The sequence below is a fragment of the Lipophrys pholis genome, assembly GCF_963383615.2.
Source record: "Lipophrys pholis genome assembly, chromosome: 12".
In the NCBI taxonomy this organism is placed as follows: domain Eukaryota; kingdom Metazoa; phylum Chordata; class Actinopteri; order Blenniiformes; family Blenniidae; genus Lipophrys; species Lipophrys pholis.
In genome coordinates this window covers 16,502,337-16,563,284 of record NC_137641.1, presented here as the reverse complement: position 1 = coordinate 16,563,284, position 60,948 = coordinate 16,502,337, and the positions used below count along the sequence as shown (strand labels likewise).

The following is a 60,948-nucleotide window of genomic DNA, read 5'->3' as shown; positions in this document are numbered from 1 at the left end:
GGTTTTTTTCTTCCCCATTTTTAGGGGGTTTCGGCTATTTCCCCCCCATTTTTTTCCCCATTATAGTACCTTTTTTTAAAGCCATTTTTTACCCAACAGTTAAAAGTCCCTGAAAAATGGACTGTGTGCATAAATCAAATGAAAACAAGACGAAAACTTTACTTATAGGTATAATTTCCTGAAAAAGATTGAGGGATCCTCTGCAGGAGGGCCAAAGAGACACGTGTGTTTCCGGGGCAGCAGGTTGAATATGAATATGAAAGTTGAAAGTTTATTTGCAGGTTGCCAGGTGAAGCCTTGACTCATCTGTGGCGGGATGAGCGAGGAGGAGCTCTGGGTGTGGTGCTGAAGGGACAGCGCCCCTCATTGTTGCACTGGGTGTGACTTTATTGGGAACTGTCCGCGGTGCTGATCTCCAGCCCCCCCATGAGCTCAAGCACAGCTCCGTCATTTCCCACAGGTAGTCCCCCCCCCCCAAAAAAACCTAAAACATCCCCCTCCTCCCCCTCCACCGACACCTTATTGGATCTTTATTTCCCACCACATGCTGACTAATAACGACCAGCTAATTTGAGTCATGAGTAAGCAGTTTGAAGTAGCTGATGTGTAACCTGGGGGGTGGAGGGGTCCTCTTTTCTTTTCTTCATATCAGCGGCTGGAGGTGCGCTCCTCTCTCCACAGTGGGAGTGTTTTCATGCAGCATTAAGCCTCACACACATTTTTTTTTTGTCACAGTGCGACCACCTGCGCGTGGAAACTGGCAAAAAGGCGGCGGCTTGTCCAGAGAGGAAAAAAAACCCCCACAAAAAACAGAAGGGATCAACGCAAGAAGCTGAGGAGCGCGTGCAGACAGCCACTCCGCTCGGTGGAAACATAAAGAGGAATTATAATAATTAGAAGAAAAGAAAAAGAAAAGAGAAAAGGCATGTCGACCGCCGGGGATATACCAGGCTTTTTCAACAGTATGGGCTCCGACAGCCCCGCCAGGCCCAGGCAGAAATTCTGTGGCATGTTCTGCCCGGTGGAAGGATCCTTCGACAGCAAGACGCTGGACTTTGACGCGCTGTCCGCGTGCAGAGGAAGGAGCGACAGCCGAGTCATTGACCGGCAGACGGACATCACCCAGCCCAGGAAGGTGGAGATCACTGTCAGCACCGGCAAAGAGGCGCTTCAGAATCTGGATGACAAACGGGTACATTTTTGTTGTTGTTGCACATTTGTCTTTGTTTTTTGCGCCTTTCCCTCTTTCAGTGTTTTCTTGCTGTCATTTCTAACCTCGGTGCACACTCTGCACTAAAGCTTCGCCCAGGTGCGCACGAATGTGTCCGTCTGCTCCCACGATCAGTTAATTTAAGCTCATACAGTCAGTGTATTACCTTTTAGACAACTTGGCCTGACTACATTTCCCATAAAGCATTGTGATGCAACAGAGGGTCCACCACCGCGCAGAGCTGCCAGAGGGAGTGGCTCTGCCCTGCTGCTCAGAGCTGTTTGATTTCGCCTTATTCTGCTGCACTGTGCAGCTCACTGGTGACTAAACACACGCCAACTCAGTGTTTCCCCTTCTCTGAGTGAGGAAACACACGCACGTTCTCGATAAGCATCAAATAAACACGTTTCTCTCATGATCTTGCACCAATGCAGCACCGCTGCCCTTCAGTTTCTTCAAACCAATGCAGAAAGTGAGGGCGTGGAGGTGATGGAGAAGTAAGATCCAAGTGGTCAAACAGTTTTTTGGAACTAACCATATCAGTGTTTCCTTCACTTAATATCTAAGCACTCGGGAGGCTGTTAAAAGCTTTGGGTGGTGGTGTTCAGCTCGGCATCATGTTACATATTGATTTCCAAGCGTTAGTCACTCAACCCACCCTTTACTCAAATTCGTATAGTCTGTATGTTTAAGTCAAGTATTGTGGTACAAGACATCACTCTGAATACCAGTCAAAAGCACTGGAGTGCAGGTCTGCTCATGCAACAGCACTTCAGGTACTTCAACCCCACTCCTCTGGTTTCCAAGCTTAGTGGGTGAAAGTTCACTTATCTTTATGAAAGTAAGGCTAGTCTCAATTTTAAGGGAATAAACAACAGATTTCAAACCGTGTTGTGCTGCGACTGGGGCTGCACATTAGTGTAGTGGTCAGGTCTTTATTTCAGGTCTTCCGATTTTCTCTCGCTGCCTGAAAACGTGTTTTATTTGAATTATTGACTCTAAATTGGGAGTCTGTGTTTGTCAGCAGTGATTGCAATCAGCTCCTTATGCAAGTTGGATGAAGCTGTATCGAAGATGTTGCTGCGACTGCAAACTACAATTTGTCCCTTCCAGTTTTGGAATACAGCTTTAGGCCACATGATACTGGAGCGAGTTAACCTCTGCCTTTGGCCCAACAAGAGAATGAGAAACAACAGGACGCGTTAACAGACCAACATCCAATCCAACTTATAAAGCACATTTAAAAACAACACAGTGGACCAAATCTAAGATATAATATATAATCATAAAATGTTGTAACAACCAACAATGTGATAAAGGCCAATACTGTAATAAGATTTTTGATCCAATAACGTAATAACATTTAGCCAATAATGTGTTATGTTAATATAATAATTTCCAAATATTATAACTTCAGTCAATATTGTTAAAACAAAAAAAAAATGCATGACTTGAAAATAATAAATTTGCAGGTTTTTGTGCAGTTTGTTAATCAATATTGTTGACGGGAAAGTCGTCATATTCATTCACCGAGGAAATATTCTGCAACACACTCAGTCACAGTTGTAAAACATATTCCACTATTCTCTTAATTTATTGGCTTTATTTGCATTCAGAATGGGCAAAATCGTGATGTAACTGCTGCTACAAGTGCAGCACACTTGTCTCACTTGGAGAATGTTATGTCCAGGTTCTCTTCTTGCAGAGTCTGCACTTTCTCCCTGTAATCTGGTTTCTTCTCACAATCCAGAAAAAATTCATTCATACGATGCGATTTGGTACAGACTGCAAATGTGGTCTTCACTCTTCAGCACCATGTGACTCTGAACTGGATAAAGCAGTAATCACATGTAGATTATTTCTTCTCCAGGAATGCGAAATGAGGGGCCACATAGTGGTTAGTACTCTCGCCTCACAGTGAGAACTTCCAATTTCTCAGCCAGGTCCCTTGAGCGTGGGTTTCCTCCGGGTACTCTGGTTTCCTCCCACAGTCCAAAAACTTGCATGTGAGGTTATTTTGACGTGAATGTGAGTGTGTGTGGTTGTTAGTCGCTCTACGTTTGTCCTGTGATGGACCGGTGACCTGCCCAGGGTTTAACCTGCCGTACTGTGCTGCACTTTGCTGCTGTATTTTACTTTAAACTGTCTTGATGCTGCTGACTAAGGGAGTGTTTGCACTCATTACCGCTAATGCCCCTGCCTATCTTATATTTTGTGTGGTATACAATGTTTTACTATGTTTATAAGTGTGTTTTTACTGAGTTTACTGAATTTTTTTTACTATTTTTAAATTGCCCTTCAAGGGACAGATACTACTAAAGTGGAAGGTTCCCTCGCTGTAATAAACTGTTTTCAGCGCCCTTTGACCCGGCACAGAAGATGGAAGGATGGATGAATGTGAAATACACATTATGTGTGTTTCCTCGTCCCAGCAACTTTCTCACAGTGTTTCTAGAGAAACTACCACAAAGGAAGAGCTATATGTGTGTGAGCAGGGGAATAATGTCCCTGTGAGCTTGTGCTGCTCAGATTAAAAACTCTTCTTTGAGTGGAGTTGTGAGGTTAAGATGGCGCTGCTGGCTCTTCCTCCTGTCTGTCGAGCGGCTGGATGGTTGCAGGGCTGCGCTCCTCTAATCCAGGGAGAGCGATTGATGGCATTAGTGGCTCTCTCCTGTCAATGGGAGCAGGGCGAGGCTCTGCGCATGCTCCGTGCAGTTCTTTCTTTTTTTTTTTTTTTTCTTTTTTTTTTTTTTTTTTATGGGAACGCGCCTCCTGAAGCGGACCCTCCTCTTCCTCCTCCTCGTCTGACTCCGTCTGGGAAAGGAAGGGAAGGTTTGGCGCATCGGCGGAGACCGGGAGGTTGCCACAACAGGACGCGATCCGGAGTTGAGAAGCAAGTTTTTGTTTGCAGTTTCGCGGCCTCCCGAGAGGATCAGCTGTGCTCATCATCATCATCGTCATCTTCCTCACTGCCAGCGCTCACGTCCCCCCCCCCCCTCCCCCCCCCTCCCTCCCTCTCCAAGTCAGTGGCGTTATTTCATTAAGAGCGGACCGGTGAAGATGTCTGGCTACCAGGGAAAGAAGAACATCCCCCGCATCACAGTGAGTGAGCAGTGTGTGTTCTGTCTGAGTGTGTTGGGAGTGTTGGGAGTGGATCCCGGGCCGGGGTCCGGTGTCTGGATCCCTGGATCCCCGGGGCCTGGTGCTACCGGTGCGGGTGTGGGCTGCAGGATGTCACCGGGGCGGCATGGCTCACTGCGCCTCCACCAAACCTCTCAAATCCAGCTCATTTCTTCATGCAAACTCCTACTACTGAGAAAATCACACCCGCTTGGGAGTAAAGGTAAAAGGCATATCGACAAAAAAAAAAAACAGTTAGTGAGGCGAGGCGAGGCTCATAATTTATTATTACCATTAGATTTTGCAGCATCTTTGCGGCAAGTGCTCCATGCAGTCCGGATCAGTTCGGGCATGTGTGTCTGGGTCGTTTGCATGTTGTGCACCCTGTGTGCGCCCCTCTTTGTCTCTGCAGGCGAGACACTGGAGCTTTTCTCTCCGGTGGTCTTTTGTTTGGAGCGGTGCGTCTGGTGCATGGCCGCCCGGGTGGCAGCGCACAACAACTGCTGGAGCAAATGCCGCTCTGCATCCGCTGGAAACGCACCGCAAGAAAAAAAAAAAAAAGAAAAAAAAAAAAGGAACCCGGCATGCATTCACTCCCCCCCCTCCGCTCCCAGAGGCTCCCCCACTCCCCAACTTTACAAAACGAGCTTTTCATCGGCTCTGTTTGTGCACCGAGGAGTTGGAGACTGTGCCATTGTAGGCCGGAGTGTGTGTGTGTGTGTGTGTTTTCTCCTCCTGGATCGGTGGCGGAGCTGCAGGGAGGATGGTGCTGCTGCCTCAATGGAAAGTAGAGAGAAAGCAGGGTGGGGTGGCTGGGAGGGAGGAGGGAGGAGGGGAGGGATGGAAGGAGGGAGGGAGGGTTCAGTGGCTCCTATTTCCTCCCATGTTTCTCCCTCAGCTGTGTAAGGAGGGGGAGATGCAGGAAGGAGGGCGAGGAGTCTTCATCCAGAAGTCCAGTAATTGGGTTAAAAAGACAAGGAAAAGCTTGCATGAGATGCTCATTATGTGCCAAACAGATGGAGTCACCCCATCTCAATAAACAAATCATCCAATAAGCCTCATATGAGCCATAGTGATCCATGAGGCCTCCTGGGAGGAGGCCCGAGGGGTCAGGTGGTGGCTCAGGAGTCAACACAGTGGGAGGTTCTTCCTGCACGTCCATCCATCCATCCATCCTGCACATGTTTTATTTTCAATATTTTTAATAATATGCATGAAAAGAATCTGATCAAGTTTGATTAACTCTTAATATGATAACTCTACCAGATGAGAAATTCCCATTTCCAAGATGAGAACATTTGCGTGACCCGTCCAGTACACTCAGTACATTTAGAAATAATGATATCAGCCAGTTTAAAGACTTCCACGCAAATAGGTGTCGGCTGTTCCCTTTTACAAGAGGCAATGCAGCAAGTCATTGCAAATCCTTAGTAATAATCGTCTATTTTTTAAGCTGGATCCCCTTCCTGTGGCAAACAGGACTGAAATACTACCATAGTGCACCACCAGGGGGACTGTCTTCTACACTAAGGAAATGACTGCTTTTTTGTTGCTAATAAGCTACATATGCTAATAAAGAAATACCATTCCTCATTTAGATCCAAAAATGCTTGAATGACGATACAGTTTAAGTCTTGAGGGTAAATTTCCCACTTTCCCAGTGAGAACTTTCCAGCTTAACAGCGATCAGGTGTATTCTTTCCACATTTTCCACATTCTAATGAAGGCACCATTTCAAGATCACGAGCTCATATTCTAGTATCAAAGCTCAGCAGAGAATAATCTCTCAAAAACTATGACGGTTTGTGTTTCTGCCTCCTTGGATGTGACACTGGTATCCTCACTAGCGTGTGTGACCTGCCAGCAATGAGAAACACATCAAATATCCAGGACGGATCCGTCAGCATGACCTCCGTCTTTCAAATTTGTACAAGAAATTATATACGAAACCAATTTTTTTAATCCAGCCGGGAGAAACACTTCTCATTATAAGACAAGGCTTTCTCATAGAGAAAGTGCCACCTCAATGCAAAAGTCACATCTCTTCAACAAGTTTGCAAGATCATTCAAAAAGTTGTTTATTAGATTTCTCATTCAAGGTCCGATCAATCATCTCGCCGGGCTGCAGTCTCTTACTCAAGATGAAGCGCCATGTTCATTTTTACAGCACGCTGTAAAATAGCTGGTAAGGAGTCGCCTTTAGAAGAAATCACCTTTGCCGCTGACCTGCTTCTTTTTCTTTGATGCAACGTTCAAGAATAGGCAGTCTATCCATTTAAGGCCTGACTTAATCACTGCAGGGACTACAACGCCCACTAATCCTCTGATCTCTCCACCAACCGGCTGCTGCGTCTCCAGCCAACGACAGAGCATAAACTCATGCTGCCTTTTTTTCTTTTCCCCACCGTGATACCAGGAAATATTTCCTTTCATTGTCAGAAACTCCATCTGATCGCTAATAACAGCACAAAGTAGTGGAATGCGTCTTCGTTTCTTGGTTGGATTTCAGTATGTTGACCACATGGGAAAGCAGATGCACAAACACATATTTTGTATTTTTGTTGGCAGGTTGTGTTTGTTTTAAGAGCTTTTTTGCTTTTATGTACTTGAAGAAATGCAGTCTGCACCAGTTATTCATTCTTTACAATCTCAGGTAACCTATGAAAAAAGGAGAAATCCCTGGATGCTGTACCTGCACATTCAGTGGAACTTGGTGAGATTTGATTCCCATTTTAATGTGGAACTCACAAGGATCTGCAAGAAAGGCTGCAGAACATCTCTGATCTGCCAAAACTCTACAGTGAAGCCAAATGCTAAATGCTAGTGGACACGCCCACTCTCACCAACATACAAAAGCAACGGGAGGGTTCTAGGTGAGATGCCCATCGTAGAAAGTGTTTGACTAACAAGCCTGGAGCCTGTGTGTAATACCAGCTGCCCCACAAAACAGGTCCAGGTCCTCAGGTTGAGAACCGCTGGGTTCGTCAGTTGGTGTATCAATGTAAAGTGTTTGGAGCAGTGATGCGCACGAGTCAAATAAAACCATCATAACAGACTTTGAAGAACATAAGAGGAACATGGGGATGCTCCTGCATTTGACTTCCTTGAAATTGTTTGGCTGACCAGAGACCAGACGCAGGGGGATTGGGAAACACTGGTTTTGAGCAGCAATTTGTGAGCTGCTTGTTTTCACAAGAGGAAGCTGAGTTCAGTCTTGTTTACTCGTTGTGGCTGCAAGGAATTACTAACGATAGTTTAAGTTGTACACATATTAGGTCTTGTATGCACTGTGGAGTGTGTGTGTGTGTGTGTGTGTGTGTGTGTGTGTGTGTGTGTGTGTGTGTGTGTGTGTGTGTGTGTGTGTGTGTGTGTGTGTGTGTGTGTGTGTGTGTGTGTGTGTGTCGGGAGGCCAGATGGACTCAGATCAGCTGCACAGACTTCAGGGACGTACTTATTGCACCTCTCATCAAAAATGAATGAACCTCCTGGAAATGCAGCTTCCCTGCGACACAAGAGAGATTTCTTCAATCAATCTGCCAGAAAAATAATCAACACAATTTAAAACAAGCATTAATACAGTCACATATTATATCTTTGCTTTTTTTAAAGCATTTACAGTGAACCTGAAACACACACTCAAAGACATTATAGTGAAGACATGCACTGACTAGCGAATGCCGGCCTGTCCAGCACTGTAATACCACTTTGGACCACAAGAGGGTGCCGTAGGTGACGCGTGTCTTTATGGCGCAACATCACCACCTGGTGGACAACAGTAAGCAAATGTTCAAACTAAATGTTCGTTCTTGATTAATCAAAAATATTATTACACGTATTTGGTATTTGTGATCTGACGATTCCTATGACTACTACTACTACTACTATATCTTTATGTGCTTCTACTTTAACTACTAGTACTGCCCCTATTATTTCTTCATTAAACGTAGAAAGAATCAGAGGGATGATTTAGTTCATTAAGACCATTTTGACATGACAGTATCAAGTATACCCTCTTTCTGTAATCAGTTATTTGATAAGTTAAGTTCTCGCTCCTGCAGAAGAATCAGGCGGAGTTATTAATACACCCACCAGGAGCAGTTTAGCCTGATGTGCTTTGCAAGGATAGAAAAGCTGATAAAAGAACAGTGAAAATAGGAGCGAGGAGGTTGTTTTAGGAAAGTTAGGAATCCTTTCAAGAACCAGTTTGAGGAGGGTAAAAATGGAGCGGAGCTATTTCCAGGCTGTCCTGGATTAAAGTCTCTGTGACAGCAATCCTCGGAGGATGAGCCATCATCGGCTAGTTTACACACAGTGCTGTAGTCATCCCCGGCGATCGCTCCGTGTGTGTGTGTGAGTGTGTGTGACTGTGTGTATATGTAGACAGTATTAAGGCAGTATTCATGCTGTTATGACCAAGTAGCTCGCAGCGCTGTCTCCACAAACATCAAACACACACACACACACACACACACACACACACACACACACACACACACACACACACACACACACACACACACACACACACACACACACACACACACACACACACACACACACACACACACACACACACACACACACACACACACACACACACACACCCACACAGCATGCTGAGAGTCCAAGTCAGCCGCCTCCAGGCACATAGTGCACAACGTCATCCCGAATTCCCCCATTCATAAAGCCAAAGTGTGTGTGTGCGTGTGTGTTATATATCAGTGGAACACAGAACAGAGGACCATGTCATTGAGTAACAATATCACAGTTCCTCTAGCTGCTCTGTGCCCTCAGCAGACTGAGGGAACGGGTTGACTCATGTTTGCTGATTGTAGAATACATTTTTCTTCTGTCTCATGAAGTAATGATTTGTGAGTGAGATACTGAGATTACCTGCTTGGTGAATTAGCTGCTTTATGGAGACATGATGTTCCGTTTAATAATAATAATTAAAGGTGCTGAACTGAAATAAGAATGGCATAAACTGTATGTTTGTGAAGATTCTCATCCAGCTCACGTTACATTTAACTTGTTTAAAAGGCATTCAAGTCGTAATGTTTGATATTCTTATTAAGAAAATTGGACAAACTTAAGATAGTCATCAAAATGTAAAGAAATGTCATAATGTAAGACGTGTTGTGTGTCACATGGACGATCATTGACGTTAACAGGATGATCAAACAGTGCCAGCCTTGTAATATCATTTTCTACCACAAGATGGTGCAGTGAGTCCCTCACATATCAGTGCAATTGCTTAAATCAGATAATACCAATTAAGTATCAGAAAGATTACGTGGTAGTTTCGCTGACTTGTTTCAGAAAACGTAATAACGTAAACAATAATAATAAAATAGATATGAGAATTCAAGCATTTATTTTTTTTTTGCTTTACTTTGCCATTGTCAACACAAATGAGGTCAAAGATTTTGCCGCATTGAACTTTGTCCTAAGTTCTCCATCAGTTTAAATCAATCTTTAATTTCTAATGGAGAAGGACGGCTTTTTTTTCTCCAGTCGTTGAATTTTTCATAGAAAACGTGTTACAGTAATTCACAGCTGCTCTCAACATCATGACATTTGGGATATTTTGGTTTTTATAAACGTATTATATATTTCCTGGAAATGCACGTTGTTTGTCGATGTAATTGTGTAAATGTATGCGTAAATGAGACAAATTGACACTGTAGAATAGGATAGACTTTACTGTAAATCCACAGTTGTGACGTTCATAACAGGAGAATTGTGCTTTGGATCAACACGAACTATGTTCCAGTACCTGTTTTAACAAATAAAGCCTCTAATTTATTTTTATACTCTGTACATAGTGTATTTTTGCAGACAGGGTGTGACATTATTTCCTGTTTTTCTTCTTATTTCCAAGTAGCAGCTGCTGTGTAGCTGCTGTGTTTTGGTGTGTTTACACTGCAGTTGTCAGGAACATGTATGGCGATTCATTTGGTAGTCAGGTTTTGTGTGTGTGTGTGTGTGTGTGTGTTTTTAGACTAATCCAGGACACACATAAATCATCGAGTCTGAATCTCTGACCTGGCAACATTTCTCCACCTGACTTCACAAATGTTTCCAGGATATTTTCCATTTGGACAACACACACACAACGTTGCCGGGTTACGTTTGTAACACTGGCAGACGTTTTCACTGGTTGGATTTATGAAAGTCGGCCTCTGCAGGCTGACTTCACTGTTCACTGGGTGGCGCTTTCTTCTATACCTGATATGATACGATTTTGATTATCTCCACACTCCTACAATCCATCATGATCTGGCTTCTTTCACACTGCTTCAGCCGTCACGTCATTCCTATTCCAGCTGAACGCACACTTTTTGATATTCCAGTAGGTCACATGGTGCGTAGACGATCACTTGTGTGCATCAATCAGCAGAGAACCCGAGTCTGACTCTGCATTGCTTCTCAGCTCAGTGGGTCTCTTTAGCATCCTTTAACCGTTTGCTTTGGTTTTACGACTTCCAGCTGCTTCACGCTCCCTGTCACTAATATCAGTAACGTTGTTGTTGGCTGCGTCACACTGCAGCAGATAGAAGGAGACCAAACAACCCACTGAACAGTGGCCACCCAGCATCAAGTGCACACAGGCATTAAGTGCTTGTAATTTGACACCAGCTTCAGCAGTTTGCAGACTCTGCACAGATATGTGGGGAAATACTTAAGTGTTCTTTACAATTGAACAGCGAGGATCCTTTTCCCCAATTTCCACATAAATGCAGTTTGAATAAAAAAAAGAAATATGAAACTTTGAAGAGAAAAGTAGATCAAGGTGGAAAATCTAAAATGACAGAGTGAGACTTCATGCCAGTAGGATACAATGTGTGATGGTGCAGATTCACTGTTTTCCACTGCACGTCGTAGCACCTTTCCTTTTTCTCAGCTACTCGTGTTTACACCTCCAACTTCTTCCTCTGTTCTTGAGTTGATTCTCTCTTGAGTTCGATGTGAGGCCTTCGTTATTATTATTTACTACACTATTAAATAAATGTAAACTTTTTTTTCAATTCAATTGTTTTGTTTAATTGTTTTTTGTTGTTGTTTTTTTTTCCTGGTCTTGTACTTGTGTTCATATCTTGTTAGTTTGAATTTGCAGAGCATGAATGCACAGTGAATGGAAACAGAATTAATTGGACTCACTACAGATTTAGCATTATGTTGTGTGGCCGTTAAAAACAAGTAAACCTTCCGTGAATATCTGCTTTTATTGCTGATACATATTTCTATTTTTGCAGATGAAATATTGATCTTAATAGAATAACCAAACACAGATAGGTCAGTGCCCCAGAGGCTTTGTTACAGAGGTTGAACTGTGTTTGCCATCCGCCTGTGTGACATATCAGAGAAGTTACTCATTGTTGCCTGGAATGAAAACACAGCGCTTTGAAAACAGTGAACCCATTGAGCTCCGTTCCACATCCTGTTTGTGGGCTCTGCGAAGAGGTTCCCATGAAGGAAAGGTCACTGTCCCGTTTGGCCTGGATCCAGAACAATCACACACTCTCTCTAATCCCCGCCAGCTCTAAAACAATTACATGGTGTTGCAGTCCGGGTTCCTGGATTCACGGCACCAAGAATCATGTTACCGTGCAACAGAAACCAGCAGACTGGAAAGACATGGGCAGGAGCGTTTTTTTGGCAGACTGCAGCGAGTAAATGTAATAATGACAGTCATGATGAGGCCCATGATGGGACGGCATATTTCAGAGCAGTTGTCGGGATGAGAAGAGGTCGGCAGCGGGCTGGAGCCGGGCCAGGCTCTCCACCAGAGCCGCACACACACACACACACACACACACACACACACACACACACACACACACACACACACACACACACACACACACACACACACACACACACACACACACACACACACACACACACACACACACACACACACACACCTTTCAGACGACGGCTGGGAAGCATCTTCTTCTTGTCAGATTACAGCAAAGAAACTCTGGGAGCGGACACCAGGAACAGTTTGATTTCACTCGCTTCTGACAAAACATGCAGCACATAGGCACCTGTGGTACTGTACACCTAAAATAAAATGTAATGTGGTTTTAGGGCCTCTGTGGCTTCAGATGGAGCCCTGAACCTGCTCAACATCCTCGAGTTTTCTCGTTTCATTCAGGCATGACCAAGTTTACAAATCAAAAAGATGCTTCATTTAATGGACGCTAAATAGATGATTTGTTTAAAGTAAAAAGCATAATACTTTTAGCTGAAAATGTTCCAACAATTAGATAAAATAACACAATTAGTGGGAAAAACAACATTGATATCATCTGGATTATAGATGCTCTTGAGTTCACAAAGCTGATTAATTAACAACTAACACAGTCCTGTATTATAATGCATATGAATCATTTTGCTTTGATTGAGCTTTACATTATGTAATTAATACTCTAGATTTTTCATACTTGTTTGCAAAATCCACAGTCTCATCTGAAATTAATTTTAAAAAGTAAAAATTTCTTCCTGAGACATGTCTAAATAAAAATCCACCTGTCTTGTTTTGATCTCCACAGTGGACAGAGTGCCTGATTGGTCTAAATAATACCTTAAAAATGACAGAACGTGAAAGGTAGTATTTGAAAGTCCTGCAGGGTGTGGCCTGCAGTGGCACTCGGGGCTCAAACAGAGCCGCCTTTGTTAGCCGGGGACGCCGGAGTCCGTGTGACCAGGGCTGCCACTCCCTCTTAGAGGGGTGAGTGAGAGAGAGAGAGAGGGAGGGAGAGAGAGCCCCTGGGGTGACCGGAGAGAGAGCCAAAGAGATGGGTGGGGTTCAGGAAGGCTGTGGAGGTGGAGGTGGAGCCTCCTCCTCCTCCTCCTCCTCCTCCTCCTCTGAAGTGGCACTTCAGCAGGCGAGGATGATTGATTACACGCGCCGCTCTCTGATTGGAGTTTCCTCATGTCTGTTAACTGCAACAACACAACCACATGGGGAGGATAGGTGGGCGTGTATTGGGGGCGGGGCTTCTGCCTTCATTGTCCCCACTGTGATTTAGTTGTTGGCGCACAGCAGCGATGACACTGTGCAGTTTGTGTGTCTGTGGTTGGGCCTGACAGATCCTGCTATCTCTAAATAACAGCCCCTGGGAATCAATTATTCCTGGTTTGTTTTGCCTCTTGATTTTTTAAAAACTCCCGTCTGTTCAGAAATGTGATGATAACTGCAGCTGAAAGACATTACAAAGCTATGGGTTTCCTGTGTGTGCCTCGTTAAAAAGGCTGAACAGAGTCTGCACTGTGATTCTGGCGTGTTTGGAGTATTTATGTTTATCATCGAGTGCCAGTCCGCGTATTTATGTGACATTTCCCAAAAGCATCTTTCATCCAAAGCCTTTAATCGTGAATCTCGTCCAGCCAAATCGGATACTCTCCCCCCCCTTGAGCGCTACTTTAACAGGCCTCTATAAAAACCCCCCCAAACTAGACCAGAATAGATTCCCACAGATTTACTCAAGCCTTTCTCATTCCAAGTAATTCCGGTTTTTAAAAAGTGTGTTTTTACTGTTTTACAGAGTGACCGTCTCCTCATCAAAGGAGCCAAGATAGTGAACGATGATCAATCCTTCTGCGCTGACATCTACATGGAGGATGGAGTCATCAAGTGAGTTGGTTTTTCTTTTTCTTTAATTCACAATCCATATCAGGTTTTGGTCAAGTTCATACTCCCTGTGTCTGTAATATGACGAAATCATGGTCGGCTTTAACCTTTAGTCCCAGATTATCACTCGTACAACATATTACACATTGCAATCTTCTACAAACACTCCTGTTGCCTTCTCCAGATACACACATGAATCAGCCTGGATACGATTATATCTGCAGTGGTGGTATAGATGATGACAGTGGGAGGTGGAGCAAGTCGCCGTTACGATTTCTTTTTCTGCGCAGGCAAATTGGGGAGAACCTCATCGTGCCCGGTGGGGTGAAAACCATCGACGCCCACGGCCGCATGCTGATGCCGGGCGGCATCGACGTGCACACGCGTTTCCAGATGCCCGACCGAGGCATGATGTCCGCCGACGACTTCTACCAGGGCACCAAGGCGGCGCTGGCCGGAGGCACCACCATGATCAGTAAGTCCCGCAGGCTGGGTTGGGTGCTCCTGGATGTCTGTCTGCAGCTCGCCGTCCGCCCCCCTGCGGCGACTCCTCATTCACTGATTTGCTCTCATTGAAACAATCTTAATGAGAGCAGGACGGCTGCCAGACCTGCTGGTGACCGAGCCAGACATGTGAAACGCTCCATCTGCTTTGAGGACTCGCAGCCACAAGCCGCCAACTGCTGGACATAATGAGACGAGGAGGGAATTCGCGCTTCCCCTTTCGATACTTGGACTTGATTTATCGCTGCTGCTTCACACAGCTTGTTGATGAATTTGAGGCTTTTCGTTCTAATCAGACATCAAAGTTACAATTTAGATCCGCTTCCTCTGCCAGTAGATTAAATGCATTAGACAGGAGGTCACTGGGTCGCACCATCTACTTTGTAGAACAGCACAGTGGTGTAGTGGTTAGCACTGTCGCCTCAAAGTGGGAACATCATAGGTTTGATTCCAGATTAAGTTGGCTAACTTCTTTCAGGATGACTAAACAACTTATTTTAAAATGGATTTAATTGTCAAAAGACATTTTAATGATTTTGTGAGCATGGAGTTCTTTCTAACATAACTGATTCAGCACACCGTTCAACATGCACAAATGTCACAGAAGTGTTACCAATGGCATATTTGTTTTTAAGTCGCCATGGTAACCATTGATAAAAAAGTGTCGTAGAGCATAAAGGAAATCAAAGCAGAGTGAAAAGCTTCATGTGACTGTGGCGCTGACCCTCCCTGTGATGACTCAGCAGTTTCTCCCTGGTAGCAAAGCAAAGTGTGCGCGCGTGCCGGTGTCATCTTGGACTGTAAAAGCTGACCGCTGCAGACACACCCGGGGTCAGAGGACAGGCTGGAAGAAGGACGCTCCATTTCTGCTGCTGCAGGCCTTTAATAATGTGATTCCACTGCAGAGACACATAAACTGTTACATATGAGTAAAAATCATTACGCCAGAAATATACAAAATGAAAAAAAAAGCTGAATCAGTTGTCTGACTTGAGTTGATAAAATGTTTTTTTTTTTCACATTTTTTAAATAAGCTCTTTTTGGTAATTTATATAGATTTACGTATTTTTGTAGCCATTTCAGGTCAACTTGTGGTCATTATTTGTGTCTTTTCTCATTGAAAGAACTTTGTGGTCATTCTATGTCTTGTTGTGACGAGTCATGTCTCTCAGCAGTCACTTTATGTCTCTGTGATTATTCTGTGTCTCTGTGGAGTCATTTATATCTCTTTTGGGCCATACATTCTCTTAGTTGTCATTTCATGTATCTTTGTGGTCAATTTATGACTCATTGCTATAATAACTTACTTGTGTTTATTTTGTTGTTTATGTGGTCATTATGTGTGTTTTTATGTTAATTATGTGTCATTTTCTTGTTTTGAGTCCTTTATAGTCATTTTACTTCTAATTTACGTCAATAGTATATCTTTACGCTTATTTAGTTTGCGTTTGTTAACATTTTGTGTCTCATTATGTTAATTATTTGTCTTCTAGAGCAAATGCATGTCTCTGTTGCTATTTTGTCTTTAATTCTGATTGTTCTGTGTCTATTTGCGGTAATTGATAGACTTTTGTTTCGGGGTTATTTTATGTCTCTGTGAAAATTTTATGGATCTCTGGTAATTTTTGGGGGATCTTTTTGGTATTTTTGTGTCTCCGTGTGTGTGTTTTGACTTTTTATAGTGACTTCATGTTTTTTCATGGTGTTTGTGTGTCCCGTTTTGTGTTTCTATGCATTTTATTGACATTGCTCATACTTTATACCCATTATGAACCACTTTTCATGTTTTTTCAGTCAAACTGTGTGGTCTTTTGTGGCTGTTTTGAGTCTATTTGAGCCCACGGATTGAAACTTTGTGTGGTGGAAACTGTTGCTTTGTATTTTGAGCCTTCGGACATGTGGACACACAGCAGTAGTGTGTCTGGTACTCGTCACAGATCAAATTGCTGCCGAGGTGGGCACTTGAGACGCATTTTTGGTCACATTTGGCAGCCAGGTGTGAATCAACCTTGTCTCAGTTAGATCCAGACACAACATCAGCGGATCTGGCTTACACATAATGTCAGATATTGGAACATTCTAACCGTGTGCGTGTGTCTGTGTGTGTGCTTGCAGTCGACCACGTGGTGGCTGAGCCGGGCGTCAGTCTGCTCTCGGCCTTCGAGCAGTGGCGCGAGTGGGCCGACAGCAAGTCGTGCTGCGACTACTCGCTGCACGTGGACATCACGGAGTGGCACAAGGGGATCCAGGAGGAGATGGAGACGCTCGTCAAGGATCACGGTACGACCGAGAGATCCAAAATCCAACACATGTGAAAAATGAAGAAGAAAAAAAAAAAACATACTTTAATCAGGCATCAAACATTAAATCACAAGTGAAGCACTTAGAATAGCATACTTTTGATATAAAAAGATAGCACCAAAAAATATCGATGTAGAAGTTATAAAGACTCCTCAAGAAAATTTAATATTAATTTTATTAATATTATGAGGAAATTGAGAAAAACATATATACTGGCCACATTTCTAAACACAGTGGGATTTTCTAATTCTCAAATCTTGGCCAGTTTAGTGTTGAAATCATAGTGTCCATCAGACAAGTTGAAACCAGACTAACTCGTTCAGTTTCAGTCTTTTTTTCCCGCTTTTTCAAGTTTTTCTCTCCTGTTCCTCAGGTGTCAACTCTTTCCTGGTCTACCTGGCCTATAAGGATCTTTTCCAGCTTACTGACGCTCAGGTGGGACTTCTTCCGGTTCTACTTCTTCCTCCTTTCCTCTTGTGGTTTGTCTTGTTTTTCCTTCCTTTTCTACGTGTCCTCTTTTGAGTCTTCTTGCTCTACTCTTTTGAGCTTCTGGCTTCGCTTCTTCCCTGTTCCCTTCTTCTTCTGCTCCTCTTTGGTTCTTTTGTTCTGTCTTAATGTCTGTTTTTTCAGCGTCCTGTTTGCTCTTCTTCCACTGTGTCTTGTTTTTTGTTCTTGTTCCATATTGTTCTTCTCTTTGCTCTTTTTTCCTCCTTTTCTGCCTTCTTCTTCTTCTTCTTCTTCTTCTTCTTCTTCTTCTTCTTCTTCTTCTCTAAGAGGTAGTTTCCAAAATGTAATGAAATGTCTTAAAAAATAAAATGGTCCATTAATCAAATGTAGCCATTTAAAAAACACACCAAAAACAGATTCTAACACCAAGAAGCACGTTAGTCTTTGTTTTAATATTATAAAACTCATGTCTTAGTTTACCTTCTCTGGTGTGAGTATCAGCACGGGTCGGTTTTTCCTGGCGAGGCAACGTCTCACAATGATTGTCTGAATGTTTCTGGAAAGCCACAGCTCTCTCTCTCTCTCTCTCTCTCTCTCTCTCTCTCTCTCTCTCTCTCTCTCTCTCTCACTCTCGCACTCTCGCTCTCTCTCACTCATGGTCAAAATGAATGAATCACAGATATTAAAACACATCTGTGATGTTCTTTGCACCTGCGTGAGGACTCCAGCCAGAGTTTATGTCTCCGTCTCTGGGTTCAAACTCCGGCTGCTCTCTGGCTTCGCATGTTTGGCAGTATTGAGTGGACGAGTCGTCCAACACGTCAGCTTTCCTTCGGTCAGCGAACTCATCACCAAGCCTAAACAGTCCGACCGTGGGAGACTCATACTGTGTGAAAACCAGCGTCCATGTTTCTTTTCACCGCTCAGATACTGACAGAATGAAGGTGATGGTCAGTGTCAAAGAGGACAGGAAGGGATTTTCTGGTTGTCAACATCTCAGCGTGCTCTGAGGATATTTGATAATCTATTTTTTAGTACTCATGATGGGAAAAAAAAAAAAGTATAAGTTTGCTCCAGCAGTTTTTGATCGAACAAATGAAATCATGCTTCTTGAGAAGTTTAATAGAACTTTTGGACTTTCCTGCAAAACAAAATCAACTTTGAACATCACTTTGGAGACAGATATGAAATAGATAAATAGACGAAAATAAGTAAGACGTAAATAAAGTAATGTCGGTTGCATCGTTTGAGAAAGTTGCATGAAACCTTTCTAAAATACTGGATTTGAATGCATTTCTGACATAACGCATGACTTGAAGTTTGAAAACACCAGTACTAGGTTTGTCTTTTTCTCTTTAGCCTTGCACAAGACATGAAGAGGACAAGTCTTACCTGTGTCCTCCTCTCTGCTGCAGGTGTACGAAGTGTTCAGCGTGATCCGCGATCTCGGAGCCATCGCCCAGGTCCACGCCGAGAACGGGGACATCGTAGCCGAGGTATGACACCACATCCCGTACTGAGATTCCACTTGCAAGTAGATTTGAACCCGAATCTACTGGATCGGATTGATTATAAGCTTAACGTCGACGCTCATGACTAATAGGTTGAGGAAAAAGACTTATTTTTTTTCCACGGTTGTAATGACATTTTCAGTGCTTGTAAGAGCAGGGTCACGACCCTTTTGCGGCTAACATGCACGCATCGGCACATGACTCAACAAATTTCCATTTTCCACGCTCAGGAGCAGCGTCGGATCCTGGAGCAGGGCATCACCGGGCCTGAGGGACACGTGCTGAGTCGCCCTGAGGAGGTGAGTCAGTCAATTCCACTTCAGGGAGTTTGAGGAAACAGCATTCATGTTGTGCGTTTCTACTCTAGAACCGTCACAGATTAGAGCGTGCTCATGAAACATTGTTCCATATGGTCACGAGATCGAAAGAACCCACCAGAGAAAGACATTTTACATTAAGGCAGCCGATATGAGAAGTACTTCATAATCACTATTTCACCATCCTGAGGCAAAGTTAAACCAGTGATTTCAAACCGCCGAACCACAATCAGGAGTGCTGCCATGGTGAAGCTCATACTGCTCACATGAGTCAGATCTTGATTGCAATCCACGGGCCCATCTTTGGTGATTTCATCGGAAGGTTATGAAGACCCTCTGGTAAAAGCAACAGAAAGATTACGGACCTAAAATATGATTCACTCTTGTTTGGAACATTTTCTCCGTCATTTATCAATAAGAATCTGTTTTAAGTGTTTTACCCTACTTTTCATTGGACGGGGATCAAATTTCAAGGCAATACACTTCCTGCCAGGAGTTACTTGAAGACCTTTATTGTCTACTTGTGTACAGTGTTTAGGAGTAGGTAGTACAAAGTGTATATACAGTCAAACGTAAGAATTTCTGGCAAAACAACAGGGTATCATAAAACATTTTTAAATAAAACAAGCCAATGTAATCAGACAATTACAACAACTGACTCGTCACTGTAAGCTAATTAACGGAGATTCAATAGAAAGCTTTTTTGAAAAAATAAGGAAAAATATAGGATTTTGAGATTCCAATATCATCATTTATATGATTCATTTGGTAATAAACCTGAGACAGACACTGAAGAGGGTCTGATAAATGAGTCAGGGCAGATACAGTATATACAAGTAAAACTCTCTAATCTCTGGATTATACGAGTTTATTTGACGGTTTTCTCAGAAGAGGTGGCTCTTTAAATCTATCTGCTGGATCAGTGTAAGAATTTGGAGCAGCATTCGCGTTGGCATGAATCCTAAGAGCACAGCAGGGAAACTGGCTCGCTCTCATTTCAAAGCTTCTCCGAATGAATCTGTGGTGATTATGAGAACCTGAAGGTCACATGGAAATATTGGATTTGAGGAAACCGTGGGAACTGATAATAAACACAGTTTAGACTCGAATCAGATTCATGAGCTGATCAGGTTTTCTTTTAGCCTTTCGATGTTGATTATTCCAGACAAGTCAAGCTCTGTTTTTTATCTTCCACAAGTTACTATTTCAGTTTCAATTCCTGCTCATTCATTGAGGCTCCGACGTGTTAAATATTTAGCTCATTGTTAGGATGCACATATGACTTATTGTATTGGAGGCGTACTTGAAAGTAGTCATAAGAAATTAGATGGTGTAGTGGTTGGCACAATAATCTCACGGTGAGATAGCTTTGGTACGATCTTTTCTTTTCTTTTTTTTTAATAATGTCTTTTTATTTTAAAATGTAACAAAAAAATTCAAACACACAACCTTTTCACTAATTTCTTAATAACGGCCCCACACCCCTACAGTTGTTGGACCATCTGTAAGCTTATTAAGCACAATTTTTTGCATGTTTTACTTATTTCTGGATAGTCTCATTTCCTCCAATGGTCCTCCAAGACAGAGTGCAAACATTTTAGTTTACTTTTATAGAGACCAGGTCAAAAGAATTCACCTCTATTTCTATTTTCTCTAAGGCCATTGACTCTGTTCTGTAGCGGTCAGCAGTTACCAAGGACACCAGTATATCTGAAACACCCACACATCCCTGTCATGCACACGTCAAGGAGACTGACTGCACTGTAGATTAAACATGACAGACACATCTTCTGATTGACACACGATATGTTTGCAGTCATAACATAGAATAGAGCCGAATGAATCTTTATTCTTCACAGATCAGCAAACAAAACGTACACAGAGATATTTAGATTCATGAGAACCATTAAATACTAAGAACAGTTTATGTCTTGGTTGTCACTGTGCAGAATTAAGAATATTTCTTATGTCTTAAATATGTTTTCAGTTGTCAGAGGGACTCTGTAGCGCCTCCTAGAGTTCAAAGGCTCAAACAGGAGGAGATCTGATATTAGCTCCTCCTGTTTTTTTCTCATAAATAGTTAAATGAAAGTCTTCTGTGATTTGCAAGATATTGTATTTGTAATTGACACAGAGCGTTTAGAAGCAGGATGATACAGTGAAAACATTTTCCACCAAAGCTTTATTGACAATCTAGATAATCTGCTGAAAACCATCAAGTTTCCTGAGATACATGAAGTCTCTGTGAGCATCTCTGAGCTGGGAGTCCAGAAATGAGTCAGAATAAAGTTATCCAGTTTCAACAGGTTGGACATCAAGCGACTTTATGTCCTGTCCAATATATAAGGTCAAGGTTAAGTTGGATGAAGCGGGTAAAGAAGTTGGATCATCGGTAATCTGAAAAGAACAGATGAAGACGACAGAAAGAGGAAAGAGAAAGAGGAAACTCACTGTAGTTTCTACGCCACGTGGATCTCACCCTCCTCTCTGCCCTCCAGGTAGAGGCCGAGGCTGTTAACCGCTCCGTGACTGTGGCCAATCAGACCAACTGCCCCCTCTACATCACCAAGGTGATGAGCAAGAGCGCCGCGGACGTCATCGCTCAGGCCCGGAAGAAAGGTAAGACACAATACAATGGCCCTCTGTTCTCAAACTGATGGAAGCGTCCAGCTGAAAGACAGCAGACGTCGTCTCTGATGTCATGACTGGACTCCTCCTTCAGGCACGGTGGTGTACGGAGAACCCATCACGGCCAGCCTGGGAACGGACGGTTCACACTACTGGAGCAAGAACTGGGCCAAAGCAGCGGCCTACGTCACCTCCCCTCCGCTAAGCCCGGACCCCACCACGCCCGACTATCTCAACTCCCTGCTCTCCTGGTACGAACATCACCTCCATCACTCTTCGTCCGTCGGAGGATTAGAAATGACCCGGTCCTGATTTGGTACCTCTGTGTGTATGTGTGTGTGTGTGTGTGTGTGTGTGTGTGTGTGTGTGTGTGTGTGTGTGTGTGTGTGTGTGTGTGTGTGTGTGTGTGTAGCGGTGACCTGCAGGTGACAGGAAGTGCACACTGTCCCTTTAACACCGCCCAGCGCGCCGTGGGCAAAGATGATTTCACCTTGATCCCCGAAGGCGTCAATGGCACCGAGGAGAGGATGTCCATCATCTGGGACAAATGCGTGGTACGTGTAATTCTGCTTTTCAATATTGCGCTTGTCTTCTACATTTTGTCCCACGGACCACATGTTTGACCCCCCTGCTCTAGAGCATTTGTCAACTATGAACTGAAGCAGCTGAAGCAGATCTCAAGTCACTAGGAAGACTTTACTAAGTGCTTGTACTTTAAAACCCTGGCTGCTGATTTGAAAAAGATATCGTATGACACTGTAATAGTTTCCACATTGTGAAAAATCCCAAAGGTCAGAGGGAAAACAAAGGCTTTGCTGGAAGAAAGAATGTAAAAATGCAAGAGGACTCCGTGGATCATCACCAATGCCATTCTCATGAGTCTGAGCATTTCTGGTGTCAAAACGAGGCAAAAGCTTTTGTATAAACCGAGGCTGGATTCTAGAAACCATCCAAGACAGGTTTAATCTCTTCAAAACGGACACCTAAAGGCTCATCAATCCTTTGGAAAAAACTGAATGAGATAAAATTATGGTGTTTGTTCTTTCAATATGTGATTGGAGTAGACTTCTCACTGATTTACTTAAGATATTTTAATATATTTGCAACCTATTGACGTTAACATTGAAATTTTTGGGCCTCGGAAATTTCTTAAACTGCTTTACTCTTGCATAAAAACTACCAAACATTTGGTTATTTTTTTTATGAATTTAACCCTTTAAACATTAGTTTGATCAGTTAATGTCACTGTTGTTACTTGAATTACTTCCCATAAAAGAAATATTGGGTGGCTTTTTAAAATTGTTAGTTTTTGTGTTGCATCAGATCACAAAAATGTCGATAATGATGCTGGAGGTTTGTGCCAATACACAACCAACAAATACGAGAAAGAAGTTGGGTCAAGTAGTATGGAATGAAAAAAATGGAAACAGGAAAACTCAATCTGACATTCTCACTCTGTGTCTGATTCATTTCAGGTAACAGGAAAAATGGATGAAAACCAGTTTGTCGCTGTGACCAGCACCAACGCTGCCAAGATCTTCAACCTGTACCCCCGCAAGGGTCGCATCGCAGTGGGCTCCGACGCCGACCTGGTCCTGTGGGATCCAGACGTCACCAGCATCATCTCCGCCAAGAGCCACAACTCGGTACTTCACTTACAGAGAATTAACAATACTGACACCTGCCAGGAGGATTCTTTAACCTTTCTGCTCAGAGGAATAGTAGATGAGGAAGCTCATGTCAAATTACAAGGACAAATGCAGGGAAGGTAATCCTCTTGAATGGCGACCAAACAGTGAAAATTCTGCTTGAAATAGGAAAGGAAACCGGGAGAAAAGTGCACAATAGTCCTTTCAAGTCTGTGATGTGATGATTCTAATATTATGTTAAAAACCTGTTTTTACCACCAAAACACTTTATAACAGCATGACTCCGACAGTGTTTCAAGTGAAAAGACATTTTTTGGGGTTTTTTTGTTTCAGTTTTCATGTTTCCACACAAAGTTAAGTTTTCAGTGGTTTCAAACACTGTTGTCATGTGAATGGACACCCAAAAGGCAACTAAAAGTTTATGTTTTCACTTGAGAACATTATGCAATAGGGCCTATGTCCCTCCAAAAAAAGAGGAAAAAAATCCCATATACAGTCTGTCCATCAACGCCGTCCTCCTCCAAATATTCAGTTCCTTATTTTCCCATACGAGTGTATGAGGACACGGGTACTATTAATAAAACAGAGAATATTATGCTATACAGCAGGCCCGATTAACAGACCTTTAGATCTTGTGTTGGATGACGGAGCTAAAGTTTCGTCGGTCCTTTCTTGTGTAATGTTGAACAGGGTGTGGGCCTCACACAGCGTCCAGCGAGTGATGTCACCCCCAAAATCTGCCAAAGAGCTGGAACACATCGGTTCTGATTGTTAGCAGGCCGACACAGTGTGTGTGTGTGTGTGTGTGTGTGTGTGTGTGTGTGTGTGTGTGTGTGTGTGTGTGTGTGTGTGTGTGTGTGTGTGTGTGTGTGTTTGTGTGTGTGTGTGTGTGTGTGTGTGTGTGTGTGTGTGTGTGTGTGTGTGTGTGTGTGTGAAGGACATAGAGACTATTGCTGCTCCGGTTCTTGGAATCAATTTAACTAATCCCATCATGTTCTTTGGTTTCCTTCTTATTCCGCTCGGTCAGAAAATGATTGACCGACGTTCATGGGAGGAATTGCTCATTTGTGTGTGCGTGTGTGTGTGTGTATGTGTGTCATAGGATAGCCCCAGCCTACTGGTGATCTCATTTCAGGGTCTCAGAGTCTGCCAGACCGCCATGAGCTCAGCCTCAGTCTGAACATTTCCAAGCTGGTCACACAGCAACCTCCGTCCACACCCTCGCTGTCCACACACAAACACCACCGCCACCCAAACTACCCCCAAATCCCCGTGCCCGTCCCCCGTTTGAGCTTCTCTCACGTTTTGGCAGATTTCACATGATGGCACCATGTGCGAGTCCATCATCTTCACTCTGGCAGTTTTTCCATAAAAAGGCTCAGTGAGATTGTCGTAAATCTGTGAAACCAAAAGGGCGTTTGCGGCACAGAGCAGGAGGCTACATCACTGAGATAACTGGGGGAATACAGCTGGGGAGCATGAATCACTGTATCTCCGACTTGAAGGTGCTTCTGTTGTGATCTGATGTATGGGCGCTGGTGTCGGGAGGTATGAGTCGCCCTGATAAAGCATCACAGGACCACCGCTGTCAGATGAAAACCGTTTTTTATAAACTAAAAGTACCAACTAAATCTCATCAGACCAACGGATCTTTTATAATATCCTACCGACACCTAATTATGCCCACGTCATGCCATTCATACCTTCAGACTCCACTGTGGACAAAACAAGTCCCACACTTTAAAACACTGAATCATTAGAGATCAATCACAAATAAAAAACAAGCAAATATTTTTTATAACATTCTTGGGTTCAAGGGTGAAACCTTGAATTATTGTATTTTTTTTTGAAAACACATCTCATAATTCTAAACAAACAGAAATAGTTAGACTTTGGATGCACCAAAAACCAACCCTCTTTCCTTCTATGAACATCTTAGCAAGGAAACGACCAGAAAAATCAAAGAGGACATGGGAGGACAAAAAAGGATAAATGACCAAAACCAAGTAAATTAGATGGACAGTTTTATTGCAGCAATGTTGTTCTTATTTGTCTTGTGTAGAGTGTATTGAAATCTCCTGTGCATTACTTCCATCTTCCTTCTAAACCGCTTTAGGTTAAAAGTCCACACACTCACACGCAACTACAGTCAATTCATAGCCGCCAGTTTACCCCAACACATGTTTTCAGACCGTGAGAGGAAACACCCGAAGAAAACGGACACAGGGAGAACATGTCAACTCCTCATAGGATCAACCTCAGGCTCAAAGTGTCATTGATAGGACTTTTTCGATGAATGTGCCTTTGACATCAGTGTTGCTCTGCTCCCCTCAGGCTGTGGAGTACAACATCTTCGAGGGCACGGAGGTTCGCGGGGGGCCTCTGGTGGTCATCAGCCAGGGGAAGATCGTCTTAGAGGAGGGGAACCTCCACGCCACAGAGGGCTCGGGACGCTTCGTGGCCCGCAAACCTTTTTCTGACTACGTCTACAAGAGGATAAAGGCTCGCAGCAGGGTACAGGCTTACCTCTTTTACCTTTTGAAGCTCAGAAGTTAAATGTTTATCAGGCAGAACAGGTCCTTTTTCAAGAATCCATGGTTTCTTCGACTAACTGCTGTGTCTTGCCTTCCCCTTCAACACACACACACACACACACACACACACACACACACACACACACACCCTGCAGCTGGCTGAGCTGAGGGGCGTTCCCAGGGGACTGTACGACGGGCCAGTGTGCGAGGTGTCCGTCACTCCCAAAACCATGACCCCCGCCTCCTCGGCGAAGACCTCACCCGCCAAGCAGCCCAACCAACCCGTCCGCAACCTGCACCAGTCCGGCTTCAGCCTATCCGGTAAGTCGGGTGACCACCAGTCCCACGACCTTAAAGGCGGGAGGAGTGTTTAATGCCGGAATCGTACTAAGTTCTCGTGAACAAAGGTTGACTTTCAGCCGGGTCTGAAGCACCGAAGCCAATCCATCTGAACACGGTCTACACAAAACTAATTCTTTCATGACATGTGAGATCTGTGTCCAGGATACCAAACCAGCTCCCAGGAGCATTCACACCTCTTTCCTTAAACTTGTGATTTGAAGATGGAAAAACCTGCCCGAGGTTCATCAACCCAGAGTTGTTGCTTATCAGAAGCTTTTAGAGTTGAATTAATGCAGAAAGAGACTTGACACATGGAAGTTTCCTGAGTGGGAGGCTGGTTTCCCAGGAGGGCGTCACACACTTCTAAAGCAGGTTTCTGTGAAAGGAGGGGACATAGCATTGGCTTTCAAAGGGCCGTTATTTAAAAGAATGTAAATGTGGAGTTGGGTTAAGAAGATTATTGTGAGACTCAGGACTTTTGGGGATAATTTTACACATTCAGAAACTAATAAAAGACTCGGGAGGAACGTGTTTCATGCCTCCATGCTGTCAGCAACCAGCAACTGAAGGCATTGTCTTTGCATTTTCCCTTTTTTTGCTTCACAGAATATCTGAGGAACACTTTGAATATGTGACATAATCAGTTTCTTGTGACAACAAGCTGGTGCAAACGTCTTGCGGACACCATAAATCAGTCACGTCACGGTCATGTTCAGAGGACACATACAGCACCATATGATCTGGTGTGAGCTAAACCGGTACAGTCGTCGTGTTATAACCTTGAAATACAGATTTTTCTTTGTTTCATGAGATCTGAAGAAGTCTACAATTTTAAAAAAAACAAAAAAAAAACTTGAACAAGCCCAACATTTTTTAAGAAGAATAAGTGCAATCTCAACAGAAATCCATTTTTAATTATGCTACCTGTTGTGAAATACTTGAAATTGGTCTTTTTCAAAGGACATTATTTTTTTCCACGTCATCATTGTAAAAAAAGTATCATTATTAATTTTTGCCAGTCAATGCTTGGAATTTATCAATATAAATGCACCTGCATACAGACATACATACACATGCACTTGCCCACACGAATCCATTTCTACATATATACATACACATAGAACACACATATCTAGTGCAACATGACTGAAGAGGTGTAGGAAGAAGTTTAACTGATTTCCTATCCCAATATTCTCCAATTTTCAGTAATCCCATTATATAATTATCACTAATTATTGAATTACCTGGTTAAATAATGGCTAAAGACATTATGTTTGCAATAAAACAAGTGTAACTTATGTGAGTCTGGTAGATGGAGGGTTGTAACCACGGGGTATTAATGTCGGGGTAGTTGTTATCGTCCTATAATCTCAGTGATCTGTTAACCACCAATGACATGCAGACCCTCACCCGCCTAGTATTTGTTCCCACAGGTGCTCAGGTCGACGACAATATTCCTCGCAGGAACACCCAGCGTATAGTGGCGCCTCCCGGTGGGCGGGCCAACATCACCAGCCTGGGTTAGATTTTCTATCTGCGGCTGCTGAGGAGGAAATGATGAAGATTTGGTCGATGGATGGCCCACAAGGAGCTGAGGAAGTGGGCGAAGACGCCTGGAATTTATATACCGAAAACACCCGACGGAGAGGGGCCATCCGTCAACCTCGGTCTTTCACGTCCTCCTCTGCTGCTTTTTTCACATCCCCACTCCCACACCGTCCTGTCAACTGATCCTAGGGGACACAGTTAGAAACAACAACAAAAAAGAATCCTGCCTCATATGATGAAAAAAAAGAAAAAAAAAGATAACACTTCTTATTTGAGCACTTTTGACGGCATTATTTAGAGTTTTTTTTTTGGGGGGGGGGGATATATATATTCTGTACTTTTCTCCCTGCCATGTGTCTTTCTGATGTTTTGCTTTGCTGTTGTTTTCACTGAGGGCTCAAGAGAGACCAAACTGAAGAATCAAGGTAATGCACAGCCTCCATCGCGTTTCCATTTATTTCGCGGACCAGTTCAAAGTGGTGCATGGGTACAATACCAGTGTTGTTCGATTGATGTATTTCTGATGTCGACTAAGACAGAGTTGACAAGAATCTTATCATTTGCTCATTTTAGTAACTGGTTGATCTGTTCCATTCCAGTGCATTGCCACCCGGTGCACTCCGCTCCAATCACTACGAATCACCATCAGACGGACTTAGTGATCTTTTGGGTCCTCTCACGAGCTGACTCGCTAAGGTACGCACACTGTCAGTCTGCTGCAGAGTCCTGTGGGGCACGAGGAAGCACTGGCAGGTAGTAAACGCAGCCTTTCACGTCGTCTGTAAGTCTTTAGTTGGTGGTGACAGAGGAAAGAGAACGTGTTACTCAGCCTTTCCTTGCCTTACCGTCTCTCGGGGCCGCCCTCCTACAGAAAGGTTGGAAATGTCGGGAAGGTGCCATTCGCTACGCAGCTACACGTCCGGTTTTAGTTGCATTCGGGTAAATCACAAAGCTCCTTTTGTCTTTTCTGTAGAAGCGTCAGATATCCGTCCATCACCGCCCAGTGCATTTACATCCAGAATGTGTCTCCTTCTCCTGATGTGACCGTTTTTTTACTCATCGGAAATCCCCCTTTCCTTTCCACTCTTTATGTGCCTGAACAGACAGAAGTTGTACTGATAGTTTATTTTCTTGCTTTGGGATTCTTTTGTTATTATTGTGTTGTTGTTTTTTTAGGTAAAGTGAAGGATGTATGATAAAAGAAAAAAAAGAAGGAGATGTAAAATAGCCAGGATTAACCGATTCAAAGGTGCCAGATTTTTGCGCTTTCATAGGGTCTTCTCTGCCGACAGAGCCCCCCTTGTAAAGACGAAAAACGCTTGATATCTTGAAATGTTCTAATGTTTTAGGGTTTTAACTTGTTGTCAAACTGCTTTTTAGTGTCATTCTGTAACTAGGTGCCTAAGGGCTGAGCGCTATTGATTTACGCTTGAAAGTAGACATGAGCTAATGTTACTTCTGACTAGTGTGAAGTGTTGATGTGTGAGGGATGGGACACGCACAGCAGGCTCCCCCTGCGGTCGCGGAGCTTTACCGTGGCTCCCGTGCTGTACTGAGCTTTCAAATCTTCTATTTTAGACTTTTCTTTCCCTCACATGATCTGGTGTTTGTTGAGCGAAGCAAATGTTTCCTTGAGTTTCCTCTAGTTGTAAAACGAGGCATTCGTCACCAGTCACCACGTCTTTGCAGCCTTTTTTCTTCCCGATTTATGAAACGCAGCTCACAACATGCTCACCCCGACACTGCGTCGCGTTGCGACTTGGGACCGAGTCCCTGTGATGTCCAGTCTGTCTTCTCACACCAGGAAGCTGATAAAAACTGAAAGAGCCAGACTGGATGCTACAGTGACGTTTATCTCAATTTCATAAAGTGGCATCACTTAATTGTCACATTTTCGACTTTTGAAGTTCATTTTAAGAAGATTTTAAAGAAAATCTTCTGAATTTAGCAAGCAAACTCGCTCTCCCTTTGTTTGCCTATTGTAGTTATACCACACCGTCTACTTTCAGTCCAACGCATGTAGATGTAAGAAGAAACTAAACCAGTCTGCCTCAGTCCAGATGCATTTATCACTCAGTATAATCACCTAAAATTGGAAAATGAATGAATAAAAACAAAACTTAAACTGAGTAAACAACAAGCATGAGTTGAATATTTGCTGGCAGATTGTTAAAGAACTCTACCATGTAATGCCACTTTCCACCACAAGATGGTGTGGTGAGTCACTCTAGTTTGTCCTACCAGAGGAGGGAAAGCTTGTGTTAATATTAAAGGACAGGGTGGTAAACATGATCATTTGAAGCCTTTGCAGCTGACGTAACCCGACAGACTGGACGCTACAGGGGCTCACCGCCACCAGCCGACAAAATTATCGTTATTTCAGTTTTCTTTCGAACTCTAATCTGACTTGTCTTTTGAATAAATGAACACCACCTAAGTGTAGAAAACCGAAGTTTGCACTTGGCTTTATAGTGAGTCCTTTTGCAGCTGGCCCCTTCAAACACTTGTGCGCACGCACACAGACACACAGACAGACAGACACACACACACACAGACAGACAGACACACACACACACACACACACACACACACACACACACACACACACACACACACACACACACACACACACACACACCTCTTTTCTTTTAGTTTGCAGCCTCGGTGTTCCAGGGGCTCGCTCCCCTCTGATATAACTGTAAGCTGCTAACAAAGCTCGTCAGCGTTACAAATGCTTTATGTATCTAAGGAATCCGAGGCTGGGGGTGGAGTGGGGTGGGGTGGGATGTGTGTGTGTGTGTGTGTGTGTGTGTGTGGGGGGGGGGGGGGGGGGGGGGGGGGGGGGGGGTAACAAATGCTGTTCTGACAAGTAAGGAATGGGAAATGGAAACTCGACCCTCACGGCACCGTGCTGCAAGGTGTTATTCGCCTGGAGAGGGATTTTCATTGTTTTACTTTTAGTTTTTTTTCTTGTTATCATCCTGTAGCTTCTCTTACAGACACAACATTGTTTCTGCACTAATGCCCCCGGTGGGAGGGCGGGTGAAGGTGAAATCCACCCACACTGACACAGTTTGGCAGCGAGCCTTCCTTTCACTCCCTTCTCTCCATTCTTTTTCACACATTTTTGAAATTATTCAACATTTTCAGTTGAAGCACCTTGAAGGGAATCAAAAAAAACAAAAAACCTTACACACTCACACACACACACACACACACACACACACACACACACACACACACACACACACACACACACACACACACACACACACACACACACACACACACACACACACACACACAAATTTAACAGCAAACAGCTGTTGCCGGGATGACCGAGCCCCCGGGCCTCCAGATCTGAGGTGGATATTTAGGAAGCAGATGTCCCGGCCGGCACCCTCGCCGTGTCCCATGCCTCCTCAGCTGAGACACAGACACACTGAAACTCTCACGTATACTCCTTTAACGCTCTGTCAGCTTGGATGCTATCGCTATGCCATGTTATGCTAATGATATATGAGTGATATGTATGTACGCAACGTGCTGCGGACTGGGAGGAGCTTTCCCTCCACTCGGAGGTTGCTAATGCTGTTGAATCACCAACCCCCCACCCCCGAGCCCCTCTCTCACCCCCTCTTCTCTCCCCTTCCTTTCCTCTAAGCTCCCCCCTCCTCTCTGAGCCTCACTTCCTCCTCCCTCGTGAAAGTGAAACTGTGTGATGGTATTTCGTCTTGGTGGCTGTGGGGTTTCTGGGATGCTTGCTTACGATGGAAAAAAAAGTGTCAAATCCCACGGATGACGATGTAAAGAAACATAAAAAGGAAAGACACAAAAAGGACTTCAAAGAATTAAAAAAAAAAAGTGGAAAAACTGTTGCGTTTCTTCTTTTGTTTTAAACAACGGAAGCATCAGGTTCATGACCTCCCATATGTGAACCTCTTCAAGGCCAAAGGGCTCATTTTTAGACACAACTATTTGTGAACGGACCTATTCATGTGTTGTTGTTTTTCATCCATTCATACATCTTCTGTAGCAGCGATTTTCCAACCAGGGGCCCCTCACCCCCACAGGGTGGGCGGCAAAGATTCACTGGGGTTCGCAAAGCCCTCCTGAGTTGAAGGACTATAAAATAAGTGGGACATTTAATTCATTTATCTTGTGAATTCAGTCAGTTTAAGCATTTACAATAACGCTTGATTGTGGTGAAAAACTGGTAAAACAAAATTCTGAAGCCTTGTTTACACACTATTTTCAAGTTTTCGTCAGGGAATTGCTGCTGTAGAACATGTGTTTCCAGTGCTATAGAGCTCCGTCCTGCATGGTTTCAGTCTCTCCCTGCAGAAACATGGGCTCCATATTGAACTTTCTCTTGATAAACTAATTAGTGTCTGGATATCTATAACATGCGGGAACAGGGTTAGGACACCACTTCTCGAGACCTTTAAGTCATTGCCCTTATTTTGTTAAAACTACATTTGTAAACCACAAAGCCAACTCCCTGGAGAAACCAAGAGAAGAGGAGCAAGAGCAGCCCAGGGTAATTTCATGAGCCATGGATGGCCAGGGGACAAGAGGACAAGTGTCCAGGCATGAAGACAAAGACCCACACCTGCCAGAGGCCTGCTTGGACCCCCACCCGCACCAGCGAGCCACCTGGAAGCTACGTCCTCCTGAAGGGAAAGTCAAAGTCTTCATTATGACCAAGCCCCCCGCACCCCAGCATGAGGAAAAAAAACACTATGCCCTGGACAATATGTCAAAAAAATGAAATATATTAACACAATCGAGTATCTTAAAATGGCATTTTAATTGAAATGAAACAGTTTGCATATACTTGGATAGAAAAGGCTCATTAGATTGGCTCAGAATCAAGTTCTTGCTATTTTACTTTTAAAAACTCTCAATCAGACACAATAAGGTTGAAGGTCATTTAACAGCATTTAAACAGAAAATCAGCTTATATTTCCCTTTATATATAGTTCAATGTATTTCAAAATGGAAATACATCCGAGTTAGCTTTTCACATTAAATTAGTCGATCCAAATCTCCTCCCTTGTTATATAATCCATTATAAAGGATTCCTCTGGTGGAGAAGATGGAGGTTTTTAATCAAAGTTGCTCATCTCTTCTCTAGATGGATGAGTCATGTACCAGAGGCAAGTTGTCTTATGCATTTTGTACAGTAGGTGGCAGTATGCACCTGAATGTATCAGCAAACAACGAACCTGCAGACCAGTTAACATTATCTACATTGAACCTCTGAGAAATAGAGAATACAGAGAACAGATAGAGGGTAGAGAGGACAGACAGAGGGTACAGAGGACAGATAGAGAATACAGAGGACAGATAGAGGGTAGAAAGGACAGACAGAGGGTACGGAGGACAGATCGAGGGTAAAGAGGACCTAGAAGGTGACATACAGTCTGGAGATGTTCATACACACTCACAGACACATATTTAATCCCAGTAAACAAACCTGCCAATAAGATAACTATATTTCATAATAATCAACCCTTTTACTGGTATTTTCAAGCTTGTTCTGCTTTTTTAATGCCCAAAGTCTGTTGTAATCCTAATCAGTTTCACTAATTTAAGAAGAAGTAACATCATCAAAAATAGAGGGACTAAAATGTCTTTAGTGTGTTCTAATGAACTTTTGTCTGCAGATTGACATTTTGATGTGATCAACTGGTTGCATGCTCAACATCATACGGTTCTTTTTGCTGTGATGCTTTTAGAAAGACAGTATTTTAAGGTGCACTTTATGTAAAGGCTGCATGTTCATTTTCTTTGAATGTTTGTATCCCGCCAGTCAATTTCCACGTCTGAATGTAAAACTCATATTGCTTCATGCACACTGAAGACAAACAGCACGCGTAACCCAGCAGGGAAATGTGATATTAAATCATCGAGTAACGTATTGAGTCCTCAGGCTGCATTATCATTATAACAACGCTGAAGGATAAGGAGACGTGTGCTCACATTTCGATCAATGAAATGTAATTGTCAGCTTAGCAAGCGGCTGAAACGCTGCCTTTTTTTTCTCCGCCAAGCGTTAGCTCAAGGCCGAGGCAGACACGCTTCTTTCTTGTAGACCGTTTCAATTTGAAAGTATGAGCACCTGTTCTTGAAAAGGCACGTTTAAAATGCTGAGCAGAGAGTCAGCCCGGGGCAGTTGGTGGTTGTCCCCTTTTGTTGTACACACTGGAGGTCATATCTGGCCTCGGTGGGAAAGAGAGAGAGCCTGCTGCCGTCACCAGACGGTTACTGTGCAACGTCTCTTTAAAAAGCTTGATGCGCGTGAACCGAACATGAGCTGATTTCACTGTGTCAGTGGCTCCTGTCAGCGTTGCCAGATCTGCTAAGAAAAACAAGCATTCGGGTAATCAAGCCACAACAAACTACTTTGTCTTCAAAGGGAATAATGAATAGAAAATAAATGATCAGCAGGAGACAGTATGTTGGGGCAGGGGGAGGATTTTCCCTAATATGAAGAAATAGAATAAGCGGAGGGTTTGACTAAGTGTTAAAACAACTTTTTACCTTTGAATTTGTTAATCGTGTAGTGGAGACAGAATAAAATTATAAAATAAGCTTTAGTGCAGCCACAAAAGTTTTACAGTTATATAACAATTTCCACATGATTTTACTTTATTAGTCTCAGAGGGGAAATCTTAAAAGTTGCTGCTACACACAAGGTAGTACTTTGCAAAGAATAAAATGTCAAATACGTAAATGTTTGTTTCGTAATATTTACAAAATGAATACAGCATATGCACAGGAAATGCCGAGAACTCTCTGGTGGCCCCGGGAGGAGCAACCCCCCCCACACACACACACTTCATTAAATTTAAATCTGTTTCACAACAACTGCAGGAGCCATTTATATGAATTCTTGGTCATTTGTTTAGTTTATTTACATATTTTTGTCACTGTTGGACACTTGTTGGCAGTGATCAGACACAGGCCGTGTATGTTAGAGGACATAGGTCACAGGAAGAGGAGGGCACAGGCAGGGGGAGAGCAAACGGTTCTCACAAGAACAAGAACAAACTGGAACAAATTTGCAACTCTCTGTAGAAAACCCCCAAATTGTCATGATTTGCAGCAACAAATATATACAAATACAAATATACAGCAACTATAAGAAGACTAGAAAGTCATTTTTGGGGGGTCTGTGTTGCATCACTCCATACTCCACCTGTGCAGTCATAACAATAACTGGACACTGGATAGTTGTCATCACAATAACAGTGGGACAAAGGTCTTACACATTTGAATACGGTCCATGAAAAATGGACAATTATACTTTTATTTGAAAATTAAACAAATGCTTATAATAAATTACAACCTCAGTTGGCATCGTGTTGCAGGAGTTAGTTGCATGTTACCTAATTTTATGCAACAGAAATGAGGCCATTAAAAACTCCAGTCAAAGCTCATCATACTGACGTCCAGCAACTTTAATCATTGTGACGGCCACAAACAGTTCATCCTCACTAAAAGACTATCAAATTAAGATCGATCACATCTTTTACAAGGATTCATGAGAATCATGGAAGGCAATTTAATGAAAAAAATTGCTTCAGTTTTAATTTGACTCTTTTACATTGAAATGAATGTCGTAATACAGACATTATGAGCAATTTCAGTTCACATCTGGTGAAAAAGTGTTTAAAATGACCACCATCCTACCTGTGAAACCAATGAGTTATTAAATTGCTTGACGGCATAGACTGCGGGATATGGAGACAGGGGTTGCATGTAAAGTGCAGACCTCCAGTTGCACTTGTCAGAAAATACAAACACCTCCAGGGTGCAAGGGTAAATCTCAGAGTATGCAACCCCAGATGGAATAAAGCACCTATAGAAAACTGATGCATACTACTCGGTTTATCCCCAAAGCGAATGCACATTTAATCCACATCTCCGTGCCTGTGAGGCTGCGTCAGCAGGGCTGTAACATTGCATGAATTCCTTTATCACCACACGGTGGACGCAGTAAATCACCAGCGGACAGATATTGTTTCTGTCCACGAGGTGGCAGTGCTGTCATCTGCGTCACCCACCTCGCCTTCCTCTCAATCATCCAGCACTGAAGAGTTTCCCTTTTGTTTTTTTGTTTTTTAATCCCAATAGGTGAATGGAAAACATCCTTCTGCTGTTCTCACTGTAAATCATCCGTTTTGGTCCATCGGCCGCTTTGATAATGAAAAGCAATCAAAATATGACGGTAATCAAGTATCAACCTGGAGAGCATAAAAGTACAAATCCATCACATCCTGCAGCATTAAAGCCTTCAGTGACTTCAGAGGCACTTTTCATGTGCCCTCCTGAGAGGCGCATTAGAAATGTGATGCCAGAGAGACACAGTGAATGAAACTGTTGGAGGTTTTAGAGTTTTATTACCGTGGCATGATGGAGGAGATCAGCCGGGCTCTGTTCTGGAAGCTTCTGCTGTGTCTCAGGTGTGTCACATACTGGAGTTTATATGGATAAATGACTGGATATTACCATGATGATGATGATGATGATGCGGTGGAGCCGCACAGTGCTCTCTAGTGGCCGCTCAGTGTGACTGCAGTCTGACTCCCCAGTCATTTCAAATCAGCCACAATGTGGGAACAGTCTGAAACTGTCACGAACTTACACCTTTTATATTATTTTACATGCATTTCTAGAGTTGGAGCATCTTAGATGTTCTTTTATTTGGTCATTTTATGCCACTTTGGGACGATTGTGTGTGTGTGTGTGTGTGTGTGTATGTGTGTGTATTTTGTAGTTGTTTTGTTGTCTATTTTATGTGCTTTTCATTCATCAGACAATACTTTATGGTCCCATGGTCTTTTGTGTTAAATACGTTTTGTTATGAAAATTAGAATTGTTCTGAACCCTTTTAGTGATAAAGCAATTTCTGTTGATAGTTTTGTGCATGTGTGTCTCGCTTTTTGGGTCTTTTTTTGCATAATTTTGTCTTAAATTGACCACTTTTGCATCTCTCTGGGGCTGTTTGTTTGTTTGTTTTGTGTTACGTATCAGTTTGGCATGTAGTTTTAATTTTTACATTTTTAATTGTGTTTTCTCTCATTTAATTGAAGTTTTAATTTATTTTGACCTTGTTCATTCTGACCCTGTTTTAGGTAATCTTGTGTCACATTTGAACCGTTTTGTTTGTCATTTCCTTTTTGTTCCTGTCTTTCTTTCATTAGTTCTCACCATTGTTTGCAGTCATTCTAATAATGACCTCATGCTTGCTTTTCATTTAAGTTTTTTTTTTCTTTCTGTCTTTGCCGTCAATAAATATCATCTATCTGTGAGTGACATCAGAGTCTTCCTGATTTTGAGTCTCTGGCTACTGTGGCCATTGTAATCTGTAATCTGTGATCTGCCTATCATCTGAATGGCTTCCGTCCATTCAGCTGCGCAGCACACTGGCAGATAAGTGAGCCCACAAAGGTCCATCACAGCTCTGATACGTATAGACAGGCGACCATTCAACCACTGCTGCAGGCAATGCAGAGTCTCCATTTCCTCTGCGCCGTGCACACCGAGGGAGCAAGCCGGAACAAAGGTAGGAAAACTGCAGAGATCTGGGGGAGTAATAACCTGTACGGTCCAGGTAAGAACTCCTCGTGGTCTCCTTTAATTCACTGAAACAACCATGTGGGTGTGGAACACCTCACACAATGCTGATCACAGTCACAAAGTTATGGTTCAATTTCTCTGTGGTTTATTCTTGTAAAAGTAAACAGAAGTGTCTGAAATATATTGACTGTTTTTGAAAATACTACATAAAAAGCTTCTGCCACATTTACTCTCTGTCACTCCCCAGTTTGGTACTTTTTAAACTTTTTTTTTTGTCTCTTTTACTGTTAACTACTAGAAACTTGTGTTTGTTTTACACATCGTTACCCGGAATGTAATTCTCTTTATTGTTTCACTGTTAATAGTTTTTAAATGTTAGTCGCATAATCTCCATCTGACTTCCCTCCATCTCTCTCACATTGATTTGATTCATCCTTCACAAAAGTTTATTTAAAACAAGAAGAATGTCAGACGCCTTTGTTTAATTCTACTTTTCAACAGGAAAATACACATTATCTATTGAAACCTTTTAATCCCTTCATCACCTCACAGCTGAATCTCCTGTTTGAAGACGGCAAAATCCATGCTGTTTGGATTACTGCAGTTTACATTACATTATGAGACATGATAGTCCCTTTTCATGTGACTTAGTTCAAAGGTTTAGTTATTGGTAAAAGCAATATTTGGACCTTCAGAATAACGTATCTTTAAAAAAGCAAAATTGTTTCCCTGCATATTTTCCCATTTATAGTCAAAGCCGTGATATAATTTGTCTTCATAATTATGTAATTAATGTTTAAAGCACAGTTCAATTTTAAATTGTTCTACATTTAGAAGCATAATTGTTTTAACAGAAGATGCAATAAACTGTGTGTAATATTTTTAATTTAGCGGGTTTGTTCATCGAAAGAATTATTCTACCTGGAAACGAGAGGGTTAAATGATCATGAATCGCTCTGGCAGATAAAAACAAAGGTGAGATTGAATGAACACAGAGTTATGCTGAAAAGACACATTTTCGGTCATTGTAAGAAGAAATAAACAATATTCAACACACACTGCCGCTTACTGGACATTCTTGGTAATGCAGGTTGAACACATTAAAAATAAAGGGAATGTTGCTCTATTATTAGTTAAATCTAATCATTGAATTATGAGATCCATTTCTCTCTGCTGGTTCTAATTAAATATGTTGTTGCAATAACTTCTTTCCAGGTGGGTATAGGAGGGATGTAAGGAGACTGTCAATATATTCAGACACATGGAAGGGCAACGGCTCAGCTGCTTTTTCTCATTTAAAAAAAAGAAAAAGTGTCATTCTGTTCAACACAAAGGGTTTTCAGGTCATTCAGTCAGTTTGCAGACATTTTTCCTGAAACTCTGTCCTGAGATAGCATCACCGCCCGGACAGGCGCTCTGACCTTTGGACGAGTGATTCAACCTTTTCCTGCTCACTCTGGCTTTCAGAAATGAGTCCTAATGTTTGTCAGCATCTGTTTGCTTGCCTGAAGCCGAACGGCGGCGCTGGAGCAGGTCGCAGCTACATTTTCTTCCCGCGGTAATCCTTTGCGATGGGGGGGGGGGGGGGGGGGGGGGGGGGGGGGCATCGCTGGAAATCACCAGAGATTTTCCCTTCATGACATCAACTGGGGAAACAACCTCTCCATCTGGAAGTGGATACGTCCTTTGACCCTCCCACAGGTAGATGAGATTTTATAAAATTTTGTGGGGCACCATTTTCTTCTCAAACGCCACCAGAAAGCAGACATGGAGTTGGCGTGGACAGACAGCTCAGTAGCATTTAAAGGTACAGGCACAAAGACAGCCTGTTCTCAGTGGAGCTTACCAGAGGGACATTTATACTGGCTATAATTCAGGACCAAGGCTTGATTTGGTGAAATAAATTTTGAATACACTGTTGTTGGACCTCTGACATCAATGGGAAATTGTTGAAAAACAGTTTAATATGGGACCTTTAATGTACGGCCACAATGCAATTGGATGAAAACAACTTGGAAATGGAAAAGACCTGAATGTTAAATGCATCTCTGCATCTTTATAGGCTAGAAGACTTATGTAATTAACAAGTCCACACGGTTCCAAATGTCAGGGCTGAGATGGTAAATCATCTGAAAGGTCCCCATTCAACTCCGTTGTGTTTTTCTTTATTGAGCTCTCCTCTTGATGTGTGCATTATTTTGCACCAGGAGAGAGGGGAAAGCAACAGCTTATTATTGTTGATCCTCCGCAATGAAAGTGGCTTTATTTTCTTTTCCCCAAAGCTGAGAAATATTGATCAGAAAACTTGTTTGTATTCTGTGAGAGTCACTGTTTGCCTCTGGCAACGTGCCTGTGGATGCAATGCATGCTTCACTATCAGTAGAAACAGCTGCAGGATTTTCTTGTTCCTGATAGATTTTTCAAGGACCTGCTGCACTAGCACAGGTGTTTCCGTTGTTCTGGTCCGCTTAGACCTCTTGCAGCGCGGCTTTGAACAGCGTGAGGCCACAAAACTCACAACCAAGACAAATACTAAAGGCGCATTTAAAGATGCCGGTCAGGCCGAACACACAGTCGTACAAACAAAGGTCAGATCAGGGTGAAGAGCGTTTGTCTGTGCAGTGTGAGGGTGAGGCAGCTTCTTTCTGGATTCTTTTTTTGTTTTTATGTTTTGTTTTTCAAGCTCGCGATCAACATTGTGCAGACCCCTGAAACTTTGTACGTGATGACAGTAAAAGTACACAAGGTAAAATATTAGACTCAGTGCTTGTACTGAATCATAGTCTCCTGTGAAAGAGTGATTAAATCTCAGTGTCATCGGCATAGTTACAAAAGCACATTTAGACAAAATTTTCAAGTGAAAAAAAAAAAAAAACTTTTGCTGTGTTTTGGGAAATGCAACCTCATGAATACGGCTCCTAATGTGCTCCGTTCCATTCCTGCACTTTTTTGTGCGGTGGAAATGTGGCTTCAGATAAATAAAGCTCTGCTCATTTAGAGCAGTGGTTTCTAACTTCATTACAACCCTGAATCCTCCACAGATTGATCTGCCGTTCGACAAGACATTATAGTGAAGCCAAACCCCAGTGGTGTGCTGGGGGCCGAGTCTGAACCAGACCACAACCAATAATGTGATCTCAAACTAGAATAACTTAAATCACTGCCCGGGGCAATACCTGTAGATATTATGAAGTTTAGCAACCATTTCTATCCTATTTTGAGACCCTCTCTTTATATTTTATATATCACTCTGTATATGCAGTTTTGAGAGTGTTAGAGAGAATTCAGGCGTTTTATGTAACGTGGTGAATTTTCAAATCACCCTTAAGGCATCAAAATCCACATTACTGAGTGGATTAAATTCCTGTGGCGTCATGCGAATCAATCACTGACAGATTGACAGACTTGACAGACTGCTACATGGACTGGGGCGAAGATTGTCTCACCCCAGCCGGGGGTTGTTGCTTTTTCTCAGATAAATTAGTGTATGTTGTTGCAAATTTAGACACAAAAATTACTTAAAATAAGTGTTTTATTGTTTGTTTGTTTTTTTAAGAAAAAGTCTTGGGGTGGGGATGGAGGAGGGTAAGGAGGTGAAGGTGGTGGGGGGGCCCTATTGCCCTCTATGGGTCAACCGCCGCTAGAGCTGGTCCATGTGGTCCAGAGTGGTTTCATTGTTCTCCAGGGTCGACTCAACTTCCTGCAGGGGAACAAAAAGCGAGAGATTCACTAACCTGAACCATGACGAGACCAGCTTTTAGTAATGAATGTGTCTGAATTCATTCAGCAACCACTCTCAGGGGGGTCTATTGTCCTAAATATTCTGCTAGATATGGCAACGGATTGTTACCTCCTTGTCTTTTTGAGCTGTTCAACTTTTTGGGCTGCTCTTGCTTCTTGGCCAGCTGACGCTTCTTGGCCAGCTGACTCTTCTCGGGCAGCTGCTAGGCCAGCTGACTCTCCTCGGGCAGCTGCTTGGCCAGCTGACTCTTCTCGGCCAGCAGCTCGGCCAGCTGACTCTTCTCGACCAGCAGCTCGGTCAGCTGATGCTGCTCGGCCAACTGCTCGATGAGCTGCTCAAATAGCTGGAGCTCCTCGGCCAGGTGAGGCCTCTCGGCCAGCAGATGCTGCTGCTCGGCCAGCTGACGCTGCAGCTCGGCCAGCTGACGCTGCTGCTCGGCCAGCTGACACTGCTTCTCAGACAGCTGACGCTGCTGCTCGGCCAGCTGACTCTTCACGGCCAGCAGCTCGGTCAGCTGACGCTGCTGCTCGGCCAGCTGACACTGCTTCTCAGACAGCTGACGCGGCTGCTTGGCCTGCTGACTCTTCATGGCCAACCGCTCGGCCAGCTGACGCTGCTTGGCCAGCTGCTCGGCTGCTCGGCCAGCTGCTCGGCCTGCTGACGCTACCCGGCCACCTGCTCGGCCAGCAGCTCGCCCAGCTGCTCAGCCCACTGACGCTCCTCGGCCACCTGCTCGCCCAGCTGCTCGCCCAGCTGACGCTGCTTGGCCAACAGAGGCTGCTCGGCCAGCTACTCGACTAGCTGCTCGGTAAGCTGACACTCCTCGGCTAGCTAACGCTGCTCGGACAGCTTCTCGACCAGCTTCTCGACCAGCTGGAAGTCCTCGGCCAGGTGACGCTCCTCAGCCAGGTGACGCTTCTTTATCAGCTTGATAAAGAATTATCAGTTGAGTACACAACTCACAACTGACTTCCGGTTTGTATTATGCGCAGTAACAAGCAATGCGATTGGCCAATTAATACCATGTGGTATAAACTTTTTGAAAGGCGGCCACTGATTGGTCCATAATTCTCTAATGCTGAGGATTCATATCTGTAGAATCCACACATGTGGGACTAGATCTTTGGACCTATGATCGATCTAATTTTTCATTTCCAAAATGATGACACATTGGATAACTGCACATCATTTATGCTTTCATGTTTTTCCATCAAAGAATAAAATATTCTTTGCTTAATATTAATGTCACATACTGTGCTAGTTTGTGTGCTTATTTCATTATGTGTGTTCTAGATTTTTATTTCTATTCTTTCATCCGCTAAAAACTGCTGTCTTTGTTTTGGTGCAGAACAGGTACTTTAAACATTCCACTGCCCATTATACTACTGTATGTATAATTGTTGTTTGTGACAAACAAAGGACTTGATTTGACTTGATTTGTCGGGTCCACAAGACAAACACAGAGTTGTGGTGGAAAAAGATTTCAAAGAACTGAAGAGAAAACTGAGGCAGCAGACGTGTGGAGGTCCGTCAATCTGCACGCAGACTGGAAATGAACTTAGATCTGATGAACCCTGAAAATCCATTATCGTCAGCATATTGCACTGCTGCCGCACTGCTGACAGAGTCTCAATTTGTTACTCAACAAATGTTCTTCTTCCAATTGTGAAAACGATGGGAGTATTCCCATCAATCTGTCATCACACTGTTTTTCATTTGAAATAAAGAACAAACCTTTTTCTCTCTTTTCTCTTCTCTCTCTCTTTGAGCGTTCCCCCCCGGTCGTGTACGGCAGCCATGCCATCTTCTGACGGAGAAGGCAACAGGAGGAGACTCCAGGTCTCTCCCTGTTGCAAGACCAAAATCTGTTCTGACTCCGAAGGCTCTCAATCACATCATATTGTTGGCCCAAGCTGCCGAACAGGACAAGGGCAAAAAAAAGAAAAAAAAAAAAAAAAAAAAAAAGAACAAATAGAACGGGCAGTCGGTAGAACGCATGCCTTCGCCAATGCCACATTCGTCACCATGGAAACCAGTGGATGAGGAATGTATTCGATCCGCCACGCCACGCCTTCCGTTATTTAATCTGGTTGTTTAAATTGCTTGATGTTATCACTATTTGACAGAGATGTACACACATTGTACAATTTCCGTGTGACCTTCCCTTGACCTTTGACCCCAAACTGCTAACCGGGGTGATGACGTCACTGCATCATATCAGAAGATAGAGAATTGATTGCTGGAGCCGATCCCAGTCTACTTTGGACGAGGGCAGGATTCTCCTGGACAGGTCAACAGTCTGTCACAGGACAAACGCATATACACAAACAACCACACCCTCACATTCACACCTAGGAGGAATATAGTGTCACCAATTGATCTTACATGCATGTTTTTAGACCGTGGGAGGAAGCCACAGTACCCGGAGGAAAGCCACACCCACACGGGGAGAACATGCAAACCCCACACTAACCCTAAACCTAAAAAACATAATACAAACAAAACAATAAATTGAAACTGCAACCAAACTTGATCGGGACGTCGAACTCTGGTCTCCGACCCACCGGGGTCGGCCTAATCATGGCCTCCTGCCCAATCATAGCCTATGGTCCATTTAAATATTGACCAAATATAAATTTGGAAGGTTTTAACAAAAAAGGACTTTTATTTTGAAAAATGTGGGGGGCTTTTATTTTGAAAACCAACTAAACCCTAATGTAGCTCGTGGCATATAGGCCACAACCTAACCCCAACCCTAACCCTAATTTGTCTGGTTTCCAGAGATTGGTCCTGTAAGCCTCACCCTAAGGTGGGGTCAAAAGTGGGCGGGACCCAGGTAATTAGCTAGACACAATAGCCGTTGAGTGTAGTAGCGCAGAAAAGTTGTTTTCCTCCTTTTTCCACAGAGATGAAGTCTGAGTGTTTTCGAAAAGTTCCACATCGGGAGCTGTTTTCAAAAACTTGCGTTTTCAGTGACTCTGAGCAAAAGACTGACTCGTCGTTACAGCAGGGGCTCAGAATCGTTACCTCTCGATTATTGAGCTGCATATTAGGTGAACGTGTGATCTGCAATAATGTGAAGTATCATGGTAATGATAAATACATACAAACAATGTCAAAGTATGTGCTTTGAAATTTTCCCCTTGGAAGAATTTATCACAGTTTCATCTTTTATATATTGTGCTGGTCACAACATATTCAGTTAATTGCGTTTTTATTATAATTTCTTTCAAAGAAATATGGATTAAGCTCGCCGGTAGGGTTTGTTACAGCTCCACAAAAAATCTTTAAACAAATATTGAACTTTGGCCTTCAAAAACTAATTATTTCTCCACTTTTAAAACAGTTTAATCGAGTTTGACTTAATGCGGAAACTTCACAAAAAGCTAGCGGGCCAAACAAGAGCCGGAGCTGCGTTGGCATTCAGGTGGAGTCACGCTTGTTTCTACCTGATAAATGTAAGCTGCACAGCTGGTGATCATTCTTTCCGCTCATCACTGCAAGTGTCTCTCACATCCAGTTTGATTCATTAAAGAAATGGATTCATGCTGCTTTGAATAATCATTTTGCTACTCGAGGCGGGAGACGCCTGCGTAAGCAGCCGGAGATGGAAGGACACTGCATCGCTTGTGGCACGGCTGAAGCTGCGGAGTTAAACTGATTCATTTTCTTTCTCCTACATTACGGGTTCTCCGTGCGACGGCTCCCCGAGTCCGAATTAAAATCGGCTTTCACAGGAAGAGAATCATTTGACCTTCACCCAAAGAAAAAAAGTTGCGGGAGATAATTCAGGTATAGAAATCAAACAACTTTGTTCAACTTGGTTGGTGCCGGCAGGCAGAATTCGTCACCTCTCCGGCTGCAACATCCTCTCAGCATTCAGTCGGGCAGAAAATAACGGCAGTAAACAGCACAGACTCGGAGTTTGGCAACTTTGCCAACACACGCTCGTGCCAGCAGTCACATTTGGTAGCGAGCTGCTCGCTTATGCAAAAAAAAAACCCAAACAAACAAACTAAACAAAACCCAAAACATCCGTCTGCACAGCTGCAAAGTTTCACCTCGGTGCATTTTGGATTTGAAGATTTTCACTTTCATACGTGAGCTTGCTACATTTTTTCATCATTCCAATTAAATTAGAGATGCTTCTAATCAAGTTCACATTTATGGAAAAGTGCCGACTTTTAGAAGAAGTTTGGGTTTTACACACACGCACACACACACACACACACACACACACACACACACACACACACACACACACACACGCACTTCCTTCTTCACAAATAATGAGGCCTCTGCGACTCCCATTTCCATTCCTGTCATCCGCTCCAGTCCGCCGCTCAGCGTTATGAATCATGACGGCCCTTTGTAACGTAACATCGCTCTGCAAAGTCAACTGATTAGGTTAAAGCTCGTCTTTTGGGTAACGGCAGCTCCGCATCCATTTACCACAACAGTGTTTGCTTTAATACGACAGCTGCTGCAACGCACTCCCAATCATTGAGCTGCCTCCCAAAAATGAGAGCTGCATGTTTAATAGGAGTCTGATGCATTTATTTCCATAAATAATACCGCAACTGGTGGAGGCGACGCAGTGCTCGTCACACACGTATATATTGTTATATACACATAAAAACAACCCACGCCGCAAAATACACACGTTCAAGGATGGAAATGAATTCTTCTGGGCATGCAAAGAGAGCAAGTAGTGGTTTGATTATTCTTCCTCGTGCCCTCTTGCACTGACACTGTGTTATGAATCATTTGCTGGCAAGGTTTCCTTTCCTGTAGAATATCAGCACACGCAGGGCGAGGCGGCGGGTTTCAGCAAAACACAAGTGAAATGAATTCCAAGGAGGGATCGTGTAGGCTGCTGTTTTACAGCCACACATGAGATGTGGACAAACAAACAAACAAATGAATATAAGAGAATGTGAAATGTTGTGATGTAAACGGTCTATGAACGCCAATTAGCCTCAAGTGCAGACTAATCTTAATCCAAGGTCAGAATCCCACCGGGGAACCTCTTGCTGTGAGGCCAATGCTAACCACTGTTCCACTGGAGGGCCGTGAGAGGTAAATGACAAAATATTCAGTTTGGGAATACACAAAAACAACTTGAAGGTTGGGTTCTCAATGGATGGTCTGACACCCAATGACCTTTAAAGTACACCTTGCATATGACCGGGAAAACTCAAGTATTTATTGTCATCTATTTATTTGCATTAGTTCACGTCCATAATTGAATTAATCTGGTTCTGGTACAACTTTTTCAGAGAAATTCATCTATGTCCCATAACTGGGTTTCTATGTGCCGAGATACTAACTACAGTTAATATTTATCGAAATGCTAAATGAATCCTCAGAAATGATGCTGTATGTTTTACTTTAGTATGTCAGTTATGTTAACTACTGTTCCCAAATATATGTAAAGAAAACCTTAATAAAGACACTACTAATAAACTAACTCACTATAAACTCATCAGCACTATTTACTACGGCTGTAGCAGCGTCTTAAAAAAAGTTGTGTTTCCCCGCCGTTTCCATGGAGACGGGGTCAGAACATTTTTCAAAAAGTACCAACTTGGGAGCGTTTACAAAACAGTTGTGTTTTTAGTTGTTCTGGGCACCAAAAACCCAATGAAAGTTTTCAGTTTTTCACTTGAAAACGTGTAAAACGAGTGTCTCCCTGTGTTCGTCCTGTGACGGAGTCATTGTTGACTCAAACTCCACCCCCCATGACGTAGGACGAGAAGGTAAATAGATTTGTCAACTTTTAAAGCTTTTTGATGCCTCTCACATCTCAGGATGTCTTTGCGTGGCTTTCGTTCAAGAAGAGTTGAAATGGTTTGTTCTACAAATCCTCCAAACCTTCCAGGTTTTTTTTTTTTTTTTTAACTTTTATGTGTTTAAATATATATTTGTCATTACCTTGAGCCATGCTTCTAATGTTCGTTAGCTGCCTAATGTGGCGTAATACTGAATCGTGATTCCGGCAGACGACAGCTGCATCCAGCCGTTCAGCCCAGCGAACGCAGAAGTGGAGAGTGTTGGAGCGGTCGGAGTTTACCAGAGTTTAGAGTGAGACGTTAAGGCAGGAATCCTGAGCCGCCGAGCAGTATGAAGGAAAAACTCATCTTATTGTGCCCTGACCTCAGGTGATTGTGAAATGACAAATCATTTGTCTTCTAGGAATTCTCTCCACATCCTGCTCGCAGCCGATAAGCAGTCTCAGGTATTCATCACTGCCTCCATGTCTGTAGGGGAAGACGAGTGCCTCTAATCCCAGCGCAGTGGAGGAAAAAAAACAACTGCTAACAGGATGAGGCGAAGGATTAATAGCGGAAAAAAAGAAGCCGCTGACAACTTTTCGGGGAAAGATAAGGCAACTGGGACTTGTTTTTTTTTTTTTTTAAAGCCAATCGGTGCTCATGACATGTGTTTAAATGGAAGACTCATGTTATCTCGACTCTGGACCACATTATGGTTTTGTTCATGAATTCGTGTTGAGCTTTGTTGAGCTAATTAGATCAATTCATCTCAATGAAGACATAAAGAGTGTTGGCACTTTCACAGAACACAATGCAATTCATGCCATCAGCCCGCGATGGATTCTATCCTCCCGGTGGCTTTGCAGGCATCAGCAGCGAGTTAATTAACAATCTTGAATTTTGATGCTAAAAATCCAGCAGCAGGGATCAAAGGGCATATTCCGCTCACGACAGCGGCTTTCATTTTTTGGCCACCGTTTGTGCATCACAGAGGTGATCACACTGTTGTTGTGGTGAGCTGAATATCAAGAGCTTCATGGTGACGTTCCTCCGTCAGAAGTCAACCAAAACGTGAACCTTCATTAATCAACATTTTCCTCAACTGAGAGTCACTTCAATCATTGAGTTTCCATGCGGACATTCTAATACTAATAAGACGGTAGAGGAGACATGTTAGAAAAGGTATTCCTACACTTTTTATTTGTAAAATTATAGCAGTTCAGCTTTAGATCTATTAGAAAACTTGAGTTTCAGTTCTTTTCTAGCATTTTCATAATTCCGCATGTTTTAGTTGGTGAAAGTTTGACACCAGATGCTCCGCCTCTTGCAACCTGATCAGTTGGGGGAAGTTTGGGCTTTACTCAAGGACCATCCATCCGTCCATTTTCTCCCGCTTATCTGTTTCCGGGTTGCGGGGGTGGCAGTCTGAGCACTGTCACCAGATCACATTGCACCGATTAAGAACCTTCCTGCAGGTGGTGAGCCCATGGGAAGGTGGCGCCAGGTGTGGGACACAAACCCACTACCTAGAGGTCGTAGGTACTCAAGGACCCAACGCTTTCATTTGAACCTGCAAGCTTCCAACTGGAAGCTCACTTCCCCACACCTCCAGACAACCACTGTGGATTAAAGAAACCTCGCAACAACTAACTTCGCCCAACACTTGTCAGGCTTAGAACAGAACAAGTAGTCCTTTCGCTGTACTACAAGATCCGGAACGTGGGATTAATACTTTTAACAAGCTGCGTCTCTGAGGCCCTGTCACACACGACAATGCTTTCGAGTGAAAACGTAAAAGTTTTGTTGTGTTTAGGGGGTCTGTACACAACTTTTTCAAAAACACTCTCTCCGTGGAATTGGGGAAAGGGTAATTTTTCTGAAATGCTGCGGCTGTGCATGTGCACCACAGCTGCAGTAAACAGTTCTTCTGCACATGCACAAGTAAAGGGACAATAACAACAACGGTGGCCTCCAGAGTGTCATGACTCCCAGTCCATCTTCTCCTGGGACTCGGGGGTTTTACAGTTGAGAGTCACTGTAAGAACCGTCCAACTTCATTGTCTGTCCGTGCAAATGTCCGCGTACTCATACTTATTAATGTTTGTCCTGTTCTCTGTCGCATGTGTTTGTGGTTTCATTAGAAAAACAAACAACAGCACTCACTAGTGGCACGACGTGAAAACTACATAGTTTGCAGCGTTTCTGCTGTTTCCATGTAAACAGAGATCATTTAAAAGAAAAGACTTTTCTAAAATGAAAACACTAAAATGTTTTGTTTTCAGTTTCACATTGTTGTGTAAACAGGGTCAAATGTTCAAAACACAGACAGACTTCACCTAGCGTCGCTAATGTTTCTGCACAATGGACTTATGAACGGATGGACTTTATTTAATAAAGTATCATGTCACCTTTGAATGTTTTAAATCAAGATTTTACTTATAACACACACACACACACACACACACACACACACACACACACACACACACACACACACACACACACACACACACACACACACACACACACACACACACACACAGCCATCCATGAATGCATTGTAAATTAGGAGTATTAAACCTATTAAAAATTGTCCATTTCTATAGTAGCACAATGTTAAATGGTTGTAAAACAATGTTGAGTTCGTTGAGTATGTGAGTCAGTGCTTAGTTATTTTATGTTTTTTTTATTTTTTATTTCATTATAAATTTAAATGAGATTTGCAGAGACGTCTTTCATTCAGACGCTTGCACATGTGGCATCAGCAATGTGATCACTGTCAGTGAATGAGACATGCACATCACACAGGAAGGAAACTCTAGGATGTTTAAACTAAGTTATTCTGACCTTAATGAAATGAAATTTGCTGTTGAGAATCCCACAGTTTTTCCTTGTCCAGTGAGCCGGCGGCTTCAGGTTGACTCTCACTCGAGTTTCACATTGCACTTCAGAGGAAGAGGATCCTAAAGCTAATGACTTCAATGATTTTTATTTTTTTCTAAGTGAGAATTTGCTGTCATTTAAAAAACAAACAAATAAAGATTGATAATCTCTCTGGAGATTTCTTCCATTCTTGCTATTTTATTTGCAGCCCCAATAGAAGAATCTGGTGGAGAATGAAATAGTAGCTTAACTTCACATCATACTTCTAGTAATCTGGTGCACAGAAGGTTTTTAATTCAATGGTGATGTTTCTCTGTATTTGCTGGATTATTAAGCAGACATTAGTTTGCACACGTTAAAAGCATTTTAATGAGGTAATGAGTCAGTCCTTCTGCCCCATGTAGTGGCCAAAAACAACGAACAAGCACACCAGACAGATGCTGCTTTGACTGCTCATGCATCACTTCCAAACAACTTTCCAGTGCCTGCATGGAGGGAAAATAACTCCAAAAACTTGTGGCACTGGCAGGAAATCAGTTTTCATAAACAGTCTTTCACCATAACAGAAAAACAAAGTCCAACAATGTTTTATTTGTCTGGAAGCACCACAAGCGACGCTGTAACACACTGAATCCTGATTCAAAACCACTTTCATCAAGATTCGTCCATAACAGAAGCTGACCTTTGCAAGCATAGGATGGGCTGAATGAAGGTACTTTTTCGTACTGAGCTTTAATGTCTTCCCCTTTTATATTCGTTAGTCAAACATGAGCTGATACCTCGCTTTCGAACTTTCTCTCTCTGTCACAGATCGCATTCAGGCTGTTAAAACAGAGGTCACAATTATAATAGACAGACTCCTACGCCATCTTCCACTTTCTCAGCGCCGTCACCGAATGCTAATTATTTCCAGGACTTCTGAGTGTTCTGCCCTTGAGGGATTTGTGCAATCTGCAGAAATACCACTAATGTTTGAAGAAATTGTGCGTCCAGAGTTCTTTGACAATCTCCCTCCCGTAAGATTGTGATTATCTCTTTTATCCTTTGGCAGGCGTTGATGGGTCTGCCTTCCACTCCAAAGTGCAGGGGGGTGGGGTGGGGTTGGGGGGACAAAGTGTTGCATGTGCATTTATACATTCACCAAAAGCAAAAAGCTTCTCTTAGACATTTAAGGCCTGATATACTCAGATGCACTTTTGGTTTGCGAGGTTTTTGCGGATGATCAACTGACATGGACACCACAAATAAGCTCACAAATCAGGGTTTTACATACACCAACTCCGGTTTACACCAGTATGATGGAAATAACATTGTTTCTCGGTTTGTTTGCTTGTGTTGGAGGGACAGAACAAAGTTCTGAGCTCCTACAACAACAAAATGAAATATAATACCACGAGGTCGGACATGTTGGTTCAGGAAGTTCTAAAGCATCGCAGAAACTGAAGCTGTTGGAATAATAACTTAAAAAAAATTAAAATACAAAACCTAAGAAAGGGGACAATATCGACCAAAGTGGTGGGGCCCTTGCTGAGGAGATGCAGTTCACCAAAAAACTGAATCGATGCGCACCCAACTTTCAAACTCAATAAAAACAGATGTAACTATGAGCAATGCAAAAGATTTCAGAGGCTTTGAATCACAGATGAATCTATAAGCAGAAACCTTTCCCAGTATTTTTCACAATCTGAGAGTGTGTGTGTGCACAGGCAATATAAAGTTTGCATACGTTTTTGCGGAAACATTTAGTAAATCAGGCCCTTAATGTCTCGTTTAGGACTTTTTTCGGCCCCATTTACATGACAACGTTTCCTGGTGAAAACGCAAAACTTTTGTTGTGTTTTGGGTGTCTGTTTGCTCGGAGCCCATGAAAATGCAAATCTTTGAAAACTGCTGAAACTCTGTCCCTGCAGAGAACACTACTGTGAGTGTCATGACTCCCAGTCCATATTTTCCTGGGACTTCTTCATAAAAGCAATCCAACTGTCCATACGAAGGACTGTGCACTCCCATTGTTATTGTTTGTAACCTATTGTTCTGTGTGTGTGTGTGTGTGTGTGTGTGTGTGTGTGGTTTCATAAAAACAAACAGCACCCACTAGTGGCCTGGCATGCTCACTTCATAATTCTGAGAGTTTCTGCCATTGCCATGTAAACAGACATCGCTTTCAAAGTACCGTGGTGTAAGTGGGAAACTTTTCTGGAACAAAAACACAAAAATTATGAATTTGAACTTGAAACGCTGTCGTGTAAACGGGGCCTTATTCAGTTTCTTTGAATAAAGACTATCAATCCAAATCTGTCTGACAGTCCAGTTGTTCAGACTGATGTGAAGCCTTGAGGCAATAAAGTTATCTTCTCCTGGCTCCGGACACAAGCTCTTATCAGCTGAAACTGCACTGATGAACACATAAATTCATGCAAAGCTCGTCCACAGCAAATTGATGGAAGCACTGGTGCAGAGGCTTCAATATGCAGGTCAAACAGCTTCTCCTTTAATTCCAAGAGAAAGGCGCAAGACCTTCGCTGATGACGTTGAGGGGTTCTGCGGCCGCGAAGTTCGACTCGCTGACAAACAGCACACCTTCAGCAGACTCCTACTCTGGACTTGTGCCCTCTGAGTCTGCTCTGTGGCGACAGATGAGGAGGAGATGGACGGAAGCCTCGAGCCAGCCCAAGAGGAAGCAGCTTCACGGCTCTGGACAAAAGGAGCAGACGTATTCGGTGTGGGGCCCGTATTCGAGGCGTGAGCTGTGACGTGGCCTTGTGGTTTGATGGTTGGTACCCCTGTTCTCAGGCAGCGGCCGCGCAGCACATTGTGGAACGCTTTCTTAAACTCCCGGCTGAAGCAGGGGTAAATAATAGGGTTGATGCAGCTGTTGAGGTAGCCCAACCAGAAAGTTATCTTGAAGACGGTTTCAGAGGGCTTATAGGACGGGAAGACTGATCCTGGAGAAAGCATACAAAGAAAGAAAAATCAATCTAAAATGACTATGTTGTTGTTACACTTCAACATGTTTATTTGACATTATTATATGTTCGTGTTGGAGTTAGACAATCAAACATACAAGCACTCTGGAAAATAAACGTAGCACTTTAGACCATAAAGATCCAATCCATACTTGTTAAACATGATTGCCTCCAGTTCCACGCCCAGGTAGCAATAGCTCACACTTAGCAAGCTCATAAATCTACCAAGGCTCAATAAACTCACAGCAACTAAATTGAGCAAATAGCCCCGTTTTCCTTGTAGTTCTTTACACTCTGAGGCCCCGTTTACGCGACAAGGTCTCAAGCGAAAATGCATCTATTTGCATTTTTGTTTCAGAAAAGTTTCACGTTTACACTGAAATGAATCCACTCGTGCATGTGCAAAAGGGCTATTTGCTACTGCCGTGGTGCACATGCAACGTAGCAGCATTTCCTTCCGACATGGAGTCGGAGTCTGAGCGTTTTGAAAATGTAATATTTTTCCAGGTTGGCACGGAGATGAAGGCGGAGCATTTTTGGAGACTTCCACCTTGGGAACGTTTTAAAAAATCTGTTTTCAGAGCAATGGACAACCGAAATGAAAGTTTTCTATTTTCACTTGAAAAGGTTGTCGTGTAAATGCAGCCTCAGTCTGTATTTCTGCCTGAGGTACAAATTGGGAGTCCAAACACAAAAGTAATTCCGATAACCTTGGACTGCACAAATGGAGCTTAATAAACAACTGGTTTGAAAGTAATTTGTTGACTGGGTGTTAGGGTCTCAAGGCGACTGTCCTACACAGATGTTGGGTCTCATTATTACCTTTGTAGAAGGTATAATAGTCCTGTAGATGCAGAGGCAGACTCCTGCATCTCCAGGTTAGAGTCTTCCAATCTGAGCCGGGGTCATTTTAAGAACACCTTTAAAGGACCCTGTGGAATTTGTGAACCAATAATAGCACTGTGAGTCAATGTTTCTTATGAGTGGGTCCCCAGCTGAAGGTCCAATGCAATACATTTAGCTGCTTGCAGTTTCCATTGTGCTGGTCAGCAGATTCAAGGATACCCAGGGATAATGCCGAATGAAGAACAGCAATGGGCCGACAAAAGCACGAAACACTATAAGATTGCATGTAATCAATGGAGGATGGGATATGTTTTTAACAGCAAAATGGGCTTCAATACCCATGGTTTTGTAATGATGCCTTTAGCGATCTCATGTGGGTGTAATGTTTCATTGTTCACACCCATATTTTTGGCCTGAGGAAGGATAACAGTGTTAATCAGCTTGGTGCCACTCCCACGGTCGTCTTCACAATTCAATTCTGTTCCCTTCGACGTCTCAGGGCTGCCAAAAATCAAAATCACAGTGATATATATGAACATGCAAAGTAACAATCAAAAATGGCTTTGTGTTCTGCAGGACTGCACGAAACTTGTGCTTTTATTCTTAAAATGGTTACTACCACACAAAAAAATTTCCTAGAAACAGAGCAATTCTCATAAAAGCTCAAAACCACTTGGGAAAATGATATAATAACAGAAGACTTTTACTTTTGTAGTGCGTTTTTTGACCACTTTTACACTGTCAGTCATGCTCAACCCTTTCTCACAGGCACTCACGATGACATGATCTGCCAGGCAAGATGCTCAACCTCTTTTGGGAGAAACTTTTTTTTTTTTTTAGATCGAAAGCTAATCATGTGAATGGTGCACGACTTTCTTTGCAGCCACCCATATCTATTATGTATCGAAGAATTGCCTGGTTTAGTGCAGGATTGTTGTGCTTTGTACTTTGAGAGACAGGGAATCAATACAGACGTATACAGACGTGGATATGCAACATGAAAAGCAGAGAACGATTACTGCGCTTGAATACTGAGTGCTGCATAAATGTTCATTTGTTGAGATTTCACCAATTGTTTGTAAAATCTGTAGCGTGGTGCACATGTCTGTAGACAACAAGGTGATAAGAGTGTCGTTAAGATCCAGGCAGAGGTCTGGCCCTCTCGCGCAAATCGGAGTTTAATCGCCTCTATAGCTGCACAATACACTATAATATGTCTCTAATGAACTGTAGCGACAACATTAATGATCTTAATTACCTTTTTCTCTGGGCTACTGCAACATGCAACGCCGTTGCTGCTGCAACAGGTGCTAAAGTGGTAGGCAGGCTATTTGTATTCAAAGAAAATTCAAAGTGGGGAGAAAAACTCTTTTTGCCAGGCCGTCTGTCTGGGAATCCCAGACTATCATGGCCTCAGAGCGTAAGTGAGTGCAGCGCTGTGAGCCGTGAAGGTCTGTCTCAATTGAAATGCATATCCTCCCATGACAGGCTGCCTCAGGAGGCTACAGGGTGACTGAGAATGCCTCCTGGCATTACAGTCCATTAAGTCTCATGCTTGTTATCTATAATAGCTTTCATAGGAGGGAGCAATAGTTTGGTTCATTCCATTCCATTTCACAGTAGAAGCCCATTCGGCTACAATGCGGCGTTTTATTTGTTCTATTTGGTTGCTTGTAATTGAATTTGTTGATGTCCCTTCAGTGAAGAGAGGCAGCGTAGAGTCAAGACACAGCGGGGGAGCAGAAAGGTCCTGCCCGCTGTTGTGTTCATGATGCATAAACATATTATCAAGAAACATTATACAAATGATTCAGGCCTCGACAGCTTCTGGATCACAATAGTTACACAGCGACAGTGCTCACTCCCTCTGGGGCTCCTGTCAGGCTGACATATGAAAGCCTCTGTTTATATTTTTAGACCTGGCAGCATAAAAGCCAGCATTGATCTTTCAGTCAGTCAGTCAGTCAGGAGCAAAGTTTTGTAACATAAGTAGTTCTGAGTCCTTTCGGAGCGGACCAAGAGGTTGTTGTTTGGGATGCATCGACTTTTTAAAAGATGAGTACTAACCTTTAGCTACTTGCCGATACCAAGTACTGATACCCGTACTTATTCAATGCCATGAATTAGATTAAATGCCTAATTCATACTGCATATGCCAACAATAGGCAAAGTCTATGCTTCGCTGCAAACCACCTCCGCGTGGGTAGTATCTACACACTGCGTTATGTGTACTGTAGACTGCAGACATATGCTCTAGCTCAGAGTTAACGAGTGTATCAGTCATACTTTAATCATATTTAGCATGTAACATCGCTGGCTTTAGAGCCCCGACACTCTTTAGCATGTAGCATAGCTGTAATCCTGTTTCCACTGAGCAGTTCAAGCCATGAGCGACATCGGGTCAACTGCTGGTCCAAACGTCTGCTGATTAAGTTGCTAGTGTACGAACACGCTTGATATTTTTGACATTACTCAATTTACAGTCTGTCTTACTTCTGTCGTTCTCATTTATAGTAAAGAATCTCGACACCACTGACATTGCTCGTCCTCTCTCGCTCGTACTTGTGGTTGATGTTGCTGACGTATGACGTCATGTAATACTCGTCGAGTTGTATCAGGAGGCTTACACAACGATGAGTACTACGTGCAGTATCGCACCCGATACTGGCATCGGTGCATCCCTAATTATATTCTTTGTTGGCGCATTATCCAATGGCTGATTGCTACACAACAAATGACTATAATTCAATTTACAGGAAATTCTCTGTGAAAATGGAAATCATAGGAGAATAAAGTTGTTTTTTATTAGTGAAGTGTAAAAGTAGAATTAGGAGACAATATTTAGTCATTACCCAAAGGAAGAGCTATAAATAGAGTTCAAAAGTGGTGAGTAAAGGTGTTATCATATCTCATATTATAGCCTTTTAATATGATTTTGACAGTGATGTGACGAGTAGGAGGCTTATAAAGCAGTAGTAGTAGTAAGTTCTTATAAACTTTATAATTTGTCATAATATTGACAGGAATGGATTGATTCAAACCCCTTGATCTGCATTTTTGGACCCACTTCTTGAATCCTTTATTTGTTCACAAAACAAAAGTTTGAGTGAGAAAAGTGTTTTGAACATTAATTAAAAAACTGAACGCAAGCTATTGTCACTGTAATATTGGAGTAAAATAATATTTTGAGGATGCAAACATTATCTAGACATCTAAACATGTTGAAAAAGCTTCATAAGCAATGTGCACTACTTTGAACTATGAACTGTCGTTTCCAAACATACTGATCTTGTGTACTCATCTCTTTGACTACGACCAGATTAGCAATGTGAGACTGATCTGACCCGAGAGGATTTTCTCTTTCTGCTCTGTGCACTGATGATGCCAATCCAAACACAATCTGCACATGAAGATCAGAGTCTAAAATGTCAAGTCGTAAAACCTACCCTTTACTGTCTCATAACCCAACCGGGAATACCATAAAATTGTCTGTTTTGTCAGGTCAACGGTTCACACGACCCCAAATATTGAATTTGCAATGACTCAGCGGAAAAAAACAAAAGCCCGTTTCAGTGTTTCTGTCAAACACGTTATTGATTAAAATACATTATTTCCCAGCAGACCTTTCACTAAAGAAACAGCACATATTTTTTTTAGACAACATTTACAGTTGAGGCAATAGAGGCTGTTAAGAGTTAAACCACGGCGGTGAACACAACATGAGGGCTCGAGGCCAAACCACCGAGCAAATTGTAAACATTTCATAGAAAAGATTGAACACATTTCTGAAGAGTAGCGGAACACTGAGACCTGAGCTGAGATTTCAGTGCTTCTGCCATGAAAGTTGGCGACTTCATTGGCAGCAGACTGCCTCAAAGCCATGCTGTCAGGCGGAGTTTGTAGCAACATGCGTAAGGCAACAACTATATGAGAAGTTTTTTGGACATTTCACAGTAGTTTGCAGCAGACGGTTTCAATAACATAATTAACGTGAGCTCATTATTGACTTCATGTTGAGAGTGAATTCATTTTGGGGAGTAATTGTTGTTGTGCCAACATCAACATGTTATTATTGCACTATTTTACTGGTCTGAACCACTGAAGATAAACCGCTGACCTCGAGAGACAAAAGTCACAGGTACAGCAAATTAAACAACACAAGTGCAATGATTGTAATTACCAATACTTGAGTGTGAACATATCGGATGAGAATGAGATTTGAAAGCAATGAATTTGACATTTCCATACACGAGACAGTGCCATATTTGCCAGGTGTAGCGTGTGGGTTAAATGGGACCTTTATACATTTGTGAACTATGTGCTGATAATACGTAGCGTCTGCTGCTATCATAACAATTTTAACATTGGAAAAATTTCAATTGGACATATTTTCAAAAATGGTAAAATGTCTTATTTTCTGCATCTGATAGGTTGTCAATATTGTAAATAAAATATGGATTTATAAATCTTATAAAAACAACAATCTTTGACAGTGTGTTAGGGATGCAATCTATTGTATTTATGTAATTTAGATTATATCAATATTCACATGAATATTGGTTGCATCCCTAACTCACTTTCAAAGGTTTTTTTTGAAGGTACAGTCTTTACAGGCTCTTTAAATAGGAACGGATCCAAAAGAGCAAGCTCGTTTCAATGAGCCAAATATCTACACTAGGGCCAAGTCAAGTGCAAGCAGAAAACCTCTGTTGCATTTTGGCGGTCGGAATAGCGATCCAACTTGGTCGTCTGTCCAATGCAAGTTTCCATGTACTCACCATTGTTATTGTTTATAGTGTGTCGTTTAATCACAAAAACAACAACTACATCACTTATAGCGTTTGCTGTTTCCGTGTAAGCGGACATCTTTTTCAAAACGTTTCTATGTCAATGCAAAACTTTACTGAAGCAAAAACGCAAAAACGATGCCCTTTCACTTCCTTAATGGGGCCTTGTAGTTAATTTATTTGCATTTGTTGGTGATTTTGTGGGTAATTTTAAGTTCCGAAATGACTACTCTTATAAATCGATTGGACTCCTATTATAAAACTCCCAATATAAAAGTAAATGTAATTCTCTCATATCGAGCCCCTAATATAGAAGCAAAATGTTTCACACTCTGAACTCCTTACCTGCTCACTAACTTGTGTGAAATCTTTGAATTTTCAACTTCTCCTTTTGTAGGATCTACTTAAAATATCAATGTCTGACTTGTGAGCCATTAAAAATTAATAGTAGCAATTTAAACCTACATTTAATACCCATGTGGTGCCATGTAGTATAATCTGAAGGTTTGTGTTTTCAACCAAACTTATTAGATGGACATGATCAAATTAGTCAAATACACAAGAAGTAGGAACAGATATCTTCTATTGGCAGGTGAGCTGCAACTTTTAAGCCCCGTTTAGAGGACAATGTTTTTAACTTGAACTGTCGTGTAAATGGGACTCCAGAAGGACAGAATGGATGCTTGAATGTTTCTTTGTAATTTTGCCCAATGACATTATTGCGATAAAAGGATAAGTACTGTAAATTGAAGGACAGGCAGGAGGCATCTGAGTGTGTGAGATGACCCCCTGCCACATTAGTCTGGATAAAGCAGGTTTGGACATACATGGATGAATGAACAAATGACTGATAACAATGATAACGTGTCTCCTTGACAACTGAGAGAAGTCAAATCATGGATTTGATACAGGTGCAAGCAATGAATCTCCATAAAACGATGCTCGAACAGATGAGTTCCACATTTGACTGAAATCTTCAGCAGCCAGTCGTGCATTAAAGTGTTATAAACCCCAAATGTGAACCCCGCGGCGGTGGACACACCGGCTAATACACATATGCATGATGGAGGGGGCGGTGCTTAGAAACCTAACATTTCTATTGAACGCAGAATCAGGAAACGTTCTTGAGTGCTTCACGAGTCATCAGACAATTAAAAGCTTTTTTACAGGAAAAGAAATAAACTTTTTAAGATAAAATACTCTAATAATGTTCAGATGATTATGCAACCCAGATCAAGAGATTATTGATCAATTAGCTGCTCGGCACAAGATTTAAACATTTATTTTTTCATTTCACGGGCTCTTTGAATTACTGTTGCATTTTTGTCGAGTCATTGTGCGGTGGTAATCCTTGCATTAAAAGAGCTGGCTAATCAGCTTAGGAGAGACAACAGCTTCCAGCCTGCCCTTTGTTTACATTGGGATTACTCGCCAGGCCTGTAATCGTAAGCCAGTTACGAACGCACACGCCTCAAAGACGACGATACGTACAACATCCGTCCAAATGAAGTCCTTCATCCAAACCTTCATTCTTACTGCGACTCCTCCGCTCCCCGCAGTGAGATTACATGTAGATGCTTCAGCATCAATCTCAGAGTGTGTGACCTGCGAGGGGACCGCTGACAGACGATTACTTTTCAGTACAGACCGGACCACTCCGACAGACACTTAGCTCAGCCACAGGAGTTTTTTCAGAAGCAATTAAGATTGTAGATTAGACTTCACAAAGGAGAGTTTCTGTCCCCTTTACTATCTTTGATATCATCTCTGTTATCACCGTCTTTGACAAAGTCTGACGAAATGTTAGGGGACTCTATTATGGATAACGATGAATATATGAGGCTTAGTGGGCATGTGCCACTTTTCTGAACCGCCCTATAAAATGACTGCCGCAGCAAAAATGAGCCTAAATTGGTTCGTTTCCATTCCATCTTCTTTCTGATTACATTTCATCAAGTTTTGCTTTTTTTTTCCATTCAGAGAAGACCTCTGAAGGAAAAGTGAGAAAATTACGACTCAATTATAATATCGTTGTCAACATTTAGGTCCAGCCTTTAAAACGTAATGTTTTATATCATTTTGTAAATTTTGTTTTTGTCTAAAGAGTCATTACGTCCAGGCCACAAATAAATCGCATCCTGAAATTACACAACTTTATAACCATTTAGGACCCGGAGTGTGTGTGTGTGTGTGTGTGTGTGTGTGTGTGTGTGTGTGTGTGTGTGTGTGTGTGTGTGTTTGTTTAAGAGCAGATGTGACGCTGCTGTGTGTGATGTCTCTCTGTTTGGAGCCGGATGTGATTTCAGGGCGTTTCAGGTGATGGCAATGTATTTAAGATCTGGTAGGTGGTGAAATCTGCTCGACATGTCCGTGTGGTAAAATAGAACGAAAACATCCCTGCTGTTCCTCGAAGGGATTTCCAGGTGAATCTCGCTTCAGGCGTTCATGGGCGGAGCCAAACAAAGATCCTGCTGACACTAATGGTCAAGGACACTGCTTTTGGGTTGCTCCTGTTGTTAAGTTGCAGATTTGCTGAGCCTGGAGTCGAACCAACCACTAATTAAAAGATGCAGTCACTCTATAACAGGAATAACACATTGGGTGATTATGT

At 42.7% G+C, this 60,948-nt stretch overlaps 2 protein-coding genes across 4 annotated transcripts in view; one reads left to right on the top strand and one right to left on the bottom strand.

The window, feature by feature from the left end:
* The first annotated feature begins 516 nt into the window (after positions 1–516).
* On the top strand, positions 517–29,847 carry dpysl2b (dihydropyrimidinase like 2b). 3 transcript variants are annotated; one of them, XM_080477195.1, is made up of 14 exons: positions 517–1,192; positions 13,885–13,973; positions 14,261–14,445; positions 16,590–16,754; positions 17,149–17,210; positions 18,638–18,718; positions 18,964–19,032; positions 21,549–21,669; positions 21,773–21,929; positions 22,091–22,232; positions 23,154–23,324; positions 25,662–25,841; positions 26,017–26,182; positions 27,637–28,946. In XM_080477195.1, exons 1-14 carry the CDS (start codon positions 926–928, stop codon positions 27,726–27,728), a joined length of 1,947 nt encoding a protein of 648 aa, XP_080333321.1. In that variant the 5' UTR covers positions 517–925; the 3' UTR covers positions 27,729–28,946. The 3 variants fall into 3 exon arrangements, with proteins under 3 accessions (XP_080333321.1, XP_080333322.1, XP_080333323.1); XM_080477196.1 differs by lacking the exon at positions 517–1,192 and adding an exon at positions 4,022–4,312 and having other exon boundaries at positions 27,637–29,847; XM_080477197.1 differs by lacking the exon at positions 517–1,192 and adding an exon at positions 4,310–4,553.
* A 22,366-nt stretch (positions 29,848–52,213) lies between these two features.
* Positions 52,214–60,948, bottom strand: part of adra1ab (adrenoceptor alpha 1Ab) — a gene marked incomplete at both ends in the record, with an annotated part of 11,118 nt that continues 2,383 nt past the window's right edge. Inside the window, one exon of the mRNA XM_080476406.1 lies at positions 52,214–52,683. Coding sequence (XP_080332532.1) covers positions 52,214–52,683 — 470 coding nt within the window. The remainder of the gene's footprint in view (positions 52,684–60,948) is intronic.

Coding starts and splice junctions, on each gene's coding strand:
- dpysl2b (XM_080477195.1), top strand. CDS start 926: ATGTCGACCGCCGGGGATATACCAGGCTTTTTCAACAGTATGGGCTCC. Junction 1,193..13,884: donor AGAATCTGGATGACAAACGG/GTACATTTTTGT, acceptor ACTGTTTTACAG/AGTGACCGTCTCCTCATCAA. Junction 25,842..26,016: donor GGATAAAGGCTCGCAGCAGG/GTACAGGCTTAC, acceptor CACACCCTGCAG/CTGGCTGAGCTGAGGGGCGT.